The sequence below is a fragment of the Phyllobates terribilis genome, unplaced genomic scaffold (assembly GCF_046119375.1).
Source record: "Phyllobates terribilis strain yellow unplaced genomic scaffold, ASM4611937v1 Scaffold_2__4_contigs__length_985480577, whole genome shotgun sequence".
In the NCBI taxonomy this organism is placed as follows: domain Eukaryota; kingdom Metazoa; phylum Chordata; class Amphibia; order Anura; family Dendrobatidae; genus Phyllobates; species Phyllobates terribilis.
The window spans coordinates 574,229,102-574,301,190 of record NW_027362762.1 but is presented as its reverse complement, the minus strand read 5'-3'; positions in this window follow the sequence as shown (position 1 = coordinate 574,301,190).

The following is a 72,089-nucleotide window of genomic DNA, read 5'->3' as shown; positions in this document are numbered from 1 at the left end:
CTCACACTTATTATTCCTTCATTTAGCGGATATTTTCACCAAAAAGTGAAATTTTGAAAAATTCTGAAAATTTGCTGAAAACGACTAAACATCAAGGACTCATCGGCCGAATCACTCTGGCACTGAAATCGAAAGGCTCACTGACATTTCCTCTCTCTGAGAGTCTGACAAACGGCGAAAAAATGACTAAGTCCAAAAATTTTTTTTTTTCCAATATTTTTCAATTTCACTCTGGTGGGATATATATTCTACCCACACACATTTGGAACTCTCCTGAGGTACCCTCACACATATTATTGCCTCATTTAGCGGATATTTTCACAAAAAAGTGAAATTTTCAAAAATTCAGAAAATTGGATGAAAACGACTAAATATCAAGGACTCAATGGTCGAATCGCTCTGGAACTGAAATCAGAACGCTCACTGACATTTCCCCTCTCTGAAAATCTGACAAATGCTGGAAAATCAATAAGTCCCAAAAAAAAATTTTTTAAACTTTTTTCAATTTCACTCTGGTGGGATATATATTCTACCCACACACATTTGGAACTCTCCTGAGGTACCCTCACACGTATTATTGCCTCATTTAGCGGATATTTTCACAAAAAAGTGAAATTTTCAAAAATTCAGAAAATTGGATGAAAACGACTAAATATCAAGGACTCAATGGTCGAATCGCTCTGGAATTGAAATTGGAATGCTCACTGACATTTCCCCTCTCTGAAAATCTGGAAAATCACTAAGTCCAAAAAAACTTTTTTTTCCACTTTTTGTGAATTTCACTCTGGTGGGATATATATTCTACCCACACACATTTGGAACTCTGCTGAGGTACCCTCACACATATTATTGCCTCATTTAGCGGTTATTTTCACAAAAAAGTGAAATTTTGAAAAATTCAGAAAATTGGAAGAAAACGACTAAATATCAAGGACTTAATGGGCGAATCGCTATTGAACTATAATTGTAATGCTCTCTGACATTTCCCCTCTCTGAAAGTCTGACAAACAACGGAAAAATGACTAAGTCCAAAAAAAAATTTTTTTCAACTTTTTTCAATTTTACCCCGATGGGATATATCTTCTACCCACACACATTTGGAATTCTCCAGGTTTACCCTCACACATATTATTCCCTCATTTAGCAGATGTTTTCACAAAAAAGAGACATTTTCAAAAATTCAGAAAATTGGCTGAAAACGACTAAATATCAAGGACTCATCGGTCGAATCGCTCTGGAATTGAAATCAGAACGCTCACTGACATTTCCCCTCTCTGAAAGTCTGACAAACAACGGAAAAATGACTAAGTCCAAAAAAAAATCTTTTTAAACTTTTTTTCAATTTTACCCCGGTGGGATATATATTCTACCCACACACATTTGGAATTCTTCTGGGGTACCCTCACACATATTATTCCTTCATTTAGCGGATATTTTCACCAAAAAGTGAAATTTTGAAAAATTCTGAAAATTTGCTGAAAACGACTAAACATCAAGGACTCATCGGCCGAATCACTCTGGCACTGAAATCGGAAGGCTCACTGACATTTCCTCTCTCTGAGAGTCTGACAAACGGCGAAAAAATGACTAAGTCCAAAAAATATTTTTTTTTCCAATATTTTTCAATTTCACTCTGGTGGGATATATATTCTACCCACACACATTTGGAACTCTCCTGAGGTACCCTCACACATATTATTGCCTCATTTAGCGGATATTTTCACAAAAAAGTGAAATTTTCAAAAATTGGATGAAAACGACTAATTATCACGGACTCATCGGACGAATCGCTCTGAAACTGAAATCAGAACGCTCACTGACATTTCCCCTCTCTGAAAATCCTACAAACGCCGGAAAAATTACTAAGTCTAAGAAAAAAATTTTTTCAAATTTTTTTCAATTTCACCCCAGTTGGATATGCATTCTATCCACACAAATTTGGAATTCTCCTGAGGTACCCTCACACATATTATTGCCTCATTTAGCAGATATTTTCACAAAAAAGTGAAATTTTGAAAAATTCATAAAATTAGCTGAAAGCGACTAAATATCAAAGACTCATAGGCCGAATCGCTCTGGCACTGAAATCAGAACGCTCACTGACATTTCCCCTCTCTGAAAATCTGACAAATGCTGGAAAATCAATAAGTCCCAGAAAAAAAATTTTTCAATTTCACTCTGGTGGGATATATATTCTACCCACACACATTTGGAATTCTTCTGGGGTACCCTCACACATATTATTCCTTCATTTAGCGGATATTTTCACCAAAAAAGTGAAATTTTGAAAAATTCAGAAAATTTGCTGAAAACAACTAAATATCAAGGACTCATCGGCCGAATCACTCTGGCGCTGAAATCGGAATGCTCACTTACATTTCCTCTCTCTGAGAGTCTGACAAATGCCGAAAAAATGACTAAGTCCAAAAAAATTTTTTTTTCAACTTTTTTTCAATTTCACTCCGATGGCATATATATTCTACCCACACACATTTCAAACTCTCCTGAGGTACCCTCACACATATTATTGCCTCATTTAGCAGATATTTTCACAAAAAAGTAAAATTTTGAAAAATTCAGAAAATTGGAAGAAAACGACTAAATATCAAGGACTCATCGGCTGAATCGCTCTGGCACTGAAATCAGAACGCTCACTGACATTTCCTCTCTCTGAGAGTCTGACAAACGCCGAAAAAATGACTAAGTCTTAAAAAAAAAAATTTTCTACTTTTTTTCAATTTTACCCTCGTGGGATACATATTCTACCCACACACATTTGGAACTCTCCTGAGGTACCCTCACACATATTATTGCCTCATTTAGCGGATATTTTCACACAAAAGTGAAATTTTCTAAAATTCAGAAAATTGGCTGAAAACGACTAAATATAAAGGACTCAATGGTCGAATCGCTCTGGAACTGAATTCGGAACTCTCACTGACATTTCCCCTCTCTGAAAATCTGACAAATGCTGGAAAATCACTAAGTCCAAAAAAAATATTTTTTTCAACTTTTTTTCTATATCACTCCGGTGGCATATATATTCTACCCACACACATTTGGAACTCTCCTGAGGTACCCTCACACATATTATTGCCTCATTTAGCGGATATTTTCACAAAAAAGTGAAATTTTGAAAAATTCTGAAAATTGGATGAAAACGACTAAATATCACGGACTCATCGGACAAATCGCTCTGAAACTGAAATCAGAATGCTCACTGACATTTCCCCTCTCTGAAAATCTTACAAACGCCGGAAAATCACTAAGTCCAAAAAACCATTTTTTTCAACTTTTTTTCAATTTACCCCCGTGGGATATATAATCTACCCACACACATTTGGAATCTCCTGGGGTACCCTCACACATATTATTCCTTCATTTAGCGGATATTTTCACCAAAAAGTGAAATTTTCAAAAATTCAGAAAATTAGCTGAAAACGACTAAATATCAAGGACTCATTGACCGAATCGCTCTGTAACTGAAATCGCAACGCTCACTGACATTTCCCCTCTCTAAAAGTCTGACAAACGCTGGAAAAATGACTAAGTCCCAAAAAATTTTTTTCAACTTTTTTTCAATTTTACCCCGGTTGGATATGTATTCTACCCGCACACATTTGGAATTCTCCTGGGGTACCCTTACACATATTTTTCCCTCATTTAGCGGATATTTTCACAAAAAAGTGAAATTTTCAAAAATTCCGAAAATTGGCTGAAAACGACTAAATATCAAGGACTCATCGGCCGAATCGCTCTGGCACTGAAATCAGAATGCTCACTGACATTTCCCCTCTCTGAAAATCTGACAAATGCCAGAAAATAACTATTTACAAAAAAAATTTTTATTCAACTTTTTTTCAATTTCACTCCGGTGGAGTATATATTCTACTCACACACATTTGGAACTCTCCTGACGTACCCTCACACATATTATTGCCTCATTTAGCGGATATTTTCACAAAAAAAGTGAAATTTTCAAAAATTCAGAAAATTGGCTGAAAATGACTAAATATCAAGGACTCACTGGGTGAATCGCTCTGGAACTGAAATCAGAAAGTTCACTGAAATTTCAACTTTTTTTCAATTTTACCCTCGTGGGATATATATTCTACCCACACACATTTGGAATTCTCCTAGTGCACCCTCACACATATTATTCCCTCATTTAGCTGATATTTTCACAAAAAAAGTGAAATTTTCAAAAATTCAGAAAATTGGCTGAAAATGTTTAAATATCAAGGACTCACTGGGTGAATCGCTCTGTAACTGAAATCAGAAAGCTCACTGAAATTTCCCCTCTCTGAAAGTCTGACAATTGCTGGAAAAATTACTAAGTCGAAAAAATAAAAAAAATTTCAACTTTTTTTCAATTTTCCCCGGTGGGATGTATATTCTACCCACACACATTTGGAACTCTCCTGAGGTACCCTCACACATATTATTGCCTCATTTAGCTGATATTTTCACAAAAAAGTGAAATTTTAAAAAATTGAGAAAATTGGCTGAAAACGACTAAATATCAAAGACTCAATGGGCGAATCGCTCGGGAACTGAAATCGAAATGCTCACAGACATTTCCTCTCTCTGAAAGTCTGACAAACGCCGGAAAAATGACTAAGTCCCCCCAAAAAATTTTTTCAACTTTTTCTCAATTTTACCCCAGTGGGATATATATTCTACCCACACACATTTGGAACTCTCCTGAGGTACCCTCACACATATTATTGCCTCATTTAGCTTATATTTTCACAAAATAGTGAAATTTTGAAAAATTCAGAAAATTGGCTGAAAACGACTAAATATCAAGGATTCAATGGGCGAATCACTCTGGAAATTAAATCGGAATGCTCACTGACATTTCCCCTCTCTGAAAATCTGACAAATACCAGAAAAATGACTTAGTCCAAAAAATTATTTTTTCAATTTTTTTTCAATTTTACCCCCGTGGGATATATATTCTAAACACACACATTTGGAACTCTCCTGAGGTACCCTCACACATATTATGGCCTCATTTAGCGGATATTTTCACAAAAAATTGAAATTTTCAAAAATTCTAAAAATTTGCTGAAAACGAGTAAATATCAAGGACTCAATGGGCGAATTGCTCTGGAACTGAAATCGGAATGCTCACTGACATTTCCCCTTTCAGAAAGTCTGACAAATGCCGGAAAAATGACCAAGTCCAAAAAAATTATTTTTTCAAATTTTTTTCAATTTTACCCCCGTGGGATATATATTCTACCCACACACATTTGGAATTCTGCTGGGGTACCCTCACACATATTATTCACTCATTTAGCGGATATTTTCACAAAAAAGTAAAATTTTCAAAAATTCTGAAAATTGACTGAAAACGACTAAATATCAAGGACTCATCAGCCGAATCGCTCTGGAACTGAAATCGGAACGCTCACTGACAATTCCCCTCTCTGAAAATCTGACAAACGTCGGAAAAATGACTAGGTACAAAAAAATTTTTTTTTCAACTTTTTTTCAATTTTACCCCGGTGGGATATCTATTCTACCCACACACATTTGGAACTCTCCTGAGGTACCCTCACACATATTATTGCCTCATATAGCGGATATTTTCACAAAAAAGTGAAATTTTGAAAAATTCTGAAAATTGGCTGAAAACGACTAAATATCAAGGACTCATCGGTCGAATCGCTCTGGAACTGAAATCGGAAGGCTCACTGACATTTCCTCTCTCTGAAAGTCTGATAAACGTCGGAAAAATGACTAGGTCCAAAAAAATTTTTTTTCAACTTTTTTTTCAATTTTACCCCGGTGGGATACATATTCTACCCACACACATTTGGAACTCTCCTGAGGTACCCTCACACATATTATTGCCTCATTTAGCTTATATTTTCACAAAAAAGTGAAATTTTGAAAAATTCAGAAAATTGGCTGAAAACGACTAAATATCAAGAACTCAATGGGCAAATCACTCTGGAAATTAAATTGGAATGCTCACTGACATTTCCCCTCTCTGAAAATCTGACAAATGCCAGAAAAATGACTAAGCCTCAAAAAAAATTTTTTTCAACTTTTTTTCAATTTTACCCCTGTGGATAATATATTCTACCCACACACATTTGGAATTCTTCTGGGGCACCCTCACACATTTTAATCCCTCATTTAGCGGATATTTTGACAAAAATTTAACATTTTCAAAAATTCTGAAAATTGGCTGAAAACGACTAAATATCAAGAACTCAATGGGCGAATTGCTCTGGAAATGAAATCGGAATGCTCACTGACATTTGCCCTCTCTGAAAGTCTGACAAATGCCGGAAAAATGACTAACTCCCCAAAAAATTTTTTTTCAATTTCTTTTCAATTTTACTCCGGTGGGATATATATTCTACCCACACACATTTTGAACTCTCCTGAGGTACCCTCACACATATTATTCACTCATTTAGCGGATATTTTCACAAAAAAGTAAAATTTTCAAAAATTCAGAAAATTGGCTGAAAACGACTAAATATCAAGGACTCAATGGGCGAATCAATCTGGAACTGAAATCGGAATGCTCACTGACATTTCCTCACTCTGAAAGTCTGACAAACGCCGAAAAAATGACTAAGTCCCCCCAAAAATTTTTTTCAACTTTTTTTCAATTTTACCCCCGTGGATGATATATTCTACCCACACACATTTGGAATTCTCCTGGGGCACCCTCACACATATTAATCCCTCATTTAGCGGATATTTTGACAAAAAAGTGAAATTTAGAAAAATTCTGAAAATTGACTGAAAACGACTAAATATCAAGGACTCATCGGCCGAATCGCTCTGGAACTGAAATCGGAACGCTCACTGACAATTCCCCTCTCTGAAAATCTGACAAACGTCGGAAAAATGACTAGGTACAAAAAAATTTTTTTTTCAACTTTTTTTCAATTTTACCCCGGTGGGATATCTATTCTACCCACACACATTTGGAACTCTCCTGAGGTACCCTCACACATATTATTGCCTCATTTAGCTTATATTTTTACAAAAAAGTGAAATTTTGAAAAATTCAGAAAATTGGCTGAAAACGACTAAATATCAAGGACTCAATGGGCGAATCACTCTGGAAATTAAATTTTAATGCTCACTGACATTTCCCCTCTCTGAAAATCTGACAAATGCCAGAAAAATGACTAAGTGTCAAAAAAAATTTTTTTTCAACTTTATTTAAATTTTACTCCGGTGGGATATATATTCTACCCACACACATTTGGAACTCTCCTGAGGTACCATCACACATATTATTGCCTCATTTAGCGGATATTTTCACAAAAAAGTGAAATTTTCAAACATTCAAAGAATTGGCTGAAAACGACTAAATATCAAGGAGTCAATGGGCGAAACGCTCTAGAACTGAAATCGGAATGCTCACTGACATTTCCCCTCTCTGAAAATCTGACAAATGCCATAAAAATGACTAAGTCCCCAAAAAAATTTTTTTCAACTTTTTTTTCAATTTTACCCCGGTGGGATGCATATTCTATCCACACACATTTGGAACTCTCCTGAGGTACCCTCACACATATTATTGCCTCATTTAGCGGATATTTTCACAAAAAAGTAAAATTTTCAAAAATTCAGAAAATTGGCTGAAAACGACTAAATATCAAGGACTCAATGGGCGCATTGCTCTGGAAATGAAATCGGAATGCTCACTGACATTTCCCCTCTCTGAAAATCTGACAAATGCTGGAAAAATGACTAAGTCCCCAAAAAAATTTTTTTCAACTTTTTTTCAATTTTACCCCCGTGGGATATATATTCTACCCACACACATTTGGAATTCTCATGGGGTACCCTCACACATATTATTCCCTCATTTCGTGGAAATTTTCACAAAATAGTGAAATTTTCAAAATTCTGAAAATTGGCTGAAAACGACTAAATATCAAGGACTCAATGGGCGAATCACTCTAGAACTGAAACAGAATGCTCACTGACATTGCCCCTCACTGAAAGTCTGACAAATGCCGGAAAAATGACTAAGTCCAACAAAAAATTTTTTCAACTTTTTTTCAATTTTACTCCGGTGAGATATATATTCTACCAACACACACATTTCGAACTCTCCTGAGGTACACTCACACATATTATTCCCTCATTTAGCGGATATTTTCACAAAAAAGTTAAATTTTCAAAAATTCAAAAAATTTGCAGAAAACGACTAAATATCAAGGACTCAATGGGCGAATTGCTCTGGAACTGAAATCGGAATGCTCACTGACATTTCCCCTCTCTGAAAGTCTGACAAACGTCGAAAAAATGACTAAGTCCCCCATAAAATTTTTTCAACTTTTTTTCAATTTTACCCCCGTGGATGATATATTCTATCCACACACATTTGGAATTCTCCTGGGGCACCCTCACCTATATTAATCCCTCATTTAGCGGATATTTTAACAAAAAAGTGACATTTTGAAAAATTCTGAAAATTGGCTGAAAACGACTAATTATCAAGGACTCATCGGCCGAATCGCTCTGGAACTGAAATCGGAACGATCACTGACAATTCCCCTCTCTGAAAATCTGACAAATGGCGGATAAATGACTAAGTCCCCAAAAAATTTTTTTTCATCTTTTTTTCAATTTTACCCCCGTGGGATATATATTCTACCCACACACATTTGGAATCTGCTGGGGTACCCTCACGCATATTATTGCCTCATTTAGCTTATATTTTCACAAAAAAGTGAAATTTTGAAAAATTCAGAAAATTGTCTGAAAACGACTAAATATCAAGGACTCATTGGTCTAATCGCTCTGGAACTGAAATCGGAAGGCTCACTGTCATTTCCTCTCTCTGAAAGTCTGACAAACGCCGGAAAATGACTAAGTCCAAATAAATTTTTCTTTCAACCTTTTTCAATTTTACCCCCTTGGGATATATATTCTACCCACACACATTTGAAACTCTACTGGGGTATCCTCACACATATTATTGCCTCATTTAGCATATATTTTACCAAAAAAGTGAAATTTTCAAAAATTCAGAAAATTGGCTGAAAACGACTAAATATCAAGAACTCATCGGGCGAATCGCTCTGGAACTGAAATAGGAACGCTCACTGACATTTCCCCTCTCTGAAAGTCTGACAAGCGCCGAAAAAATAACTACTTCCCCCAAAAAAATGTTTTCAACTTTTTTTCAATTTTACCCCCGTGGGATATATAATCTACCCACACATATTTGTAAATCTCCTGAGTTACCCTCACACATATTATTGCCTCATTTAGCGGATATATTCACAAGATAGTGAAATTTTAAAAAATTCTGAAAATTGGCTGAAAACGACTAAATATCAGTGAATCAACGGGCGAATCGCTCTAGAACTGAAATCGGAACGCTCACTAACATTTCCCCTCTCTGAAAGTCTGACAAACGCCGGAAAAATTACTACGTCCCAAAAAAAAATGTTTTCAACTTATTTACAATTTTATCCCCCGTGGGATATGTATTCTACCCACACACATTTGGAACTCTCCTGGGATACCCTCACATATTTTATTGCCTCATTTAGCGGATATTTTCACAAAAAAGTGAAATTTTCAAAAATTCATAAAATTGGCTGAAAACGACTAAATATCAAGAACTTAACGGGCGAATCGCTCTGAATCTAAAATCGGAACGCTCACTGACATTTCCCCTCTCTGAACGTGTGACAAACGCCGGAAAAATGACTAAGTCCCCCCCAAAATTTTCTTAAACATTTTTTCAATTTTACCCCCGTGGGATATTTATGCTACCCACACACATTTGGAACTCTCCTGGGTTACCCTCACATATTTTATTGCCTCATTTAGCAGATATTTTCAAAAAAAAGTGAAATTTTCAAAAATTCATAAAATTGGCTGAAAACGACTAAATATCAAGGACTCATCGGGCGAATCGCTCTGGAACTGAAATCGGAACGCTCACTGACATTTCCCCTCTCTGAAAGCCTGAGAAACGCCGGAAAAATTACTACTAGTGTTGAGCCACCCCCGTAGTGTTCGAGTTCGGTTCGGTTCGTCGAACACCTTCGAACACCGTTAAAACCAATGGCAGGCAAACAAAAACACATAGAAACACATAGAAAACACCTTCAAAGGTGTCCAAAAGCTGACAAACTGCTCAGAAGACACAACTAACTCATGGAAAAGTGACATATAGTACATATAGTCATGCGAAAAGAAAAGAGGTGGAGGAGTAATAGGAGGGGGAGACACAAATATAGGCATGTCATGCCCTTCTAAAATCCAAAAAGTGAGAAGCCGACACGTTCAGACCGCTCCTGCCCGTGCCACCTCCGTGTCGCCGGGTTTGTGCCAGAGCCGCAGTGAACCCTGACGGCCAGCCCCCCTCTCCCAATACTGGTGCCTGTCCGCTGGTGGGTCGAGCGAGCCCCCCTGTGGTGGAGGCAGCTCTAAGCTTTTTAATTTAAATTTTCTCTCTAATTTGAATGAATACACTTTAAATCCATTTACAAGGATCTATTGGAGGGCAAGTCTCATGCCAGCAGCCGCGTAATTCCAGCTCCAGTAGCGTCCACTAAAGCTGCTGCAGTTAAAAAGCTTTTATAAGGATCGAGCTCGGCTGTCCACCGCAAGGCATCCTACTGCCAGTCCCAGCCCCTATGCCTTGGGGTGCCTCCTGATGCTCTTCACTGAGTATCCCGTGGTCCCGAAGCATTTCCTTTGAAAAAATTAAGTGTCCAAACTACAGGTGGTGTAGCTTGCTTAACAGCCGGGATAATCCGCTGACTAGCAGACACTGCTACTAGGCACAAAGTATTTCCTGGGCTAGATGCAGTTAAAAATTTGTAATTAGATACTCTCGTTGGATGCTGAGATAGCATTCCAAAGAGTCTCCTGGCACGCCATATATGATTCTCTTAAAAAGCTTGGGGTAGGGGTCTAGGGGACCCTTTTATAGCCAAAATCACGGCCCTGTATCACAATACGTCACCTAGGCTGAAGATAAATGGAACTGTAGCACCCTGAGGGCTCGGTTGCTACAGAGGTATTGCACCTCACCCAGAGGTGTGATATCTCACTCTCAGGTAAGGATGGAGTGTGGATCAGGACCCGACACCTGCATGCATTACACCACATTGCCGTGGGGCAGGGCGACCGATATGCCTCTGAGATGGGCACGACAGTCCCTGTCCCTGGCTGGAGTCGGGGGAGGGAACACTGAGGAAGGGGAACCCTGTAGTGCAGGAGCAGGGAGGAAGCAGTTCCTGGGTGCATTGAGAAGGGAGGATAAAAGGTGGGCACCATCTTAGTTCAGTGCAGAGAAGTCTGAGCAGAAGTGGCAGGGAGCAGGGGCTCTGCATGAGCTCTGCTCCGGAGGCGGGCCTAGTAACAGAGGCCCTGGCCTGGAAGAGGGAGAAGGAAGGAAGAGGAGCGGAGAAGGCTCCAGGAACCAGGAATGAAGAGATCCCAGGGGTGCGGATGGGCGAGTCGCCACCGCACGCCCGAATCCACCTGCGTGGAGGGGTCAGGCCAAAGGGGGAGACCGGTCCCCGAAACTAGTGGAGGAAGGAAACGATCCTCAGCTAGAAAACGGAGGCTCTGACATTTTATGTGGCGCAGCCCCTCGCTACACCCGCTAGGAAGGCACCACATAGGGTCAGGGAAACTGGCGCCAAGTTTACCAAGAGGTGGCCCGAGGCAGCCGGACAGAAGGGTTGGTAAGAAAGGCCAGACAAAGGACACACAAAGGGGGTCCTGTGAAGCCCTCCAAAGTTATCTGGGAGTTGTCTGAGCCCCTCACCTGGTGAGCACAGTACGACGTGGGCAGCCGTTACCTGCAGACGTGGTCTGGATTATAAGAACTGTGAGTAAAGGCCCTGGACTGCATCACTGACTCCGTGTCGTTACTGCTGCTGCCCTGCACCATCACCCCCATCCTCCGCTTACACTGCCCTGAGGCTATACTCCTCCCGTGGGGAGTTATGCTACGCTCTGCTGCACCCACAACACCAGCCTCAGCGGTCTGCCCTGCAGCGGCGGTTCACTCTGACCGCAATCCACGGGTGGCGTAGTCGGACATTTAAACATCAAAACCACATAAATAGTTCCGCCACTGGTTTGACCACCCTGAGCAACGGAACCGGGTCGCCGCCACGAAGACTACAACCACCAGCATCCACCAAAAAGGGTCCGGCTCCGGGTGTCTCAAGGCCCAGGGGGTGCATCAGAACATTTTCATCACCTTTCACAATCACCAATGGGACAAGGCAGGGATGTCCTCTGTCCCCTCTCTTATACATCCTAGTGACGGAGCACCTGCTCTCATCAATTCGCCATAACCCCAATATTAGGTGGATTGAGGTGGGAGGCACCGAGTACAAGTGCTCTCTATTTTCTGATGATGTCCTAGTATATATCACTCAATCACATATATCCATCCATGCTGTTATGGCTGAAATAGATCACTTTGTTACATGGTCAAATTTTAAAATCAATGCAGCGAAGTCTGAGGCCCTCGATGTCTCCCTCCCCAAATCCATATAGGATTCCATCCAGTCTAACTTTCCCTTTGCCTGGCCCTCACAGGGTATCAAATACTTAGGAATTCCTATTCATAGAGACCTCTCCCATGTATGTTATCTTAATTTTGGGCCTTTTATTGAACAACTCCATACAGACCACGGTTGGCAAGTTAGAACTGTAAGATTCACTACGTGAACCACTGGTGTTTTGTGGAAAAGCACATGTACACTGTGTTCCAAATTATTATGCAAAAAGTGTTTAGGAGTGATAAGGGAAGAATTTGTTTGTTTGTCAGTTAAACTCATTGATGGTGATGTGTGTCAGGGCTCTTTATATCACTGTAAGCAATTGCAGACACCTGTGCTAATTAGTTTGGCAGGTGTGTCCAATGAAAGGCAAGACTACTTAAGAAGGCTGTCTCACATTATTAAGCAGCCTACATTTTCTGCCAAAATGGGAAAGAAAAAGGATGTGTCGGCTGCTGAGAAGCAACAAATTGTGAAGTGTTTAGGTCAAGGCATGACTACAATCAACATTGTACGATGATCAGGATGAAGTGTCTTGGCAATCAAGAAGTATGTAGCTGATTCACAGTACACACGTGTGCGTGCTGATAAGGGCAAATTGAGGACTCTTTCCTACAGGCAATTACGTCAGGTTAAAAGAGCAGCGGCAAAAAAGCCTTGTCATAGCAGCAGACAAGTTTTTGAAGCTGCTGGTGCCTCCAACGTCCCCCGAACAACAAGATGCAGGGTCCTTCAGAGGTTTGCAGCTGTGCATACGCCATCCTGTCGACCTCCTCTATCCACTTCACACAAGCAGAAATGGCTCCAGTGGGCTAAACATTACATGAAGACTGATTTCAAAACTCTTTTGTTCACGGATGAGTGCCGTGCAGCGCTCGATGGTCCAGATGGATGGAGTGGAGGATGGCTGGTTGATGGACATCCCACGCAAACTTGGCTACAGCGCCAAGAAGGAGGAGGTGGAGTAATGTTTTGGGCTGGAATCATGGGGAGAGAGATTGTCGGCCCCTTTAGGATCCCTGAAGGCGCTAAAGATGAACTCCATAATGTATGTGGATTTTCTCAAACAGCACTTCCTGCCATGGTTCAAGAAGAAGAACCGTGTATTTCACAGCAAGATCATTTTTTTGCATGATAATGCACCATCTCATGCTGCACATAAAACATCTGCATCTCTGGCTGATATGGGCATAAAAGGGGACAAACTTATGGTGTGACCCCCATGCTCCCCTGACCTCTACCCCATTCAGAACCTCTGGAGCATCATCAAAAGGAGTGTCTATGATGGCGGGAGGCAGTTCACATCTAAGCAACACCTCTGGGAGGGTATTCTGTCCTCATGCAAAACAATTGAAGCAGAAACCATCCAAAACCTGACAAATTCAATGGACGAGAGAGTTCAGAAGCTCCTTTCGAACAAGGGGTCCTATGTGAAAATGTAACATCACCTAGAATAAAGTTTTGAGTTGAAAACTGTTTGATTTCAGTTTCTAATAACCTGCTAATGCTTATAATATCAAAAATGACCCTTTTTTTGGTCTTTATTAAAATGAAAAGGTTGATCGAAAAGTTTGGGGGATCTAAGAGTGTGGCAACCCAGTAGTCATGATTACTTCGAATTCTGACAATATGACGGTCATGTTGCAGGTAGGGCAGCAAGAAGGCACTTATGTGTCTTGCGCATCTCGGAGCCCCAAAATTATCTTCCGGGCTAGATGCAGCAAAAAATTATTATTAATTTTAAATCTGGTGGAGCTTAGTATAGATGGCCTAATAGGATCAGTGCTGCACACTGCTACAAAGCCCAAATTATTTTCCAGCCAAGATACAGATAAACATGATTAGTAATTTTAAATCTGGTGGAGCTTATTATAGATGGCCTAATAGAATCAGTGCTGCACACTGCTACAAATCCCAAATTATTTTCCAGCCAAGATACAGATAAACATGATTAGTAATTTGAAAGCTTAAAACGGTTGGTAGGGTGATTTTAACCAATCATCAAGCTTTTACTCTCCCCAGGATGACACAGGGGTAGAAAAGTCGTTTCGGATCCATGATTTGTTCATCTTTATGAACGTGAGTCTGTCTACATTATCAGTGGAGAGCCGCGTGCGCTTATCTGTCAGCACACCACCAGCAGCGCTGAACACACGTTCAGACAGAACGCTGGCTGCGGGGCATGACAAGATCTCCAAGGCGTAAGTGGCTATCTCCGGCCATTTATCCAGATTGGAAGCCCAAAAAGAGCAAGGGTCCAGTGACACAGTCATGGCTTCAATGTTTACTTGGAGATACTCCTGTACCATCGTCTCTAGGCGTTGACTATGTGTCAGACTTCTTGTCTCCTGTGGCCTTGCAAAGGATGGGCTAAAAATGTGGTGAAATGATTCCGCAAAATTGATGTTACCAGCAGATACTGTGGTTCTGTTACGGTTTGAGTGCTGAACACTTGACGGTCCCACGGTTGGCAAGTTGGAACTGTGAGATTCACTACGTGCACCACTGGTGTTTTGTGGAAAAGCACATGTAAGATTCTGCAACAGTCTCTGCTGATACTCCTGCATGCGTGCATCCCTTTCTATGGCAGGAATAATTTCTGCAAATTTACTTTTGTACCGGGGATCTAACAGTGTGGCAACCCAGTAGTCAGGATTATTTATAATTCTCACAATTCGAGGGTCATGTTGCAGGTAGTGCAGCAAGAAGGCACTCATGTGTGTTGCGCATCCAGGAGCACCAAGTCCCTGTTGTGTTGGTGGCGAGGTAACAATCATGCTTCCTTCCTCTGTCCTCTCCCCCCAACCTCGCACAACAGAAATGTGATCAAGGTCTCCCTCATCTGATGAGTCTTCCATCAGTTCGTCCTCCACTTCTTCCTGGGCTCCTGCACCTTCCTCACTAGTTTGGCTGCTACCATGCACCCTGGTAAAACCATCTCCCCCACCCTCACATGCCTGCCGCCTTGGTGCTGCCGACCGTCTGGACCTTGCAGATGTTAGCCCTTCCGCATACAACTAATCCTCCTCTACTTCCTCCACCTCCTCTTGTGCCACCACCTGACTCCGAATTCTGTTTAACATGTGCTACAGCATGTAAATCACCGGAATAGTCATGCTGATAATGGCATCGTCAGCACTAAACATCTTCGTCGCCATTTCAAAACTGTGCAGAAGGGTGCATAGGTCCCTGATCTGAGACCACTCCTCCAGCGTGATTTGCCCCACCTCTGGATCTCGTTGGCCCAGGCTACACGTCAGAACGTATTGCACCAGGGCTTGTCGGTGCTGCCACAGTCGCTGCAACATGTGCAGAGTTGAATTCCACCGGGTAGGCACATCGCATTTTAGCCGGTGAAGTGGCAGGCCCAACGACTTCTGTAGAGATGTAAGTCGCTGAGCTGCGGGATGCAAAAGGCGGAAGTGAGCACACAGCGACCGTGCCCTCTGCAGAAGGCCATCTAGTCTGGGATAGTGGGCTAAAAATTGCTGGACAACCAGGTTCAACACGTGAGCCATACAAGGCACGTGTGTGACATTGCCCCGGCGAAGGGCCGCACCCAGGTTTGCAGCATTGTCGCACACAGCCTTCCCTGGTTTCAGGTCCAGTGGAGACAACCATTCATGAAATTAGTTCTCCAGAGCTGACCACAACTCCTCAGCTGTGTGATTCACATTTCCCAGACATTTCAAAGAAAAAACCGCCTGATGTCGTTGAGCCCTACTGCCAGCATAGTAAGGAGGTGTGCAGGATCCCTTCTGCGCAGTTAGAAAGCTTGTGGCATGACCAGACAGGCTTTGGGTGCAGGTGGAAGACCGAGAGGAGGCTGAGGAGGCAGAAGCAGTGGAGGAACTTTGACATAAAGAGGATTGACGCACAACTCGTGGGGACGGCAAGACTTGGACAGCAGCCCCTTGTCCTGCTGTCACTATAGTTACCCAGTGCCCAGTCAGCGACATGTAACGCCCCTGTCCATGCCTACTCGTCCAAGTGTCTGTGGTGAAATGCACCCTGTCACACACAGAGTTTCTCAAAGAAGCGGTGATGTTGTGTGCGACATGCTGGTGGAGCGCAGGCACACCTTTCTTTGAGAAGTAGTGCCGACTGGGCATCTGGTACTGGGGCACTGCGACGGACATAAGGTCTCGAAAATCCTCTGTGTCCACCAGGCGGAAAGGCAGCATTTCTGTAGCCAAGAGTTTGCAGATGGTGAAATTCAACCTCTTAGCTTTCTCATGGCTAGGAGGAAATGGTCTTTTACTTGTCCACATCTGAGGGACTGAGGGCTGGCTATTGTGCTTAGACGGGGTTGATAAGGGTGTCCCCGGCAAACTGCCGGTCTGTGAGGAAGATGCAGGCGGACATGTTAGGTTGCCTTGATCCAAAGGTGGTGCTATCGATGTCGGACAGCGCTCAACACCAGCTGGTGTTACCACCTCCAAAGAAAATGATGACCTGCCAATCACGCTGGCTGTTGCGGGTAAAGAGGTGGCAGGTCTGCACCCCAAAACAGGTGTGACTGCTGTCCCCCCAGTCACAGAGGATGAAGAGGCCGCGGTTGCACAAGATATGGCAGATGGTGGTTGGCCCGGCCGGCTAGGCCGCATTGTAGCACACTGAGCTTCCCACTGCAACTTATGCTTCATGTCCATGTGCCGGTTCATGCATGAAGTACTCAAACTATGTATTTTTTGGCCTCTAATTAGCTTTTGCTGACAAATGTTACAGATAACACGAGTTGGGTCATCTTTATCGATCTGAAAAAATGCCCAGGCTATGCAAGGCTTAGCACCCATGCGACCTGAAGAGCCACCACGACTTGTGGTGAGAGGCAGAGTTGTGTTTGAGGATGCAGTTGTTGACATGCTTCCAGTACTACGTCTCTGTCCAGGAAGGAGCAACCTGACCTCGTCGTCACTAGCATCTTCCTCCACCTCCTCTGCTGACCTCATCTCTTGGCTGACTGTGGGTTGACAGTAAGTGGGATCTCCAACCTCATCATCATCACCCTGTGCGTTATCACACCCGTCGTCCTCAGAGCCAACCTGTTCCTGCCCTGACAAAAAACTAAAGTTGTCGCTCCAATCAGGTATTTGAGTCTCATCATCGTCTTCCTCATTGTCTCCACCAACAGGAGTTACAGTTTGGGAATGAGGGTCTACATTATGGTCAGAACCTTCTGCGTCTGGTCCTGGATCCGACTCATAAAGATTCTGGGCATCAGTGCAGATCATTTCCTCGTCTGGATTCACAGAAGCGCTGGAGTCGACCTCTGATTCCCAGGCTATAGTATGAGTAAACAGCTCTGCAGACTCAACCATCTGTTCTACCTCATACTCAGACGGGCAGCTGGAGATTTGGGAGCTGTGAGGAAGCAAGTGCGATTGGGGTGACACCTTTGAGGACTGGAGTATTTGTGATGTTGAAGTTGATGTGGAGGAGAGCCCACTTAAAGGAGCACTTGATATCCGTTGAAGCACCTGCTGTTTTTGTGCCTCATCTGGAATTTGTAGCGATTGGCGTGGCCGTAAGAAAGGGATCTTAACACATTGTCCGCTAAAAGAAGTAGACATTTTTGTTTGGCTGGAAGATGGTCTTTCTTCTGCAGATGTTACTGTTGCTTTAACACCTACCCCACGGACACAACCTTTTTTCCCCTTCCCAACACGCCTATTCCCCTTTCCACCAGCAGCAGGCCTTTTTCCACTCATTTTGGTGGTTAACTAATTCACAACTCTGGAGTTGTTTGCACAAAAAAACAATGGATGGGAACCGAGCAGAGCTGAGTGGCCAAACTGTGGTATTAGGCCAAAACTATTGGCTGGGTTAGATGGAGAAAAAAATTATATTCGATTTGCAACCTGATGGAGGTCAGTATAGATGGACTAATAGAACAAGTCCCACACACAGCTAGAAGCCCAAATATTTTTTCAGAGGTAGATGCAGAAAAAAAATTATTTTGAATTTGCAACCTGATGGAGGTCAGTATAGGTGGACTAATAGAACAAGTCCCACACACTGCTAGAAGGCCAAATATTTTTTCAGAGCTAGATGCAGACAAAAAATTATTTTGAATTTGCAACCTGATGGAGGTCAGTATAGGTGGACTAATAGAACAAGTCCCACACACTGCTAGAAGGCCAAATATTTTTTCAGAGCTAGATGCAGAAAAAAATTATATTCAGTTTGCAACCTGATGGAGGTCAGTATAGATGGACTAATAGAACAAGTCCCACACACAGCTAGAAGCACAAATATTTTTTCAGAGCTAGATGCAGAAAAAAATTATATTCAGTTTGCAACCTGATGGAAGTCAGTATAGATGGACTAATAGAACAAGTCCCACACACAGCTAGAAGCCCAAATATTTTTCCAGAGGTAGATGCAGATAAAAATTATTTTTAATTTGCAACCTGATGGAGGTCAGTATAGATGGACTAATAGAGAAAGTCCCACACACTGCTAGAAGGCCAAATATTTTTTCAGAGCTAGATGCAGATAAAAATTATTTTTAATTTGCAACCTGATGGAGGTCAGTATAGATGGACTAATAGAGAAAGTCACACACACTACTAGAAGGCCAAATATTTTTTCAGAGCTAGATGCAGAAAAAAATTATATTCAGTTTGCAACCTGATGGAGGTCAGTATAGATGGACTAATAGAACAAGTAACACACACAGCTAGAAGCCCAAATATTTTTTCAGAGGTAGATGCAGATAAAAATTATTTTTAATTTGCAACCTGATGGAGGTCAGTATAGATGGATTAATAGAACAAGTCCCACACACAGCTAGAAGCCCAATATTTTTTCAGAGGTAGATGCAGAAAAAAATATATTCAGTTTGCAACCTGATGGAGGTCTGTATAGATGGATTAATAGAACAAGTCCCACACACAGCTACAAGCCCAATATATTTTCAGAGGTAGATGCAGAAAAAAAATATATTCAGTTTGCAACCTGATGGAGGTCAGTATAGATGGACTAATAGAGAAAGTCCCACACACTGCTAGAAGGCCAAATATTTTTTCAGAGCTAGATGCAGAAAAAAATTATATTCAGTTTGCAACCTGATGGAGGTCAGTATAGATGGACTAATAGAACAAGTCCCACACACAGCTAGAAGCCCAAATATTTTTTCAGAGGTAGATGCAGATAAAAATTATTTTTAATTTGCAACCTGGTGGAGGTCAGTATAGATGGACTAATAGAGAAAGTCCCACACACTGCTAGAAGGCCAAATATTTTTTCAGAGCTAGATGCAGAAAAAAATTATATTCAGTTTGCAACCTGATGGAGGTCAGTATAGATGGACTAATAGAACAAGTCCCACACACTGCTAGAAGCCCAAATATTTTTTCAGAGCTAGATGCAGAAAAAAATTATATTCAATTTGCAACCTGATGGAGGTCAGTATAGATGGACTAATAGAATGATGCTATGCCCAAAAGATTTTACTTCACTAGGTGCAGTAAAAAAATTGGTATTCTATACACAGGTGGTATATCTTGCAACACAGATAGGCTACTCCACTGACTAACACACTCTGCAATAGGCCAAAAAGGATTAGCTTTGCTAGATTCAGCCAAATGCTGTGAAAAAAACGTGCACAGCACTGGCACAGACCTGCCTGGCAAAAACTGATAGGAACTGATGTAACCTAGTCCTGAAAAGGACTGCAATTACAATTAGTCTTTACTCCCACAATCTATCCATTTAAGAGCACAGACCTGCCTGATAAAAGTCATAGGAAATGCTGTAACCTAGTCCTTAAAAGGACTGCAATCACAACTATTCCCTACTCCCAAGCTATCTGTAGATTTGTGCGAAAATTGGCTTGAAATTAACAAGGTATAGCGCACACAGCAACAGCGGTGCCGTCTAACACGCAGCTGCAGCAGTGAGAAAATTGTGGCGACGGGGAAAATGGCTTGGTCTTATAGGGCAAGGACATGTGACATACACTGCCAATGACACATGCCCTTGCTTGTGTGAAAAACAGCAGTTCGCTCCGTGTGTGCGCTGCTGATAGGCTGACAGACTGCAGCTCCCCACTGTAAATGCGGGAAAGAGAAAAAAAAATGGAGATCTTCATTATTCCTGCAGAGATCCATCCCCTGCCCCTCCCCCCACCCCGCTGTACACTCAAACTGCGTATTAACATTAATTTTCATCATTACTGAGAAAAAATCCAGTTATGATTTTGGTGCACGAACAGTTATCGAACATAACCTAGAACAGCCGATTTTTTCTCAAATCGTTCGTGTTCGCCGAACGGCTCGAACACCGCCCAAAACAGCTCGAATTTGAGATTGGCGAACAGTTCGAGTAGAACAACGCTCATCTCTAATTACTACGTCCAAAAAATGTTTTTTTTCAACTTTTTTTCAATTTTGCACCCGTGGCATATATATTCTACCCACACACATTTGGAACTCTCCTGGGGTACCCTCACATATTTTATTGCCTCATTTAGCGGATATTTTCACAAAAAAGTGAAATTTTCCAAAATTCAGAAAATTGGCTGAAAACGACTAAATATCAAGGACTCAACGGGCGTATCGCTCTGGAACTGAAATCGGAACGCTCACTGACATATCCCCTATCTGAAAGTCTGACAAACGCCGGAAAAAAGACTACGTCCTAAAAATTTTTTTTTTCAATTTTAACCCCGTGGGATATATATTCTTACCACACATATTGGGAACACTCCTGGGGTACCCTCAGACATATTATTGCCTCTTTTAGTGGATATTTTCACATAAAAGTGAAATTTTCAAAAATTTTGAAAATTGGCTGAAAACGACTAAATATCAAGGACTCATGGGCCGAATCGCTCTGGAACTGAAATCGGTACGCTCAATGACATTTCACCTCTCTGAAAGTCTGACAAATGCCAGAAAAATGACTAAGTCATCCCCCCCAAATTTTTTGATCCTTTTTTCAATTTTACGCCCGTGGAAACATATTCTACCCACGAACATTTGGAACTCTCCTGAGGCACCCTCACACATATTATTGCCTCATTTAGTGGATATTTTCACAAAAAAGTGAAATATTCAAAAATTCAGAAAATTGGCTGAAAACGACTAAATATCAAGGACTCAATGGGCGAATCGCTCTGGAACTGAAATCGGAACGCTCACTGACATTTCCAATCTCTGAAAGTCTGACAAACTCCGGAAAAATGACTAATTCCCCCCCAAAAAATTTTCAACTTTTTTCAATTTTATGCCTATGGGATATATATTATACCCACACACATTTGGAACTCTCCTGGGGTACCCTCACACATATTATTTCCTCATTTAGCGGATATTTTCACAAAAAAAGTGAAATTTTCAAAAATTCAGAAAATTGGCTGAAAAAGACTAAATATCAAAGACTCATTGGATGAATCGCTCTGGAACTGAAATCGGAATGCTCACTGACATTTCCCCTCTCTGAAAGTCTGACAAACGCCGGAAAAATGACTAAGTCTAAAAAAATTTTTTTACACTCTGTCAATTTTACCCCCGTGGGATATGTATTCTACCCACACACATTTGGAACTCTCCTGAGTTACCCTCACACATATTATTGCTAGTGTTGAGCGAGCACTAAAATGCTCAGGTGCTCGAAGCTCAGGCCGAGCTCGCCCCGAGCAACGAGCCCAATGTTAGTCTATGGGAGACTCAAGCATTTTTGCAGTGGCACCCCCGGCAGTCTTTTAAAAGCCTAACAAGTGCCCAAAACGATAGTGACAGTGCTCAAATGACATGGGGACAGCATGGGGATCGCCCCAGGAAGCATTTCTGACCCCCAGGTCACTGCTGTCAACAACGTGGTCAGAGGTATTAAGCCACTTTTACGGGCTCACAATAAAAAGTTCAAAAACGAAAGTGAAACTTTTTTCCTGTGAAATATGTTAAGGAAGTTCCTTTCCAGGGAAAAGACTTGTGTAAAAGGTAAAATAAATCACCAAAACCAAAAAATACTCCTCCACACCTTCGGCTATGTTCACAAGTAGCATTTTTTATGCGTTTTTGCACTTTTGTATTGCTTTCAACTATGACAAATGCATTCACGAGGAAATGTCATTTTAACATTTTACAGCCTTATCTGGCCATGTGCTGTGTGACACATGCATAAAGTGCTGAAAAGACATGGGAACAGCATGGGGAAGACCCCTGTAAGCATCTCTGACTCCCAGGTCACTGTCTAAAAGTGTGCCCATCATAAGTGATCCTTGCCGCATCAGAAGATGCAGACTTGCAACTATCCCCTTGCAAGTTCTAGTCCCAGGGCAGTGTTCAATTGTACCTCCCCCATTCCTTGCAACACAAGCGAAAGTATGCAGCCTGCCACCCATCCACCCCGAGGCTGCAATACCATACTGCTTGCTTGCTTGAACTTGAAATTGGGCCTTTTAGGTATGTGAATGCGGAATCTGGCCACCACGTCATGGCTGTGTTGGCGGCCTGGAATCCATACTCAGTCCCCAGCCGCCCGGTGGCCGGGTGTCCTTACTTGGTCCCCAGCTGCTCCGCGGCCGGGTGTCCACACACGGTCCCCAACCAACTGGGGGCAGCCGGGTGTCCATAATCGGTCCCCAGCTTCCCCTATTTCTCCTTGGAACATCCCCCCACACACTTTTCTTAGCCCGGCCTGCTTTAGGCAGCATAGGATGAGCCCACCAGAGAACCAGACTCCTCCGGCGGGCCCTGACTTCTCCATCGGTGGAGTTGAGAGTGCCAAGGTGAGGAGCATGATGATGATGACAGAAGTTAGCATCTGCTATGTTTTCTTTTAATGCAAGTGTAAGTGTGCAGCCTGCCACCCACCCACCCCCAGACTGCAATTCCATACTGCTAGCTTGCACTTGAAATGAGGCCTTTTAGTTTGGAGGAGGCCGAAGCTGGCCACTACCTCATGGCTGCTTCGGCAGTGAGGTATCCATACTCAGTCCCCAGCCGCACCTATTTGCACTGGTGTGCCGTATACATAAGATTAAGCGTGTATACCAAAACATTACCTGTGCCCTCCCCAGTGCATTTAGTGGGAAGGAGAGCCTATTCCGCTGTAGTGTGTGCATGCCAAACAACTGTTCAAGATACATGCGAAGATGCCTCCCACCTTGCACCTGTCGTTGCAGACTTGCAACTATCCCCATTCAAGTCCTTGTCCCAGGACAGTGTTCAATTGTATCTCTCCCATTCCTTGCAATGCAAGCACAAGTATACAGCCTGCCACCCACCCACCCCCAGGCTGCAATACCATACTGCTTGCTTGCACTGTAAAATGGGCCTTTTAGGCATGTGGAGGCGGAATCAGGCCACCACGCCATGGCTCTGTCGACGGCCTGGCATCCATACTCAGTCCCCAGCCGTCTGGTGGACGGGTGTCCCCGCCTGCTCCCCAGCCTCCAGGGGGTGGCCGGGTGTCCATACTCGGTCCCCAGCCACCCCTATTTGTCCCGGTAACCTTTCCCACACTTTTCTTAGCCTGGCCTGCTTTAGGGCAGCATTGGCCGAGCCCACCGGAATATCAGACTCCTCCGGTGGGCCCTGGCTTCTCCATCAGGGGAGTTGAGAGTGTCAAGGTGAGGAGCATGATGAGGATGATAGAAGTTAGCATCTGCTTTATTTTGTTGTAATGCAAGCGCATGTATGTAGTAGTGGCTAGGCCTGAGGTGGTCATCGTTTTGGCGCATATCCTACCTCCTCCAAGGATTGCTGGATGTTTTCCTGCTACTATCCAAGTTCTATGACTCCCATTAAAACAAAGCTTCAGGTGATAAATGATGGATGAGGTAGTGGCAAAGGAGAAAGAGCAGAAGGAACAGGGACCATTCACATCAATATCAGGCCAGTCAACCAGATATGTCTTGTAGGATATATTTCTGTAACAAATGGAGCGGTTCGGCTACACAGTTATAGGGCATACAGTGAGTGCAATGCCTACCAAAAATTTTGAGGCACTACAATGCCCCTTGGAAATGACGTGGCGGTCAGAGGGCGTTAACTAAACCTATTTTTCCATTTATAGCAACTGGGTCTCCTGTGCACTGTTGGCCTACGCAGCGAATGGAAGGCTTTCCAAAAATTATGAGGAACTGCAATGCCCCTTCCAAGAGCCATGTGTGGCACCCCAGGGGTCTGGTCACCACAGTAATAGAAATATTACGTCGGAGAGCAAGTGGGAGGTTTCCTGGTCAGGATCCCTTAAACATGTAACATTCTCCTGCCCCAGTCCTGGGAAGGGAGAATTCTGCCCTTATAAACTGGATCTGGGGCGGGGTTGAGTGAGTCAGAGAACAGAGAACAGTCAGAGTCAGAGTGAGAGCAAGGGAAAGTAACAGCAAGTAGCTCTGTAGGAGCTAGGAGCTAAAGACCAGGGGCTGGAAGCTGAGCAGAGCTCGCCCTGGCAGAAGACAATAGGAACCTGTCACAGGAGTCCGTGGCTGTGAGGACTTATATATCCAGCAGCAGAAACCAGCCGGCAGGGGATTTCAGGTCCTCTAGCCATAGAAGCCCGGAGGCTCAGTCACAAGCAAAGGACCAGCACCGACGTCGTGGAGCGGAGGCTAACAGAAGGCCCCAAGTCACCAGCCATACGGGTGAGCACTACACGGTACACTCAGGGACGTGGGCTACTTCTACCCACTTACAGCAAGTTAGCCAGGAAGAGTGCAGACAGACGGGGAGGCCTACAACTCCACCTGGCCAGGGGAACTCCTGCTTGCTCACAGACTGACCAGGTCTCTTATGCTAGCCAGTACCCCTGGGAGGGTCTACCTTATAATCATCAGTAAAGACCCTGAACTGCACTGCAAAGACTCTGAGTCATTCCTGCTGCGCTCGTGCACCATCACTCCCATCATCCACACTCACTGCCCTGAGGCTGTACTCCTCCCATTCTCCCATTCTCTGCTGCGCACACAACACCAGCCTCAGCGGTCTGCCTCGCAGTGGTGGTACTCCGTGACCGCAATCCACGGGTGGCGCAGTCGGACAATTAACCTCAAAACCTAAGAAAGACTGCCACTGGTTTGACCAGCCTGAGCCACGGGACCGGGTCACCACCACAGAGACTACAGACCCCAGAGACCCGGCACCGGGTATCCCACACACGTTTACACAATGCCCAGGGGGCGCGTCACATGCAGTACAGCATATTACAAACATAAGTCCTATTATTGAGGAGTGGGTCTCCCATAGTATTTGCTTATGCCTTGCAAGCAAAAGCTGCCAAAAATTAGGACGGAGCAACTTGCAATGCCCCTTACAAGAGCCATGCAGTACAGCATATTACAAACATAAGTCCTATTATTGGGGAGTGGGTCTCCCATAGTATTTGCTTATGCCTTGCAAGCAAAAGCTGCCAAAAATTAGGACGGAGCAACTTGCAATGCCCCTTACAAGAGCCATGCAGTACAGCATATTACAAACATAAGTCGCATTATTGGGGAGTGGGTCTCCCATAGTATTTGCTTATGCCTTGCAAGCAAAAGCTGCCAAAAATTAGGACGGAGCAAATTGCAATGTCCCTTACAAGAGCCATGCAGTACAGCATATTACAAACATAAGTCCCATTATTGGTGAGTGGGTCTCCCATAGTATTTGCTTATGCCTTGCAAGCAAAAGCTGCCAAAATTTAGTACGGAGCAACTTGCAATGCCCCTTACAATAGCCATGCAGTACAGCATATTACAAACAAAAGTCCCAATATTGGGGAGTGGGTCTCTCATAGTATTTGCTTATGCTTTCCAAGCAAAAGCTGCCAAAAATTAGGACTGAGCAACTTGCCATGCCCCTTACAAGAGCCATGCAGTACAGCATATTACAAACATAAGTCCCATTATTGGGGAGTGGGTGTCCCATAGTCTTTGCTTATGCCTTGCAAGCAAAAGCTGCCAAAAATTAGGATGGAGCAACTTGCAATGCCCCTTACAAGAGCCATGCAGTACAGCATATTACAATCATAAGTCCCATTATTGGGGAGTGGGTCTCCCATAGTATTTGCTTATGCCTTGCAAGCAAAAGCTGCCAAAAATTAGGATGGAGCAACTTGCAATGCCCCTTACAAGAGCCATGCAGTACAGCATATTACAAACATAAGTCCCATTATTGGGGAGTGGGTCTCCCATAGTATTTGCTTATGCCTTGCAAGCAAAAGCTGCCAAAAATTAGGACAGAGCAACTTGCAATGCCCTTACAAGAGCCATGCAGTACAGCATATTACAAACATAAAAGTCCCATTGTTGGGGAGTGGGTGTCCCATAGTATTTGCTTATGCCTTGCAAGCAAAAGCTGCCAAAAATTAGGACGGAGCAACTTGCAATGCCCCCTACAAGAGCAATGCAGTACAGCATATTACAAACATAAGTCCCATTATTGGGGAGTGGGTGTCCCATAGTATTTGCTTATGCCTTGCAAGCAAAAGCTGCCAAAAATAAGGACGGAGGAACTTGCAATGCTGGCACCCTCGTGGAATAGTGGTGGTGGAGGCTGAGGATAAGGAGAAGAAGATAAAACAGCCGAAATGAGGAAGCGTATACCCATGTGTGGGTGTGAAGCGGTGCATATGAATACACCTCCCGAAATAACACAGTGGATTTGACTTTATGTTACTCTGCTGTCATTTGTCTGGCCCAATCCAGACCTTGTTCATTTTGATAAGGGTCAGCTTGTCAGCATTGTCAGTAGACAGGTGAGTGTGCTTATCAGTTATAATTCCCCCAGCGGCACTAAAAACACCCTCCGATAACACGCTTGCGGCAGGGCAGGCCAGGACCTCCAAGGCATACAGAGCGAGTTCATTCCAAGTGTCCAACTTGGATACCCAATAATTAAAAGGCACAGAGGGATGCTGGTACGGTCGGCAAGGTACTCCCTCACCATCTTTTGAAACTTTCCACTCCTTGTGAGAGTACCCCGCGCCTCAGGGCCTGTAAGCTGGGCAGGTGTCAGAAAACTGTCCCAGAACATTGACAGTGTTCCCCTGTCTCTGCTGGATTGGAGTTGCATCTCTCTCGCCTGTACCCCTTGGTTGGGCAACGAACTGTGACCTCTGCCGCTAGCGTGTTCAGATGGGAATTTTTTTAAGAGTTCTGCTGCAAGGACCTTCTGGTACTGCCCCATTTTTGTAGACCTCTCCACCTCAGGAATAAGAGAGTGAAAGTTCTACTTGTAGTGGGGGTCTACAAGTGTCACCAACCAGTAATGACTGTCACCCAAGATTTTGACAAAGCGAGGGTCACGGTTAAGGCAGCGTAACATAAAGTCAGCCATGCATGCCAGAATGGTAACGGGCAAGATTTCCGTGTCCTCACCAAGATGACGACAGACCATGCTCTCCTCCTTCTCCTCCTCCTCCTCCCCCCTGTCCTCAGGCCACCCACGCTGAACCGACGATATGACACTTGTACAGGTAATACCGTCTACAAAACATGATAGCAGCTCCTGTTCTTCCTCCTCCTCCTCTCCCTCATTGTCCCCCAATGCACGCTGGGATGAGATGAGGCTGGGCTGTGTGTAATCGCCCGCTACGGCTTCTTGATCCATCTCATCATACTCTGGCTGCAATGCCTCCTCTTTAATTCTCTGCAGAGAGCGTTGCAAAAGACAGACAAGTGGGATGCTGACACTAATGATGGCGTCATCACCACTCACCATCTTGGTGGTCTCCTCAAAGTTTGTCAGGATGGTACATATGTCAGACATCCAGATCCACTCCTGAGGTCTTATGTGTGGAGTCTGACCTGAATATCGACGGCCTTGTTGCAGCTGGTACTCCACAACTGCTCTCTTCTGCTCACAAATCCTTTGCAACATGTGGAGGGTAGAGTTCCAACATGTGCGGACATCACACACCAGTCGGTGTGCCAGAAGCTGCAAAAGCTGCTGCAACACAGCAAGGGCAGCGGAAGCTGTAGCCGACTTGCGAAAATGAGCTGACAGGCGGCGTACTTTCACGAGCAGATCTGGCAACTCGGGGTATGATTTAAGAAACCGCTGAACCACGAGGTTAAGCACATGAGCCAGGCATGGTACGTGTGTGATCACACCTCACCTCAGAGCCGCCACCAGGTTACGGCCATTATCACACACGACCATGCCGGGATGTAGTTTCAGTGGTCTTAGCCACAGATCTGCCTGCTCTTTCACAGCTCTCCACAACTCACAAGCAGTGTGAGGTTTATCACCTAAGCTTATGAGTTTCAGCACAGCCTGTTGCCGCTTGGCGGAGGCAGTACTGCAATTCTTCCAGCTTGTAACTGATGTGGTGATATCTGAGATGGAGGCTGAACATGAGGAGGAGGAGGAGGAGGATTCGCAGGAGCTGTACACTGTGGGGGCAACTCTGACTGACATAGGGCCCGCAATCGTCGGTGTGGGGAGGATGTGTTCCGTCCCAAGGTCCGACTGGGTTCCAGCTTCCACTATGTTTACCCAGTGTGCCGTCAGAGAGATGTACCGTCCCTGGCCACAAGCACTTGTCCACATGTCCGTTGTCAGGTGGACTCTCCCTGTAACTGCGTTGTTGAGGGCACGGCAGATGCTTTGGGATACGTGCGGGTATGGCACACCGGGCAAAATAGTGTCGGCTGGGGACCGAGTACCGAGGGACGGCCACTGCCATAAGATTGCGGAAGGATTCCGTCTCCACGAGCCAAAAAGGCAGCATTTCCAACGCAAGCAGTCGTGAAATGTGCAAATTTAGGACTATGGCCTGTGGGGCGTTAGCTGCGAATTTCCGCTTTCATTCAAAGGTCTGGGATATGGACAATTGAACGCTGCGGTGGGACGTGGACGTGGACGTTGATGCTGTTTCTTGAGAAACTGCCATAACAAGTGAAGACTGAGAGTAGGGGGCACCTTTACATGCAGTATGGACAGGGGATTGCCTTGCACACACAACAGGGGGTTCTATTGCATGCACAACAGTGGAAGAAGCAGTGGTGACACCCGCTGATACGGGTCGTGGACCCTGGGTTTCGCCCCACAAAGTCGGGTGCTTTGCTGCCATGTGCCTGATCATGCTGGTGGTGGTCAGGCTGGTAGTTTTGTCACCCCTGCTGATGCTGGCATGGCAGGTGGAACATATGGCCTTTTTGGGGTTATCAACAGAGTCTTTAAAAAAATTCCAGACTCTGGAAGACCTACCGCTCGTACTGGCAACATCCCTCGTGTTGGTGTTACGGGGAACGGTTGCCTGCCTTCTGTCTGCGGCCACCACACTGCTTCTTCCTGCCTGTTGGGGTACTCTGCCTCCCTCCCCCTGTGTGCTGCTGACCTCACTCTGCATGTCCTCCTTCCACGTTGGGTCAGTTACTAGATCATCCACCACCTCCTCCTCTTCCACTTGCGCACCACGATACTCCTCCTCACTTCCAGGCAATTGTGTCTCGTCATCGTCCACCTCTTGTGATAGATTGCCAACGTCAACTTCCTGTGGCCATGGCTGTTCAAATATTTGGGCATCGCAACATGGGATCTCCTCTTCCACCACTTCAAGCGTATCAGGCAAGGGGACCAAATATGGAAATGGACCAGTGAACAGCTCTTCAGAGTGTCCAAGTGTGGGATCACTTGCTGTCTGACGACACTCGGCATGGTGGGAGGAAGGAGCATCAGGGTGAGGAGGAGTATGTGGTCGAGACTCACGGCTACTAAGAGTTGACCGTGTGGAAGACAGACCGGAGGTGGTGGTGCCCAGGTAACTGTAAGTATTACCTGCTATCCAATTAATAACCTGTTCACACAGATCAGTTCTCAATACTGGTGTTGTTCTGTGCTTTCCTAGTAATTCGGTCAAGAAGTGGGAGCGAGAAGATGTGGCTGTTGGTTGTGGCACATTTTCACCTTGGCCACGGCCCCGTCCTCTGCACGAACCATCACCAGAACGTCCACTTCCACGTCCCTTGCCACACGCCTTGCCCATTGTAAATGAAGTAAAATAGCTTACACTTCCACTATCAATGGAAAAAGGGTAATAAAGAGGAGATTAGAAACGTGGAAGAGGAAAACCACAGTTATTGTTTACTGGGGTATACCACACTTTTTTAAATATAGATATTTGCGGCTGAACAGTGAGCGACACACTCAAACTGCTTTTTTTTAGATACCAAAGGCCCAAAACTGGATAGTACAGCGATTTAACCCGTGGAACTGTGAAATCACACTGGGATGTCGGGCCTACACAAGACTATTTTCAACAGATATATTTTTGTGTCACAACAGTCAGGAGACACTACTGTTTTTCTTTAAGGAAAAAACTATCAAAAGCTGAATAATAGAGATTTTTTACCGTGGGATGGCAAAACCACAGTTATTGTTTACTGGGGTATACCACACTTTTTTAAATAGAGATATTTGCAGCTGAACAGTGAGCGACACACTCAAACTGCTTTTTTTTTAGATACCAAAGGCCCAAAACTGGATAGTACAGCGATTTGACCCATGGAACTGCGAAACCACACTGGGATGTCGGGCCTACAGAAGACTATTTTCAACAGATATATTTTTGTGTCACAACAGTCAGGAGACACTACTGTTTTTCTCTACGGAAAATATACCAAAACCTGAATAATAGAGATTTTTTACCATGGGATGGCAAAACCACAGTTGTTGTTTACTGGGGTATACCACACTTTTATAAATAGAGATATTTGCGGCTGAACAGTGAGCGACACACTCAAACTGTTTTATTTTTTAGATACAAATGGCTCAAAATAGATAATACAGAGGTTTGAACCGTGGAAGTGCAAAACAACACTTCTGTTTCTCTAGCCTACACCAGACTATTTTCAACAGTTATATTTTTGTCTCAAAAATCAGAGACACTCTTTTTTTTTGGGGGGGGGACACACACCAAAAGGTTTAATAAGACGGGCATTTGTACAGTGTGAAGGAGGAAAAAAAAAGGAGTATTTAGAAGAAAAAAAAAGGATTTTTCCTGGCCCCCGACACCTCGTGATAAGTCCAGCAATTTCAGCAACAGGAGCACACAGGACTCTAATGCAGCATTTGCTGGTATAACCACTGTGTCTCCTATACAGCCTGCCTGCCTGGTATCTGGGATGGATATTAGTCCTGAAAAGGACTGTTTGTTTGTTCTGGCAGCCTTTATAGACCCTACACTAACTATTTTGAAGTTTATATCTCTCCCTAAATCAGCAGCGCTGTCCCTACACTGTCTAATCCGGAGCGACTATGTCCAAGATGGCGGCGCCCGGTTTTAAATACTCGAGGTGACGCTGTGCGGCCAGCCAATCACTGTAATGCCCACAACAAAAATGGCTGCAGCATTACAGTGACTGGCTGGAAATCCCTGCATGTTCATTGGCTCTGTAAAGAGCGCCAAATATGCAGGGCGGAGACCCGAGCTACAGCCCGGGTAACCCGGAAATGCTCGGTGCTCGCCAAATATCCCGAGTAGCGTGATGCTCGGGCGAGTACCGAGCAGTGTCGAGCATGTTCGCTCAACAGTAAATAATATGTGTGAGGGTACCTCAAGAGAGTTCCAAATGTGTGTGGGTAGAATATATATCCCACCGGGATAAAATTGAAAAAAGTTTAAAAAAAAATTTTTAGGGGGACTTAGCCACTTTTCCGGCGTTTGTCAGACTTTCACAGAGGGGAAATGTCAGTGAGCAATCTGATTTCAGTTCCAGCGCAATTCACCCGAGTCCTTGATATTTAGACGTTTTCAGCCAATTTTCTGAATTTATGAAAATGTCACTTTTTTGTGAAAATATCCGCTAAATGAGGCAAAAATATGCGTGAGGGTACCTCAGGAGAGTTCCAAATGTGTGTGGGTAGAAAATATATCACACGGGGGTAAAACTGAAAAAAAATTGAAAAAAAAAATTATTTGGACTTGTCATTTTTCCGGGATTGTCAGACTTTCAGAGAGGGGAAGTGTAAGTGAGCGTACCGATTTCAGTTCCAGAGCGATTCGCCCGTTGAGTGCTTGATATTTAGTCGTTTTCAGCCAATTTTCTGAATTTTTGAAAATTTCACATTTATGTGAAAATATCTGCAAAATGAGGCAATAATATGTGTGATGGTGCCTCAGGAGAGTTCCAAATGTGTGTGGGTAGAATATATATCCCACGGGGGTAAAATTGAAAAAAAGTTGAAAATTTTTTTTGGGGTGACTTAGTCCCTTTTCCGGCATTTGTCAGACTTTCAGAGAGGGGAAATGTCAGTGAGCATTCCAATTTCAGTTCCAGAGTGAATCGCCCGATGAGTACTTGATTTTTAGTCGTTTTCAGCCAATTTTCTGCATTTTTGAAAATTTCACTTTTTTTGTGAAAATGTCCGCTAAATGAGGCAATAATATTTGTGGGGGTTTCCCAGGAGAGTTTCAAATGTGTGTGGGTAGAATATATATCCCACGAAGGTAAAATTGAAAAAAAGTTGAAAATTTTTCTGGCCGGGGACTTAGTCATTTTTTCGGCGTTTGTCAGACTTTTAGAGAGAGGAAATGTCAGTGAGCATTCCGATTTCAGTTCGAGAGCTATTCGGCTGATGAGTCCTTGATATTTTGTCGTTTTCAGCCAATTTTCTGAAATTTTGAAAATTTGACTTTTTTGTGAAAATATCCGCTAAATGACGCAATTATATGTATGAGGGTACCCAGGAGAGTTTCAAATATGTGTGGGTAGAATATATATCCCACAAAGGTAAAATTGAAAAAAAGTTGAAAAATTTTTTGGGGGGGAATTAGTCATTTTTCCGGTGTTTGTCAGACTTTCACAGAGCGGAAATGTCGGTGAGGGTTCCGATTTCTGTTCCAGAGTGATTCACCCATTGAGTCCATGATATTTAGTCTTTTTCACCCAATTTTCTGAATTTTTGAAAATTTCACTTTTTTTGTGAAAGTATTCCCAAAATGAGGCAATAATATGTTTGAGGGTACCTCAGGAGAGTTACAAAAGAGTGTGGGTAGAATATATATCCCACGGTGGTAAAATTGAAAAAAAGTTGAAAAAAATGTTTTTGGAACTTATTCATCTTTCCGGTGTTTGTCAGACTTTTAGAGAGGGGAAATGTCAGTGAGCTATCTGATTTCAGTTCCAGAGCAATTCACCCGATGAATCCTTGATATTTAGTCATTTTCAGCCAATTTTCTGAATTTTTGAAAATTTCACTTTTTTGTGAAAATATCCGCTAAATGAGGCAATAAAATGTGTGAGGGTACCTCAGGAGAGTTCCAAATGTGTGTGGGTAGAATATATATCCCACGGGGGTAAAATTGAAAAAAGTTTGAAAAAATTTTTTTTGGGGACTTAGTTATTTTTCCGGCGTTTGTCAGACATTCAGAGAGGGGAAGTATTAGTAAGCATTCCGATTTCAGTTCCAGAGCGATTCACCCATTGAGTCTTTGATATTTAGTCGTTTTCAGCCAATTTTCTGAATTTTTGAAAATTTCACTTTTATGTGAAAATATACGTGAAATGAGGCAATAATATGTGTGAGGGTGCCTCAGGAGAGTTCCAAATATGTTTGGGTAGAACATATATCCCACGAAGGTAAAATTGAAAAAAAGTTGAACAATTTTTTGGGGGGGACTTAGTCATTTTTTCGGCGTTTGTCAGACTATTAGAGAGAGGAAATGTCAGTGAGCATTCCGATTTCAGTTCGAGAGCTATTTGGCTGATGAGTCCATGATATTTAGTCGTTTTCAGCCAATTTTCTGAAATTTTGAAAATTTTACTTTTTTGTGAAAATATCCGCTAAATGAAGCAATAATATGTGTGAGGGTGCCTCAGGAGAGTACCAAATGTGTGTGAGTAGAATATATATCCCACGGGGGTAAAATTGAAAAAAAATTTTTGAGGAACTTAGTTATTTTTCCTTCGTTTGTCAGACTTTTAGAGAGGTGAAATGTCATTGAGCATTCCGTTTTCAGTTCGAGAGCTATTCGGCCGATGAGTCCTTCAGATTTAGTCGTTTTCAGCCAATTTTCTGAATTTTTGAAAATTTTACTTTTTTGTGAAAATATACGCTAAATAAGGCAATAATATGTGTGAAGGTACCCCAGGAGAGTTCCAAATGTGTGTGGGTAGAATATATATCCCACGGGAGTAAAATTGAAAAAAAGTTGAAAAAAAAAATTAATTGGACTTAGTCATTTTTGCTGCATTTGTCAGACTTTCAGAGAGGGGAATTGTCAGTGAGCGTTCCGATTTCAGTTCCAGAGCCATTCTCCCATTGAGTCCTTTTGATATTTAGTTGTTTTCCGCCAATATTCAGAATTTTTGAAAATTTCACTTTTTTGAGAAAATATCCGCTAAATGAGGCAATAATATGTGTGAGGGTGCCTCAGGAGACTACCAAATGTGTGTGGGTAGAATATATATCCCACTGGGGTAAAATTAAAAAAAAAATTTTGGGGGACTTAGTTATTTTTCCGGCGTTTGTCAGACTTTTAGAGAGGGGAAATGTCAGTGACCAATCTGTTTTCAGTTCGAGAGCTATTTGGCCGATGAGTCCTTGATATTTAGACGTTTTCAGCCAATTTTCAGAATTTTTGAAAATTTCACTTTTTTTGTGAAAATATCCACTAAATGAGGCAATAATATGTGTGAAGGTACCCCAGGAGAGTTCCAAATGTGTGTGGGTAGAATATATATCCCACAGGGGCAAAATTGAAAAAAAGTTGAAAAAAAAATTTTTTTGGTCTTAGTTATTCTTCCGGCGTTTCTCAGACTTTCAGAGAGAGGAAATGTCAATGAGCATTCCGCTTTCAGTTCCAGAGCAATTCGCCCATTGAATCCTTGATATTTAGTCGTTTTCAGACAATTTTTGGAATTTTTGAAAATATCACTTTTATGTGAAAATATCCGCGAAATGAGGCAATAGTATGTGTGAGGGTGCCTCAGGAGAGTTCCAAATATGTCTGGGTAGAATATATATCCCACGGGGGTAAACTTGAAAAAAAGTTGAAAAAAATTTTTTTGGGGGACTTTGTCATTTTTCCGGTGTTTGTTAGACTTTCAGAGAAGGGAAATGTTAGTGAGCATTCCGATTTCAGTTTGAGAGCTATTCGGCCGATGAGTCCTTGATATGTAGTCATCTTCAGACAATTTTCTAAATTTTTGAACATTTCACTTTTTTGTGAAAATATCCGCTAAATGAGGTAATAAATAATATGCCTGAGGGCACCTCAGGAGAGTTCCATATGTGTGTGGGTAGAATATATATCCCAAGTGGGTAAAATTTAAAAAAACTTGAAAAAATATTTTTCTTGGACTTAGTCCTTTTCCTGGGTTTGTCAGAATTTTAGAGAGGGGAAATGACAGTGAGCGTTCAGATTTCAGTTTCAGAGCGATTCGCATGATGAGTCCTTGATAATTAGTCATTTTCAGCCAATTTTCTGAATTTTTGAAAATTTCACTTTTTTGTGAAAATATCCGCTAAATGAGGCAATAATATGTGTGAGGGTACCCCAGGAGAGTTTCAAATGTGTGTGGGTAGAATATATATCCCACGGGGGTAAAATTGAAAAAAAGTTGAAAAAAAAAAATATTTGGACTTTGTCATTTTTGCGGCGTTTGTCAGACTTTCACTGAGGGGAAATGTCAGTGAGCATTCCGATTTCAGTTCCATAGCGATTCGCCCGATGAGTCCTTGATATTTAGTCGTTTTCAGCCAATTTTCAGAATTTTTGAAAATTTCACTTTTTTGTGAAAATATCCGCTAAATGAGGCAATAATATGTGTGAGGGTACCTCAGGAGAGTTCTAAATGTGTGTGGGTAGAATATATATCCCACGGGGGTAAAATTGAAGAAAAGTTGAAAATTTTTTTTTGCAGGACTTAGTCATTTTTCTGGCGTTTGTCAGACTTTCGGAGATCGGAAATGTCAGTGAGCGTTCCGGTATCAGTTCCAGAGTGATTCACCCATTGGCACCTTGATATTTAGTCGTTTTCAGCCAATTTTCTGAATTTTTGAAAATGTCACTTTTTTGTGAAAATATTCGCTAAGTGAGCCAATAATATGTGTGAGGGTACCTCAGGAGAGTTCCAAATGTGTGTGGGTAGAATAGATATCCCACGGGGGAAAAATTGAAAAAAAAAGTTGAAAAGCATTTGTCAGACTTTCAGAGAGGGGAAATGTCAGTGGGAATTGCGATTTCAGTTCTAGAGCGATTCGCCCATTGAGTCCTTGATATTTTGTTGTTTTCAGCCAATTTTCAGAATTTTTGAAAATTTCACTTTTTTGTGAAAATATCCGCTAAATGAGGCAATAATATGTGTGAGGGTACCTCAGGAAAGTTACAAATGTGTGTGGGTAGAATATATATCCCACGGGGGGAAAATTGAAAAAAAGTTGAAAAAAAAATTATTTGGACTTAGTCATTTTTCCTGCCTTTGTCAGACTTTCAGAGAGGGGAAGTGTCAGTGAGCTTTCAGATTTCAGTTCCAAAGCGATTCGCCCATTGAGTCCTTGATATTTAGTCGTTTTCAGCCAATTTTCAGAATTTTGGAAAATTTCACTTTTTTGTGAAAATGTCCGCTAAATGAGGCAATAATATGTGTGAGAATAACTCAGGAGAGTTTCAAATGTGTGTGGGTAGAATATATATCCCACGGGGGTAAAATTGAAAAAAAGTTGAAAAAAAAAAAAATTTGGACTTTGTCATTTTTGCGGCGTTTGTCAGACTTTCACTGAGGGGAAATGTCAGTGAGCATTCCGATTTCAGTTCCATAGCGATTCGCCCGATGAGTCCTTGATATTTAGTCGTTTTCAGCCAATTTTCAGAATTTTTGAAAATTTCACTTTTTTGTGAAAATATCTGCTAAATGAGGCAATAATATGTGTGAGGGTACCTCAGGAGAGTTCTAAATGTGTGTGGGTAGAATATATATCCCACGGGGGTAAAATTGAAGAAAAGTTGAAAATTTTTTTTTGCAGGACTTAGTCATTTTTCTGGCGTTTGTCAGACTTTCGGAGATCGGAAATGTCAGTGAGCATTCCGGTATCAGTTCCAGAGTGATTCACCCATTGGCTCCTTGAAATTTAGTCGTTTTCAGCCAATTTTCTGAATTTTTGAAAATGTCACTTTTTTGTGAAAATATTCGCTAAGTGAGCCAATAATATGTGTGAGGGTACCTCAGGAGAGTTCCAAATGTGTGTGGGTAGAATAGATATCCCACGGGGGAAAAATTGAAAAAAAGTAAAAAAAAAAAAATTATTTGGACTTAGTCATTTTTCCTGCCTTTGTCAGACTTTCAGAGAGGGGAAGTGTCAGTGAGCTTTCAGATTTCAGTTCTAGAGCGATTCGCCCGATGAGTCCTTGATATTTAGTCATTTTCAGCCAATTTTCTGAATTTTTGAAAATTTCACTTTTTTGTGAAAATGTCCGCTAAATGAGGTAATAATATGTGTGAGGGTATCTCAGGAAATTTCCAAATGTGTGTGGGAAGAATATATATCCCACGGGGGTAAAATTGAAAAATAGTTGAAAAAAATATTATTTGGACTTAGTCATTTTTCCTGCAAGTCAGACTTTCAGAGAGGGGAAGTGTCAGTGAGCATTCAGATTTCAGTTCCAGAGCGATTTGCCCGATGAGTCCTTGATATTTAGTTGTTTTCAGCCAATTTTCTGAATTTTTGAAAATTTCACTTTTTTGTGAAAATGTCCGCTAATTGAGGCAATAATTTGTGTGAGGGTAACTCAGGAGAGTTCCAAATGTGTGTGTGTAGAATATATATCCCACGGGGAAAAAATTGAAAAAAAGCTTTAAAAAATTTTTTTGGGACTTAGTAATTTTTCCGGAGTTTGTCAGACTTTCAGAGAGGGGAAATGTCAGTGAGCATTCAGATTTCAGTTCCAGAGCGATTCGCCCAATGAGTCCTTAATATTTAGTCGTTTTCAGCCAATTTTCAGAATTTTTGAAAATTTCCCTTTTTTGTGAAAATATCCGTGAAATGAGGCAATAGTATGTGTGAGGGTGCCTCAGGAGAGTTCCAAATATGTCTTGGTAGAATATATATCCCACGGGGGTAAAATTGAAAAAAAGTTGAAAAAAAAAATTATTTGGACTTAGTCATTTTTCCGGCGTTTGTCAGACTATCACAGTGGGGGAATGTCAGTGAGCATTCCGATTTCAGTTACAGAGCGATTCGCCCATTGAGTCCTTGATATTTAGTCATTTTCAGCCAATTTTCTGAATTTTGGAAAATTTCACTTTTTTGTGAAAATGTCCGCTAAATGAGGCAATAATATGTGTGAGGGTAACTCAGGAGAGTTCCAAATGTGTGTGGGTAGAATAAATATCCCACGGGGTAAAATTGAAAAAAAGTAAAATAAAAAAATTATTTGGACTTAGTCATTTTTCCTGCATTTGTCAGACTTTCAGAGAGGGGAAGTGTCAGTGAGCATTCAGATTTCAGTTCCAGAGCGATTCGCCCATTGAGTCCTTGATATTTAGTCGTTTTCAGCCAATTTTCTGAATTTTGAAAATTTCACTTTTTTGTGAAAATGTCCGCTAAATGAGGCAATACTATGTGTGAGGGTAACTCAGGAGAGTTCCAAATGTGTGTGGGTAGTATATATATCCCACAGGGGAAAATTGAAATAAAATTAAAAAAAAAATTTTTTTGGACTTATTCATTTTTCCGCCGTTTGTCAGACTTTCAGAAAGGGGAAATGTCAGTGAGCATTCCGATTTCAGTTCCAGAGCGATTCGCCTGATGAGTCCTTGATATTTAGTTGTTTTCAGCCAATTTTCAGAATTTTTGAAAATTTCACTTTTTTGTGAAAATGTCCGCTAATTGAGGCAATAATTTGTGTGAGGGTAACTCAAGAGAGTTCCAAATGTGTGTGTGTAGAATATATATCCCACGGGGGAAAAATTGAAAAAAAGTTTAAAAAAAATTTTTTTTGGACTTAGTAATTTTTCCGGAGTTTGTCAGACTTTCAGAGAGGGGAAATGTCAGTGAGCATTCAGATTTCAGTTTCAGAGCGATTCGCCCGATGAGTCCTTAATATTTAGTCGTTTTCAGCCAATTTTCAGAATTTTTGAAAATTTCCCTTTTTTGTGAAAATATCCGCTAAATGAGGCAATAATATGTGTGAGGGTATCTCAGGAGATTTCCAAATGTGTGTGGGTAGAATATTTATCCCACAGGGGAAAAATTGAAAAGAAGTTGAAAAAATTTTTCTTGGACTTAGTCATTTTTCCGGCGTTTGTCAGACTTTCACAGAGGGGAAATGTCAGTGAGCATTCCGATTTCAGTTCTAGAGCGATTCGCCCGATGAGACCTTGATAATTAGTCGTTTTCTGTAGAGATGAGCTGTGTTCAACTAGAACTGTTCGCCAATCTCAAACTCGAGCTGTTTTCGGTGGTGTTCGAGTTGTTCGACGAACCCGAACGATTTGCAAAAAAATCGGCTTTTCGAGGTTATGTTTGATAACTGTTCGTGCACCAAAAGCGTGTCCTTCATGTCTGGGGCTATTTAGAGCACCAATCATGTAGGGATTGTCTGCCGCTCACTGTAATGCCACAGCCCTGGTGGTTGTGGCATTACAGTGGCTGACCAAATCGATGGGAACAGTGCTCACAGTGAAACATGAAAAGCCGGCAATTCAGCAGCGGCATACACCGTTACCCGACAATTTAGAATAGAAAGAATAGAGCATCACACATAGATTAGATAGATAGAAACATGTCAGTCACATATATATGAAGTACAGTGACAGTGTTGCTTACTGTACTTGTCATTTAGTGTAAAGGATTTATTAAAAAAAAATAATAGTGCTTTCATGCACCGTCTCTTTAAAAAAGTCGGCCGGCAATTCAGCAGTGGTACCCGACAATTTATAAAAGAAAGAATAGAGCATCACACATAGATTAGATAGATAGAAACATGTCAGTCACATATATAAGAAGTACAGTAACAGTGTTGATTACTGTACTTGTCATTTAGTGTTAAAATAAAGGATTTATTAAAAAAAAAATTGGCATGGGATTCCCCATAATTTTAGGCTCTAGCGGAGGTTAAGCAGACGGCTGGGGCAGATGTTTGAAGCCTGGGAAGGGGGTAATACCCACGGAGCTTTCTAGGCTACTAATATCAGCCCCAGCTGAACACCTAGCCTTTACTAGCTATTAAAATGGGGGACCCCCAAAAAATGACGTGGGGTCCCCCCTCTTTTAATAGCTAGCAACGGCTAGGCAGACAGCTGGGGGCTGATCTTAACAGCCCAGGAAGGGTGCCATGAAAATTGGCCCCCTCCCAGGCTAGAAACACCAGCCATCAGCCGCCCCAGAAATGGCGCTTCCATAGGATGCGCCATTTCTGGCACTTAGCCTCGCTCTTCCCACTGCCCTGTAGCGGTGGCAGTGGGGTAATAGGGCTGAGGTTGATGTCAGCTTATAATGCCAGCTGACATCAAGCCCAGGTTAGTAATGGAGATGCGTCTATAAGACACCCCCATTACTAACCCCATAGTCAAAGTTACAAAAAAACACAAACACCCAGAATAAAGTCCTTTAATTGAAATAAAAACACAATTCTTTATTGTTCTAAATTAAACCATACTTACCATCACGCCCATTCCAGCTGAAGCCAACGATCTCCTGCAATAAAAGTAAAATAACCTTTCCATGGTTCCCACGACAGCTTCAGCTCTGCTACATCGAGATGACAGGCTGGACCGCAGCAGAACGCTGCCATCCAGCTTGCCATGCGGCACACACTGAGAAGCGCAGGCATGCTTGCGCTCCTCAGTGTTTCGCTGTGACGGCATCCAGATGAGTCGAGTTCATGTCCAATGAACTCGGCTCACCTCAAGCACGTCACTGACAGCGTGGGAAAATTCTCCTGCACTCAGCGCTTCAGCGTGAGAATTCTCCCACGCTGTCAGTGACGTGAATGAGGTGAGTTCATGTCCAATGAACTCAGCTCACATCATGCTCGTCACTGACAGCGTGGGAAAATTCACCTGCACTCAGCGCTTAAGTGTGAGAATTCTCCCACGCTGTCAGTGACGTGCATGAGGTGAGCTGAGATCATTGGACATGAACCCGGCTCATCTGGATGCCGTCACAGCGAGACACTGCAGAGCGCAAGCATGCCTGCGCTTCTCAGTGTTTGCGTCATGGCAAGCTGGATGGCAGCGTTCTGCTGCGGTCAAGCCTGTCATCTCGATGTAGCAGATCTGAAGCTGTCTTGGGAACCATGGAAAGGTAAGGATGATGTTGCTTTATTATTTTTCTTTTATTGCAGGAGATCGTTGGCTTCAGCTGGAATGGGCATGATGGTAAGTATGGTTTAATTTAGAACAATAAAAAATTGTGTGTTTATTTCAATTAAAGGACTTTTTTCTGAGTGTTGTGTTTTTTTTAAATACTTTACTAGAAATTCATGGTGGTCATGTCTAATATTGGCGTGACCCCATGAATTTCGGGCTTAGGGCCAGCTGATAATGCCAAGCTGGCCCTAACCCCTTTATTACCCAGTGAGCCACAGCACCAGGGCCCTGGATGAGTCGGGTACAGTGCCAGAAGATGGCGCTTCTATGAACGCGCCATTTTCCGGGGTGGCTGCGGACTGCAATTTGCAGCGGGGGGGGGGGCAGAAAGCTTGGGCCTCCCTGTGCTGTAGATTCCAGCCCCCAGCTGCCTAGTTGTACCTGGCTGGACACAAAAATAGGGTGAAGCCCCAAGTATATTTTTTTTTAATTATGTCATGAAATTCATGAAATAATTAAGAAAAAAAGGGCTTCCGTATATTGTTGTGTCCGGCCAGGTACAAATAGGCAGCTGGTGGTTGGGGGCAGCCCTTTCCTGCCTGCTGTACCTGGCTGGACACAAAAATAGGGCGAAGCCCCACGTCAATTTTTTTTAAATTATTTCATGAAATAATTAAAAAAAAAAAGGGCTTCCCTATATTGTTGTGTCCGGCCAGGTACAAATAGGCAGCTGAAGGTTGGGGGCAGCCTGTTCCTGCCTGCTGTACCTGGCTGGACACAAATATAGTGCAAAGCCCCACATAAATTTTTTTTTTAATTATTTCATGAATTTCCTGAATAATTTAAAAAAATTGACGTGGGGCTTCGCACTATATTTGTGTCCAGCCAGGTACAACTAGGCAGCTGGGGGCTGGAATCTGGAGCGCAGGGAGGCCCAAGCTTTCAGGGCCCCCCCGCTGCAAATTGCAGTCCGCAGCCACCCCGGAAAATGGCGCGTTCATAGAAGCGCCATCCTCTGGCACTGTACCCAACTCATCCAGGGCCATGGTGCGGTGGCTCACTGGGTAATAAAGGGGTTAGGGCCAGCTTGGTATTATCAGCTGGCCCTAAGACCGAAATTCATGGGGTCACGCCAATATTAGACATGACCGCCATGAATTTCTAGTAAAGTATTTAAAAAAACACAACACCCAGAATAAAGTCCTTTAATTGAAATAAACACACAATTCTTTATTGTTCTAAATTAAACTATACTTACCGTCACGCCCATTGCAGCTGAAGCCAACGATCTCCTGCAATAAAAGTAAAATAATAAAGCAACATCATCCTTACCTTTCCTTGGTTCCCACGACAGCTTCAGCTCTGCTACATAGAGATGACAGGCTGGACCGCAGCAGAAAGCTGCCATCCAGCCTGTCATCCTGCAGACTCTGAGAAGCGCAGGAATGCTTGCGCTCCTCAGTGTCTCACTCTGACGGCATCCAGATGAGCCGAGGTCATGTCCAATGAACTCGGCTCACCTCATGCACGTCACTGACAGCGTGGGAAAATTCTCCTGCACTCAGCGCTTCAGCGTGAGAATTCTCCCACGCTGTCAGTGACGTACATGAGGTGAGCTGAGTTCATTGGACATGAACTCATCTCATATACATCACTGACAGCGTGGGAAAATTCTCACGCTGAAGCGCTGAGTGCAGGAGAATTTTCCCACGCTGTCAGTGACGTGCATGAGGTGAGCAGAGTTCATTGGACATGAGCTCACCTCATGCACGTCACTGACAGCGTGGGAAAATTCTCACGCTGAAGCGCTGAGTGCAGGAGAATTTTCCCACGCTGTCAGTGACGTGCATGAGGTGAGCTGAGTTCATTGAACATGAACTCACCTCATGCACGTCACTGACAGCGTGGAAAAATTCTCACGCTGAAGCGTTGAGTGCAGGAGAATTTTCCCACGCTGTCAGTGACGTGCATGAGGTGAGCCGAGTTCATTGGACATGACCTCGGCTCATCTGGATGCCGTCACAGCCTGACACTGAGGAGCGCAAGCATGCCTGCGCTTCTCAGTGTCTGCGGCATGGCAATCTGGATGGCAGCTTGCTGCTGCGGTTCAGCCAGTCATCTCGATGTAGCTGAGCTGGAGCTGTCCTGGGAACCATCGAAAGGTAAGGATGATGTTGCTTTATTATTTTTCTTTTATTGCAGGAGATCATTGGCTTCAGCTGGAATGGGCGTGATGGTAAGTATGGTTTAATTTAGAACAATAAAGAATTGTGTTTTTATTTCAATTAAAGGACTTTATTCTGGGTGTTTCTGTTTTTTTTAACTTTGACTATGGGGTTAGTAATGGGGGTGTCTTATAGACGCCTCTCCATTACTAGCCTGGGCTTGATGTCAGCTGGCATTATAAGCGGACATCAACCCCAACCCTATTACCCCACTGCCACCGCTACAGGGCAGTGGGAAGAGCGAGGCTAAGTGCCAGAATTGGCGCATCCTATGGATGCGCCATTTCAGGGGCGGCTGATGGCTGGTGTTTCTAGCCTGGGAGGGGGCCAATATTCATGGCACCCTTCCTGGGCTATTAATATCAGCCCCCAGCTGTCTGCCTAGCCTTTGCTAGCTATTAAAATAGGGGGGACCACACGTCATTTTTTTGGGGGGGTCCCCCATTTTAACAGCTAGCAAAGGCTAGGTATTCAGCTGGGGGCTGATATTAGTAGCCTGGGAAGCTCCATGGGTATTACCCCCTTCCCAGGCTTCAAACATCTGCCCCAGCCGTCTGCTTAACCTCCGCTAGAGACTAAAATTACGGGGAACCCCACGCCAATTTTTTTTTTTAATAAATCCTTTATTTTAACACTAAATGACAAGTACAGTAACCAACACTGTCACTGTACTTCTTATATATGTGACTGACATGTTTCTATCTATCTAATCTATGTGTGATGCTCTATTCTTTCTGTTCTAAATTGTCGGGTACCGATGCTGAATTGCCGGCTGGCTTTTTTAAAGAGACGGTGCATGAAAACACTATTATTTTTTTAAATAAATCCTTTACACTAAATGACAAGTACAGTAAGCAACACTGTCACTGTACTTCTTATATATGTGACTGACATGTTTCTATATATCTAATCTGTGTGTGAAGCTCTATTCTTTCTATTCTAAATTGTCGGGTACAGCTGCTGAATTGCCGGCCGGCTTTTTTAAAGAGATGGTGCATGAAAGCACTAATATTTTTTTAAATAAATCCTTTACACTAAATGACAAGTACAGTAACCAACACTTTCACTGTGCTTCTTATATATGTGACTGACATGTTTCTATCTATCTAATCTATGTGTGATGCTCTATTCCTTATTGTCTAAATTGTCGGGTACCGGTGTATGCCGCTGCTCAATTGCCGGCCGGCTTTTTTAAAGAGAGTGTCTTCTGAGCAGTTTGTCAGCTTTTGGACACCTTTGAAGGTGTTTTCTATGTGTTTCTCTGTGTTTTTGTTTGCCTACCATTGGTTTTAACGGTGTTTGACGGTGTTCTAAGGTGTTCGACGAACAGTTCAACGAACAGTTCCTCGAACATCCTGGTGTTCGACGAACTGAACCGAACCCAAACACTACGGGGGTGGCTCAAAACAAGTTTTCAGCCAATTTTCTGAATTTTTGAAAATTTCACTTTCTTGTGCAAATATCCGCTAAATGAGGCAATAATATGTGTGAGGGTACCCCAGGAGAGTTTCAAATGTGTGTGGGTAGAATATATATCCCACGGGGGTAAAATTGAAAAAAGGTTGAAAAAAATAATTATTTGGACTTAGTCATTTTTCCTGCATTTGTCAGACTTTCAGAGAGGGGAAATGTCAGTGAGCGTTCAGATTTCAGTTCCCGAGGGATTCGCCCATTGAGTCCTTGATATTTAGTCATTTTCAGCCAATTTTCTGAATTTTTGAAAATTTCACTTTTTTGTGAAAATGTCTGCTAAATGAGGCAATAACTAGTGTTGAGCGAACATGCTCGACACTGCTCGGTATTCGCCCGAGCATCACGCTACTCTGGATGTTCGGCGAGCACCGAGCATTTCTGGGATACTCGAGCGGGAGCTCGGGTCTCCGCCCTGCATGTTTGGCGCTCTTTACAGAGCCAATGAACATGCAGGAATTGCAGCCAGTCACTGTAATGCTGCAGCCATGTTGGTTGTGGGCATTACAGTGATTGGCTGGCCACAGAGCGTCACATCGAGTATTTAAAACCGGGCGCCGCCATCTTGGACACAGTCGCTCCGGATTAGACAGTGTAGGGACCGCGCTGCTGATTTAGGGAGAGATATAAACTGCAAAATAGTTAGTGTAGGGTCTGTAAAGACTGCCAGAACAAACAAACAGTCCTTTTCAGGACTAATATCCATCCCAGATACCAGGCAGGCAGGCTGTATAGGAGACACAGTGGTTATACCAGCAAACGCTGCATTACAGTCCTGTGTGCTCTTGCTGCTGAAATTGCTGGACATAGCACCAGGTGTCGGGGGCCAGGAAAAATCCTTTTTTTTTCATCTAAATCCTCCTTTTTTTTCCCTCCTTCACACTGTACAAATACCCGTCTTATTAACCTTTTGGTGTGTCCCCCCCACAAAAAAAAAGCATGTCTCTGAGTTTTCAGACACAAATATAACTGTTGAAAATAGTCTGGTGTAGGCTAGAGAAACAGAAGTGTTGTTTTACACTTCCACGGTTCAAACCTCTGTATTATCCATTTTGGGCCATTTGTATCTAAAAAAAAAAAAACAGTTTGAGTGTGTCGCTCACTGTTCAGCCTCAAATATCTCTATTTAAAAAAGTGTGGTATACCCCAGTAAACAATAACTGTGGTTTTGCCATCCCACGGTAAAAAATCTCTAATATTCAGATTTTGGTAGTTTTTTCCGTAAAGAAAAACAGTAGTGTCTCCTGACTGTTGTGACACAAAAATATATCTGTTGAAAATAGTCTTGTGTAGGCCCGACATCCCAGTGTGGTTTCGCAGTTCCACGGGTCAAATCGCTGTACTATCCAGTTTTGGGCCTTTGGTATCTCAAAAAAAGCAGTTTGAGTGTGTCGCTCACTGTTCAGCCGCAAATATCTCTATTTAAAAAAGTGTGGTATACCCCAGTAAACAATAACTGTGGTTTTGCCATCCCACGGTAAAAAATCTCTATTACTCAGCTTTTGGTAGTTTTTTCCGTAAAGAAAAACAGTAGTGTCTACTGACTGTTGTGACACAAAAATATATCTGTTGAAAATAGTCTTCTGTAGGCCCGACATCCCAGTGTGATTTCACAGTTCCACGGGTCAAATCGCTGTACTATCCAGTTTTGGGCCTTTCGTATCTAAAAAAAAAGCAGTTTGAGTGTGTCGCTCACTGTTCAGCCACAAATATCTCTATTTAAAAAAGTGTGGTATACCCCAGTAAACAATAACTGTGGTTTTGCCATCCCACGGTAAAAAATCTCTATTATTCAGCTTTTGGTAGTTTTTTCCGTAAAGAAAAACAGTAGTGTCTCCTGACTGTTGTGACACAAAAATATATCTGTTGAAAATAGTCTTGTGTAGGCCCGACATCCCAGTGTGGTTTCGCAGTTCCACGGGTCAAATCGCTGTACTATTCAGTTTTGGGCCTTTGGTATCTAAAAAAAAGCAGTTTGAGTGTGTCGCTCACTGTTCAGCCGCAAATATCTCTATTTAAAAAAGTGTGGTATACCCCAGTAAACAATAACTGTGGTTTTCCTCTTCCTCGGTTCTAATCTACTCTTTATTACCCTTTTTCCATTGATAGTGTAAGTGTAAGCTATTTTACTTCATTTACAATGGGCAAGGCGCGTGGCAAGGGACGTGGAAGTGGACGTTCTGGTGATGGTTCGTTCAGAAGACGGGGCCGTGGCCAAGGTGAAAATGTGCCACAACCAACAGCCACATCTTCTCGCTCCCACTTCTTGACCGAGTTACTAGGGAAGCACAGAACAACACCTGTATTGAGAACTGATCAGTGTGAACAGGTTATTAATTGGATGGCAGATAATACTACCAGTTACCTGGGCACCACCACCTCCGGGTCTGTCTTCCACACGGTCAACTCTTAGTAGCCGTGAGTCTCGACCGCATACTCCTCCTCACCCTGATGCTCCTTCCTCCCACCATGCCGAGTGTCGTCAGACAGCAAGTGATCCCACACTTGGACACTCTGAAGAGCTGTTCACTGGTCCATTTCCATATTTGGGCCCCTCGCCTGATACGCTTGAAGTAGTGGAAGAGGAGATCCCATGTTGCGATGCCCAAATATTTGAACAGCCACGGCCACAGGAAGTCGACGTTGGCAATCTGTCACAAGAGGTGGACGATGACGAGACACAATTGCCAGGAAGTGAGGTGGAGGATCGTGGTGCGCAAGTGGAAGAGGAGGAGGTGGTGGATGATCTAGTAACTGACCCAACGTGGAAGGAGGACATGCAGAGTGAGGCCAGCAGCACACAGGGGGAGGGAGGCAGAGTACTCCAACAGGCAGGAAGAAGTAGTGTGGTGGCCGCAGACAGAAGGCAGGCAACCATTCCCCGTAACACCAACATGAGGGACGTTGCCAGTACAAGCGGTAGGTCTTCCAGAGTCTGAAATTTTTTTAAAGACTCTGCTGATAACCCCAAAAAGGCCATATGTTCCACCTGCCCTGCCAGCATCAGCAGGGGTGACAAAGTTACCAGCCTGACCACCACCAGCATGATCAGGCACATGGCAGCAAAGCACCCGACTTTGTAGGGCGAAACCCAGGGTCCACGACCAGTGTCAGCGGGTGTCACCACTGCTTCTTCCACTGTTGTGCATGCAATAGAACCCCCTGTTGTGTGTGCAAGGCAATCCCCTGTCCATACTGCATGTAAAGATGGCCCCTCCTCTCAGTCTTCACTTGTTATGGCAGTTTCTCAAGAAACAGCATCAACGTCCACGTCCACATCCCACCGCAGCGTTCAATTGTTCATATCCCAGACCTTTGAATGAAAGCGGAAATTCGCAGCTAACGCCCCACAGGCCACAGTCCTAAATTCGCACATTTCACGACTGCTTGCATTGGAAATGCTGCCTTTTAGGCTGGTGGAGACGTAATCCTTCCGCAATCTTATGGCGGTGGCCATCCCTCGGTACTCCGTCCCCAGCCGACACTATTTTGCCCGGTGTGCCATCCCCGCACTACACAAGCACGTGTCCCAAAGCATCTGCCGTGCCCTCAACAATGCAGTTACTGGGAGAGTCCACCTGACAACGGACACGTGGACAAGTGCTTGTGGCCAGGGACGGTACATCTCTCTGACGGCACACTGGGTAAACATAGTGGAAGCTGGGACCCAGTCGGACCTTGGGACGGAACACATCCTCCCCACACCGACGATTGCGGGCCCTATGTCAGTTAGAGTTGCCCCCACAGTGTACAGCTCCTGCGCATCCTCCTCCTACTCCTCATGTTCAGCCTCCATCTCAGATATCACCACATCAGTTACAAGCTGGAAGCATTGCAGTACTGCCTCCGCTAAGCGGCAACAGGCTGTGCTGAAACTCATAAGCTTAGGTGATAAACCTCACACTGCTTGTGAGTTGTGGACAGCTGTGAAAGAGCAGGCAGATCTGTGGCTGAGACCGCTGAAACTACATCCCGGCATGGTCGTGTGTGATAATGGCCGTAACCTGGTGGCGGCTCTGAGGCGAGGTGAGATCACACACATACCATGCCTGGCTCATGTGCTTAACCTCGTGGTTCAGCGGTTTCTTAAATCGTACCGCGAGTTGCCAGATCTGCTCGTGAAAGTACGCCGCCTGTCAGCTCATTTTCGCAAGTCGGCTACAGCTTCCGCTGCCCTTGCTGTGTTGCAGCAGCGTTTGCAGCTTCTGGCACACTGACTGGTGTGTGATGTCCCCACACGTTGGAACTCTACCCTCCACATGTTGCAAAGGATTTGTGAGCAGAAGAGAGCAGTTGTGGAGTTCCAGCTGCAACAAGGCCATCGATATTCAGGTCAGACTCCACACATAAGACCTCAGGAGTGGACCTGGATGTCTGACATATGTACCATCCTGACAAACTTTGAGGAGTCCACCAAGATGGTGAGTGGCGATGACGCCATCATTAGTGTCAGCATCCCACTTGTCTGTCTTTTGCAACGCTCTCTGCAGAGAATTAAAGAGGAGGCATTGCAGCCAGAGTATGATGAGATGGATCAAGAAGCCATAGCGGGCGATTACACACAGCCCAGCCTCATCTCATCCCAGTATGCATTGGGGGACAATGAGGGAGAGGAGGAGGAGTAGGAAGAACAGGAGCAGCTATCATGCGTTGTAGACGGTAGTACCTGTACAAGTGTCATACCGTTGGTTCAGCGTGGGTGGCCTGAGGACAGGGGGGAGGAGGAAGAGGAGGAGAAGGAGGAGAGCATGGTCAGTCGTCATCTTGGTGAGGACACGGAAATCTTGCCCGTTACCAGTCTTGCACGCATGGCTGACTATGTTACGCTGCCTTAACCGTGACCCTTGCTTTGTCAAAATGTTGGTTGACAGTCATTACTGGTTGATGACACTTGTAGACCCCCACTACAAGGAGAACTTTCACTCTCTTATTCCTGAGGTGGAGAGGTCTACAAAAATGGGGCAGTACCAGAAGGTCCTTGCAGCAGAACTCTTAAAAAAATTCCCATCTGAACACGCTAGCGGCAGAGGTCACAGTTCGTTGCCCAACCAAGGCGTACAGGCGAGAGAGATGCAACTCCAATCCAGCAGAGACAGGGGAACACTGTCAATGTTCTGGGACAGTTTTCTGACACCCATCCAGCTTACAGGCCCTGAGGCGCGGGGTACTCTCACAAGGAGTGGAAAGTTTCAAAAGATGTTGAGGGAGTACCTTGTCGACCGTACCAGCATCCCTCTGTGCCTTTTATTTATTGGGTATCCAAGCTGGACACTTGGAATGAACTCGCTCTGTACGCCTTGGAGGTCCTGGCCTGCCCTGCCGCTAGCGTGTTATCGGAGGATGTTTTTAGTGTCGCTGGGGGAATTATAACTGATAAGCGCACTCACCTGGGACACCCACTCCCCAATAATGGGACTTATGTTTGTAATATGCTGTACTGCATGGCTCTTGTAGGGGGCATTGCAAGTTGCTCCGTCCTAATTTTTGGCAGCTTTTGCTTGCAAGGCATAAGCAAATACTATGGGACACCCACTCCCCAATAATGGGACTTATGTTTGTAATATGCTGTACTGCATGGCTCTTGTAAGGGGCATTGCAAGTTGCTCTGTCCTAATTTTTGGCAGCTTTTGCTTGCAAGGCATAACCAAATATTATGGGAGACCCACTCCCCAATAATGGGACTTATGTTAGTAATATGCTGTACTGCATGGCTCTTGTAAGGGGCATTGCAAGTTGCTCCGTCCTAATTTTTGGCAGCTTTTGCTTGCAAGGCATAAGCAAATACTATGGGAGACCCACTCCCCAATAATGGGACTTATGTTTGTAATATGCTGTACTGCATGTGATGCGCCCCCTGGGCCGTGTGTACACGTGTGTGGGATACCCGGTGCCGGGTCTCTGGGGTCTGTAGTCTCTGGGGCGGTGACCCGGTTCCGTGACTCAGGCTGGTCAAACTAGTGGCAGTCTTTCTTAGGTTTTGAGGTTAATTGTCCGACTGCGCCACCCGTGGATTGCGGTCAGGGAGTACCACCGCTGCGAGGCAGACTGCTGAGGCTGGTGTTGTGTGCGCAGCAGAGAATGGGATAACTCCCCACGGGAGGAGTATAGCCTCAGGGCAGTGAGTGTGGATGATGGGGGTGATGGTGCACGAGCGCAGCAGGAATGACTCAGAGTCTTTGCAGTGCAGTTCAGGGTCTTTACTGATGATTATAAGGTAGACCCTCCCAGGAGTACTGGATAGCATATGAGGCCTGGTCAGTCTGTGAGCAAGCAGGACTTCCCCTGGCCAGGTGGAGTTTTAGGCCTCCCCGTCTGTCTGCATTCTTCCTGGCTACCTTGCTGTAAGTGGGTAGAAGTAGCCCACGTCCCTGAGTGTACCGTGTAGTGCTCACCCGTATGGCTGGTGACTTGGGGCCTTCTGTTAGCCTCCGCTCCACGACGGCGGTGCTGGTCCCTTGCTTGTGACTGAGCCTCCGGGCTTCTATGGCCAGAGGACCTGAAATCCCCTGCCGGCTGGTTTCTTCTGCTGGATATATAAGTCCTCACAGCCTCGGACTCCTGTCTCCGGTTCCTATTGTCTTCTGCCAGGCCGAGCTCTGCTCAGCTTCCAGCCCCTGGTCTTTAGCTCCTAGCTCCTACAGAGCTCCTTGCTGTTACTTTCCCTTGCTCTCACTCTGACTCTGACTGTTCTCTATTCTCTGACTCACTCAACCCCGCTCCAGATCCAGTTTATAAGGGCAGAATTCTCCCCTCCTTGGTCTGGGGCAGGAGGATGTTGCATGTTTAAGGGATCCTGACCAGGAAACCTCCCACTTGCTCTCCGACGTAATATCTCTATTACTGTTGTGACCAGACCCCTGGGGTGCAACACATGGCTCTTGTAAGGGGCATTGCAGTTCCTCATATTTTTTGGAAAGCCTTCCATTCATTGCTTAGGCCAACAGTGCACAGGAGACCCAGTTGCTATAAATGGAAAAAAAGGTTTAGTTAACGCGCTCTGACCTCCATGTCATTTCCAAGGGGCATTGAAGTGCCTCAAAATTTTTGGTAGGCATTGCACTCACTGTATGCCCTATAACTGTGTAGCCGAACCGCTCCATTTGTTACAGAAATATATCCTACAAGACATATCTCGTTGACTGGCCTGATATTGATGAAAGAGCAGGAGGAACAGTGACCATTCTCCTTTGCCACTACCTCATCCATCATTTATCACCTGAAGCTTTGTTTTAATGGGAGTCATAGAACTTGGATAGTAGCAGGAAAACATCCAGCAATCCTCGGAGGAGGTAGGATATGCGCCAAAACGCTGACCACCTCAGTCCTAGCCACTACAACATACATGTGCTTGCATTACAACAAAACAAAGCAGATGCTAACTTCTATCATCCTCATCATGCTCCTCACCTTGGCACTCTCAACTCCCCTGATGGAGAAGCCAGGGCCCACCGGAGGAGTCTGATAGTCCGGTGGGCTCGGCCAATGCTGCCCTAAAGCAGGCCAGGCTAAGAAAAGTGTGGGAAAGGTTACCGGGACAAATAGGGGTGGCTGGGGACTGAGTATGGACACCCGGCTACCCCCTGGAGGCTGGGGAGCAAGCAGGGACACCCGGCCACCAGGCGGCTGGGGACTGAGTATGGATCCAGGTCACCGACACAGCCATGGCGTGGTGGCCAGATTCCACCTCCACATGCCTAAAAGGCCCAATTTAAAGTGCAAGCAAGCAAGCAGTATGGTATTGCAGCCTGGGGGTGGGTGGGTGGCAGGCTGCATACTTGCGCTTGCATTGCAAGGAATGGGAGAGGTACAATTGAACACTGCCCTGGGACAAGGACTTGAATGCGGATAGTTGCATGTCTGCAATGACAGGTGCAAGGTGGGAGCCATCTTCGCATGTACCATGAACAGGGGTTTGGCATGCACACACTACAGCGGAATAGGCTCTCCTTCCCACTAAATGCACTGGGGAGGGCACAGGTAATGTTTTGGTATACGCACTTAATCTTATGTATAAGGCACACCAGGACAAATAGGGGCGGCTGGGGACTGAGTATGGATACCTCGCTGCCGAAGCAGCCATGAGGTAGTGGCCAGCTTCGGCCTCCTCCAAACTAAAAGGCCCCATTTCAAGTGCAAGCTAGCAGTATGGAATTGCAGTCTGGGGGTGGGTGGGTGGCAGGCTGCACACTTACACTTGCATTAAAAGAAAACATAGCAGATGCTAACTTCTGTCATCATCATCATGCTCCTCACCTTGGCACTCTCATCTCCACCGATGGAGAAGTCAGTGCCCACAGGAGGAGTTTGGTTCTCTGGTGGGCTTGTCCAATGCTGCCTAAAGCAGGCCGGGCTAAGAAAAGTGTGTGGGGGGATGTTCCAAGGAGAAATAGGGGCAGCTGGGGACTGTTTATGGACACCCGGCTACCCCCAGGCGGCTGGGGACCGTGTGTGGACACCCGGCCACGGGGCGGCTGGGGACCGAGTATGGACACCCGGCCGCCGGGCAGCTGGGGACTGAGTATGGATTCCAGGCCGCCAACACAGCCATGACGTGGTGGCCAGAATCCGCCTCCACATGCCTAAAAGGCCCAATTTCAAGTTCAAGCAAGCAAGCAGTATGGTACTGCAGCCTGAGGGTGAGTGGGTGGCAGGCTGCATACTTGCGCTTGTGTTGCAAGGAATGGGGGAGGTACAATTGAACACTGCCCTGGGACTAGAACTTGCATGGGGATAGTTGCAAGTCTGCATCTTCTGATGCGGCAAGGATCACTTATGATGGGCACACTTTTAGACAGTGACCTGGGAGTCAGAGATGATTCCAGGGGTCTTCCCCATGCTGTTCCCATGTCTTTTCAGCTTTTTATGCATGTGTCACACAGCACATGGCCAGATAAGGTTATAAAATGTTAAAATGACATTTCCCGGTGAATGCATTTGTCATAGTTGAAAGCAATACAAAAGTGCAAAAACGCATAAAAAATGCTACTTGTGAACATAGCCGAAGGTGTGGAGGAGTATTTTTGTTTTTGGTGATTTATTTTAACTTATACACAAGTATTTTCCCTGGAAAGGAACTTCCTTAACATATTTCACAGGAAAAAAGTTTCACTTTCGTTTTTGAACGTTTTATTGTGAGCTCGTAAAAGTGGCTTAATACCTCTGACCACGTTAATGACAGCAGTGACCTGGGGGTCAGAAATGCTTCCTGGGTCGATCCTCATGCTGTCCCCGTGTCATTTGAGCACTGTCACTATCGTTTTGGGCACTTGTTAGGCTTTTAAAAGACTGCCGGGGGTGCCACCGTAAAAATGCTCGAGTCTCCCATAGACTAACATTGGGCTCGTTGCTCGGGTCGAGCACCCGAGTATCACGGCGAGCTCGGCCCGAGCTTCGAGCACCCGAGCATTTTAGTGCTCGCTGAGCACTAATATTATTGCCTCATTTAGCGGATATTTTCACAAAAAAGTGAAATTTTCAAAAAGTCTGAAAATTGGCAGAAAATGACTAAATATCAAGGACTCAACGGGCGAATTGCTCTGGAACTGAAATTGGAACGCTCACTGACAATTCCCCTCTCTGAAAGTCTGACAAACGGCGGAAAAATGACTAAGTCCAAAAAAAATTTTTTTTCATCTTTTTTTTCAATTTTGCCCCCGTGGGATATATATTCTACCCACACACATTTGGAACTCTCCTGGGGTACCCTCACACATATTATTCCCTCATTTAGTGGATATTTTCGAACTGAAATCGGAACTCTCACTGACATTTCCCCTCTCTGAAAGTCTGACAAACACGGAAAAATGACTAAGTCCCAAACAAATATTTTCAACTTTTTTTCAATTTTACCTCCGTGGGATAAGTATTCTTGGAATTCTCCTGGGGTACCCTCACACATATTCTTCTCTCATTTAGCGGATATTTTCACAAAAAAGTGATGTTTTCAAAAATTCCGAAAATTGGCTGAAAACTACTAAATATCAAGGACTCACCGAGCGAATCACTCTGGAGCTGAAATCGGAGCGCTCACTGACATTTCCCCTCTCTGAAAGTCTGACAAACACGGAAAAATGACTAAGTCCCAAACAAATATTTTTCAACTTTTTCCAATTTTACCCCCCGTGCGATATATATTCTACCCACACACATTTGGAATTTGCCTGGGTTACCCTCACACATATTATTATAGGCGAATTGCTCTGGAACTGAAATAGGAACGCTCACTGACATTTCCCTTCTCTGAAAGTCTCACAAATGGCGGAAAAATGATTAAGTTGAAAAAAATGTTTATTTCAACTTTTTTTTAATTTTACTTCCTTGGGATATATATTCTACCCACACACATTTGGAACTTGCCTGGGGTACACTCACACATATTATTCTCTCATTTAGTGGATATTTTCACAAAAAAGTGAAATTTTCAAAAATTCAGAAAATTGGCTATAAACGACTAAATATCAAGTACTCACTGGGCGAATTGCTCTGGAACTGAAATAGGTTCTCTCACGGACGATTCCCATCTCTGAAAGTCTGACAAACGCCGGAAAAATGAATAAGTCCCAAAAAATGTTTTTATTAAACTTTTTTCAATCTTACCCCCCGTGCGATATATATTCTACCCACACACATTTGGAATTCTCCTGGGGTACCCTCACACATATTATTCTCTCATTTAGTGGATATTTTCACAAAAAACTGAAATTTTCAAAGATTCAGAAAATTGGCTGAAAACGTCTAAACATAAAGGACTCAATGGGCGAATCGCTCTGGAAATGAAATCGAAGCGCTCACTGACATTTCCTCTGTCTGAAAGTCTGACAAACGCTGTAAAAATGACTAAGTCCCCAAAAAATTTTTTTCATCTTTTTTTTCAATTTTACCCCCGTGGGATATATATTCTACCCACACACATTGGGAACTCTCCTGGGGTACCTTCACACATATTATTGCCTCATTTAGCGGATATTTTCACAAAAAACTGAAATTTTCACAGATTCAGAAAATTGGATGAAAACGACTAAATATCAAGGAGTCATCGGCCGAATAGCTCTCGAACTGAAATCAGAACTCTCACTGATATTTCCCCTCTCTAAAAGTCTGACAAACGCCAGAAAAATGACTAAGTCCAAAAAAATTTATTTCAACTTTTTTTCAACTTTACCCCCGTGCGATTAATATTCTACCAACACACATTTGGAACACTCCTGGGGTACCCTCACACATATTATTGCCTCATTTACCGGATATTTTCACAAAAAAGTAAAATTTTCAAAAATTCAGAAAATTAGCTGAAAAAGACTAAATATCGAGGACTCAATGGGCGAATCGCTCTGGAACTGAAATCGGAAGGCACACTGACATTTCCCCTCTCTGAAAGTCTGACAAACGCCGCAAAAATGCCTAAATCCCACCCCAAATATTTTCAACTTTTTTTCAATTTTACCTCCGTGGGATAAGTATTCTACCCACTCACATTTGGAACTCTCCTGGGGTACCCTCACACATATTATTCCCTCATTTAGTGGATATTTTCACAAAAAAAGTGAAATTTTCAAAATTTCTGAAAATTGGCTTAAAATGACTAAATATCAAGGACTCATCGAGCAAATCGCTCTAGAACTGAAATCGGAACAGTCACTGACATTTCCCCTCTCTGAAAGTCAGACAAACGCCGGAAAAACGACCAAATAAAAAAAAAAAATTTTTTTAATTTTTTTTTCAATTTTACCCCCGTGGGAAATATATTCTACCCACACACATTTGAAACTCTCCTGGGGTACCTTCACACATATTATTCCCTAATTTAGCAGATATTTTCACAAAAAAGTGATGTTTTCAAAAATTCAGAAAATTGGCTGAAAACGACTAAATATCAAGGACTCAATGGGCGAATCGCTCTGGAACTGAAATCGGAATGCTCACTGACATTTCCCCTCTGTGAAAGTCTGACAAACGCCGGAAAAATGACTAGATCCTGCCCCCAAATATTTTCAACTTTTTTTCAATTTTAACTCCGTGGGATAAGTATTCTACCCACACACATTTGGATCTCTCCTGAGGTACCCTCACACATATTATTCCCTCATTTAGCGGATATTTTCACAAAAAAGTGAAATTTTCAAAAATTCAGAAAATTGGCTGAAAACGACTAAATATCAAGGACTCATCGGGTGAATCACTCTGGAACTGAAATCGGAGCGCTCACTGACATTTCCACTCTCTAAAAGTCTGACAAACGCCGGAAAAATGACTAAGTACCCCCAAAAAAATTTTTCAACTTTTTTTTCAATTTTACTCCCGTGGGATATATATTATACCCACACACATTTGGAACTCTCCTGAAGTACGCTCTGTTAGGGGGACGGTTGCAAACACTTTATTAAATAGGAATGCAACCGACCCCGGGGTCCGCGATGCAGCCTGGAGGACTGCTACCGAACTCTTCCCGGGTGAGAAGGGAGACAACCAATTAAAGATAACCCTTCCATGTTAACTTCACACTGGACAGGGTATAGAAATACGCTCTATCTCCGTTGACTTCACGGAGGGAGAGCGACCGGCGTCGCACCTAAAAAAAACCTTAGCCCTTCATGTTAAAGCACATGGAAGGGTAAGACGGTTCGCACAATCTCCAAGAACCACAGGGAGACGTGCGACCATGGGAACAGCAGTAGCCCTGTCTTTGATACAGGCGCTACGCTATGGGGATTGGCGCTAAAGCGGTTCACACTATTCTCCAAGAACCGCAAGGAGACGTGTGACCGGACTAGGAGCAGTAGCCCTGTCTTCGGTACTGGGGCTATGCTATAGGAGATCGCGCTAGCGTGCGGGTGATTCCCGGCGGGTATTCGAGCACTCAGCCGGCTTGATACCGGACTGAGCAAACCCGATCTATTTAATTCACCAGCGGCTCGGGGCATAAGGGCGAACCCCCTGGTTAGAGCCAGTCAGCGAAGCGAAGCTACCTGCCTCTATGAAGCTAACCTGCCTCTATGGAGCTAACCTGCCTAGCAGAAACTATGGCTCTTTGAGCCCGGAGTCAGCGTGCACACCACAAACAGCTAGCTCAAATGATCTGAGCGCACCGCCATGTTTGTGGGCGGGCCTTTTAAAGATTAAGCCCTGCCCCACGGTCGCACCATTGGTGACGACATCCGTGACCAATCAGGCGGTGCCAGGTCACCGGGTCAGGTGGGTGCTAAACCACCAATCATGATCCGCCAGGTCACAGACATGCTCAGTGCGATGCATTTTAGACTTAGGCTGCAGAGGCCTAGTCTCTCTCCGCAACCTGTGCTTCATGTTGCTAGGCACAAATACATGAGATACCACTTGTACCTCTCATGCATTGGCTAGGCGTTGGGACCGACGGCGATGCTATGCAGCATTAGCCCCGGCTGAATCAGAATTGGAGACCACAGAATCCACCGATGACTCTGAACCCATTTCTGATCCAGCAAGCACCTGGCGCCTAACATTATCCCCCCTTCTAACCTCCCCCTCCACTTGACGCTCATATTCCTCAATGAGCAGGGGGGCATGAATGTGGTCGACAGACTCCCAGGAGCGATCCTCAGATCCATGACCTCTCCAGTGTACGAGGTAAAAAATTTTCCCCCGAACCATCTTAGACCCCACAATCGCCTGTACCTCAAAATCATCACCCCTGGTGTCTGGAGCAGATTGGGGTTCCGATAATTTGGTCAGACGAACCGACTTGAGAAGCGACACATGAAAGGTGTCGTGAATCCTGATGTGTCGAGGTAATTGTAATCGGTACACTACGGGGTATTTTTGGGCCAGGATTCTGAAAGGACCAATAAAACGGGGAGCAAACTTAGCCGATTCCCCGCGTACCCTGATGTTGCGAGCCGCGAGCCACACTCTGTCGCCCGGGGAGAATACGGGGGCTGGACGACGATGAGCGTCAGCTGACTCTCTCATCCGATTCTAGGAAGCCAAAATAGCCTCCTGGGTATGATCCCAAACCTCCCACGCCTCCTGAGCCCAATCTCTGACCCCAGGTTCCATAGAGGAAACTGGCATAGGAACCGGGACTGCGGATGTTGGCCATTATTTAGGAGAAACGGAGTCTGACCAGTGGAATCCGCCACAGCATTGTTTAAGGCAAACTCTGCCCAGGGAATAAATATCGACCAGTCTTTCTGGTTGGCCGAAACCAAAAGGGACAAGTATGTCACCACCGTCTGGTTATTGTGTTCCACCAGACCATTGGTCTCTGGGTGATAAGCAGTGGAAAGATTTAGTTCAATGTCGAGCAAATTACACAATTCTCTCCAAAACTGGGAGGAAAACTGTGGTCCCCGATCACAGACAATTCTATCATGCATCCCGTGGAGACGGAAAACGTGACGAATGAACAACGATGCCAGAACCCGGGAGGAAGGGACCCTAGGCAGAGGGACCAGGTGAACCATCTTAGAGAAAGGGTCAGACACCACCCATATAGTCGTGTTTCCCCGGGACTTAGGCAATTCCACAATAAAATCCATCCCAACCAGCTCCCAAGGTCTATGCGCCACGGGTAACGCATGAAGAAGACCAGCCGGCTTCTGACGGGATGGTTTATTTCTTGCACAGGAGATACATGCTTGGACATACTCCTTAACGTCCTGGGATAACCGAGGACACCAATATGAGCGCTGGAGAAGCTCTGTGGTATGCTTGACGCCAAAATGTCCTCCGATCTTAGAGGCATGTGCCCAGGACAGTACCTCGTTCTGTAAATTTGGTGGAACAAACGTCCTCCCGGGAGGAACCTGGTTTAGAGACACTGGAGCCAGCCTCCGCATACACTCTGGCGGAACAATGAACCTTGGCTCGTCCTCATCCTCAGCCATATCCATGGACCGGGACGAAGCGTCCGCCCAAGGGTTCTTCTCTCCTTTTAAGAAGTGAATGGAGAAATTGAACCGAGAAAAGAAAAGAGACCACCTGGCCTGCCTCGGGTTAAGATGCTGTGCCGTCTGTAGGTATAACAGATTTTTGTGATCGGAATATACCACGAACGGATGCTTAGCTCCCTCCAAGAGGTACCTCCATTCTGAAAAAGCCATTTTAATGGCCAGTAATTCTTTGTCACCAATAGTATAATTCCTCTCTGCTGGAGAGAAGGTCTTGGAGAAGAAAAAACATGGTCTTGTCCGACCCTGTTCATTCTTTTGTGAGAGAACCGCTCCTGCTCCGACAGAAGAGGCATCAACCTCCAGGAAGAATGGCTTGTCCACATTTTGGGCGATGAAGAATGGGAGCTCTAGCAAAGTAGGATTTAATCTCCCGGTACGCCTCGGATGTCTCCTGAGACCAGTCCTTGGGATTGGCACCCATTCGGGTTAAAGCGGCTAAGGGAGCCACCAGGGTGGAAAAATGTGGTATGAACTGCCGGTAGTAGTTAATAAAGCCAATGAAGCATTGTACCGCTTTAAGAGAATGGGGCTCCTGCCAGTTCCGTACCGCCACCAACTTTTGTGGATCCATAGCCAATCCCTTACTGGAAATGATGTAGCCTAGGAATGGTAACGACTCTCGTTCGAATTGACACTTCTCCAGCTAACAGTACAAGGAATTTGCTCGCAATCGCTCGAAAACCCTGCAAACAGCCACTCGGTGTGTGGAGGGGTCCGGGGAAAAAATAAGAATATCATCAAGATAGACTACCACGGAAGATAGCAGCAAATCCCGAAAGATATCGTTGACAAAATCTTGAAAAACCGCGGGGGCATTGCATAATCCGAAAGGCATGACGAGATACTCGTAATGGCCATCACGAGTGTTAATGGCTGTTTTCCACTCGTCGCCCTCACGGATTCGCACCAGATTATATGCCCCTCGCAGGTCCAATTTAGTGAAAATATGAGCCCCACGCAACCTGTCAAACAGCTCAGAAATAAGGGGCAGAGGATATTTATTCTTGATGGTGATGGCATTTAATCCTCTGTAATCAATGCAGGGACGCAAATCACCCCCTTTTTTATGAACGAAGAAAAACCCCGCTCCCGCAGGAGAGACCGATTTTCTGATAAACCCCCGAGCCAGATTCTCTTTGATATAATTAGACATGGCCTGGGTCTTGGGTACAGACAGAGGGTAGACCCTACTGTGAGGAGGCTCAGTAACGGTGCCCAGGTCAATAGGGCAGTCATACGGTCAGTGGGGAGGTAAAGTCTCAGCAGCCTTTTTAGAAAAGACATCCGCAAAGCTCCGGTATTGCACAGGCAGAGCGGACAAGTCAGAAGGAGGCTCAGAGACTGCTTCTCGGGCAGCTGTAACAATACACTGGGGCACACAGTCTTTACCCCAGGATGAAATTCTCCCTGTACACCAGTCAATGTGTGGAGAGTGATTGCGTAGCCAAGGAAGACCCAATAACACCTCATCTAATCCCCCGGGGATAATAAGGAAGAAGATAACCTCCCAGTGACCCTGAGGAAATGACATGGTGAGAGGAACAGACTGGTGGTTAATTTGTGTATCCAGCAGGGACCCATTGACCACCCTGATGTTCATTGAAAAAGGCAGTAAGTCCATAGGAATGGCATGTCTCTGGGCAAATGCTGCAGACAAAAAGTTGCCATCAGCTCCAGAATCCACCCACGCCTTGGCTGTGATCAGGGTTGTTCCGAAGGACAATGTCACCTCATAAAGTAATTTGGAGGACGAGACCCCAGTATCTAACACACCCCCTCCAACGGCGGTAAGACACTCTCGTTTCCCGACTGCTTGGAGACATTATTAATGGGGTACTCCAGGGGACGTGTAAGTCGGGAAAGAGGGGACTTAGACTTAGTACGGGATATGTCCATAGACTCAGGCTCCGGATTGGAAACCGCCGGTTTGGAGAAAGGCCTAGAGAATGCGGGTGCCAACTGAAACCGAGGTCTGGAAAGCTCCCGCTCTAACTTGCGTTCTGCATGACGCAGATCAATTCTGTTAGCAAGTGTAATTAACTCTTCCAGAGAGGTTGGAATCTCCCTGGTAGCTAGAGCATCTTTAATGTGCCCAGCCAGCCCCCTCCAAAACACAGGGATCAGCGACCACTCCAGCCAATCTAGTTCAGCCTCGAAAGTTCTGAACTGAATGGCATAATGGCTGGCGGTGACCGAACCCTGGGTCAACGCAAGCAGCTTAAGAGCCGTATCATGCGTGACCTGAGGACTCAGAAAAACGCTTTTTAAGGTCCTAAGAAAAAGACCTGCATTAGCCACAACCGGGTCATTCTGCTCCCACAGCCCTGCTGGAGAGCAATGAGATAACATAACCCACTTTGGCTCTCTCGGAAGGAAATCATGCCTCCATCATCTCCAAGTGAATGAAGCATAAATTTATAAAACCCCTGCAAAATATACTGTCCCCAGAAAATTTCTCCGGGAGAGCAAAGCGGGGTAATAGAGCACTTGCAGCGGTGGCAGCCGAGTTTATCATGTTGGCTGCTAGAGAAGCCGCCTGGTTAGCTACTGCAGTGGTATCAGCAACCGGGACTGATTGTTCCAGAGACCTGAGTCTGGTCTCCAGTTGCTGTATATAATGCTGCAGCTGCTGGTTGTCGGCCATGTTCGGCAAACCCTGGCGCTCAGATACTGTTAGGGGGACGGTTGAAAACACTTTATTAAATAGGAACGCAACCGACCCCGGGGTCCACGATGCAGCCTGGAGGACTGCTGACGAACTCTTCCCGGGTGAGAAGGGAAGACAACCAACTAAATATAACCCTTCCGTGTTAACTTCACACTGGACAGGGTATAGCGGTACGCTCTATCTCCGTTGACTTCACGGAGGGAGAGCGACTGGCGACACACCTAACAAAAACCTTAGCCCTTCATGTTAAAGCACACGGAAGGGTAAGATGGTTCGCACAATCTCCAAGAACCGCAGAGAGAAATGCGACCGTGGGAACAGCAGTAGCCCTGTCTTTGATACAGGCACTACGCTATGGGGATTGGCGCTAAAGCGGTTCACACTATTCTCCAAGAACCGCAAGGAGACGTGTGACTGGACTAGGACCAGTAGCCCTGTCTTCGGTACAGGCGCTACGCTATAGGAGACGGCGCTAGCGTGCGGGTGATTCCCACCGGGTATTCGAGCACTCAGCCGGCTTGATACCGGACTGAGCAAACCCGCTCTATTTAATTCACAGGTGGCTCGGGGCTAAGGGCAAACCCCCTGATTAGAGCCAGTCAGCGAAGCGAAGCTACCTGCCTCTATGAAGCTAACCTGCCTCTATGGAGCTAACCTGCCTAGCGGAAACTATGGCTCTTTGAGCCCGGAGTCAGCGTGCACACCACAAACAGCTAGCTCAAATGATCTGAGCGCCCCGCCATGTTTGTGGGCGGGCCTTTTAAAGATTAAGCCCTGCCCCACTGTCGCACCATTGGTGACGACACCTGTGACCAATCAGGTGGTGCCAGGTCACCGGGTCAGGTGGGTGCTAAACCACCAATCATGATCCGCCAGGTCACGGACATGCTCAGTGCGATGCATTTTAGACTTAGGCTGCAGAGGCCTAGTCTCTCTCCGCAACCTGTGCTTCATGTTGCTAGGCACAAATATATGAGATGCCACTTGAACCTCTCATGCATTGGCTAGGTGTTGGGACCGATGGGGATGCTATGCAGCATCAGCCCTGGCTGAACCAGCATGGGAGACCACAAGATCCACAGATGACTCAGCACCCATTTCTGATCCAGCAAGCGCCCGCCACCTAACACTGTCACACATATTATTGCCTCATATAGCAGATATTTTCACAAAAAAGTGAAATTTTCAAAAATTCAGAAAATTGTCTGAAAATGACTAAATATCAAGAACTCATTGGCCGAATTGCTCTGGAACTGAAATCGGAACGCTCACTGAAATTTCCCCTCTCTGAAAGTCTGACAAACGCCAGAAAAATGACTAAGTCCCCAAAAAAATTTTTTTAAACATTTTTTCAATTTTACCCCGTGGGATATATATTCTACCAACACACATTTGTAACTTTCCTGAGGTACCCTCACACATATTATTGCCTCATTTAGCAGATATTTTCACAAAAAAGTGAAATTTTCAAAAATTCAGAAAATTGTCTGAAAATGACTAAATATCAAGGAATAAATGGGCGAATCGCTCTGATACTGAAATCGGAACACTCACTGACATTTCCCCTCTCTGAAAGTCTGACAAACGCCGGAAAAATGACTAAGTCCAAAAACATTTTTTTTTCAACCTTTTTTCAATTTTACGACCGTGGGATATGTATTCTACCCACTCACATTTGGAACTCTCCTGGGGTACACTCACACATGTTATTCCATCATGTAGCAGATATTTTCACAAAAAAGTGAAATTTTCAAAAATTCAGAAAATTGTCTGAAAACGACAAAATATCAAGGACTCATCGGCCGAATCGCTCTGGAACTGAAATCGGACATGGTCACTATCATTTTCCCCTCTCTGAAAGTCTGACAATCGCCGGAAAAATGACTAAGTCCCCAATATTTTTTTTTTCAACTTTTTTTCAATTTTACCCCAGTGGGATTCTACCCAGACACATTTGGAGTTCTCCTGGAGTACCCTCACACATATTATTGCGTCATTTATTGGATATTTTCACAAAAAAAGTGAAATTTTCAATAAGTCCGAAAATTGGCTGAAAACGACTAAACATCAACCACTCAACAGATGAATCGCTCTGGAACTGAAATCAGAACCCTCACTGACATTTACCCTCTCTGAAGGTCTGACAAACGCCGAAAAAATGACTAAATTCACCCCAAAAAATTTTCAACTTTTTTTCAATTTTATCTCCGTGGGATATGTATTCTAACCCACACACATTTGGAACTGTCCTGAGGTGCCCTCACACATATTATTGCCTCATTTCGTGGATATTTTCACAAAAAAGTGAAATTTTCAAAAATTCTGAAAATTGGTTGAAAACGACTAAATATCAGGGACTCATCAGCCGATTCGCTCTGGAACTGAAATTGGAATGCTCAAAGCCATTTCTTCTCTCTGAAAGTCTGACAAACGCCGGAAAAATGACTAAGTCCCGAAAAAATTTTTTTTTCAACTTTACCCTGGTGGGATATATGTTCTACAAACACAGTGTTAGGCACTGGGTGCTTGTTGGATCAGAAATGGGTTCTGAATCATCTGTGGATTCTGTGGTCTCCCATTCTGGTTCAGCCAGGGCTGATGCTGCACAGCATCACCATTGGTCCCAGCACCTAGCTAATGCACAAGAGGTACAAGTGGCGTCTTGTGTATTTGTGCCTAGCAACAAAGAGCCATAGTTTCCGCTAGGCAGGTTTAGCTCCATAGAGGCAGGTTAGCTTCATAGAGGCAGGTAGCTTCGCTTCGCTGACTGGCTCTAACCAGGGGGTTCGCCCTTACACCCCGAGCCGCCTGTGAATAAAATAGAGCAGGTTTGCTCAGTCCGTTGGCACGCCGCCTGAGTGCTCGAGTACCCGGCGGGAATCACCAGCACATTAGCGCCGTCGCCTATAGCGTAGCGCCTGTACTGAAGACAGGGCTACAGCTCCTAGTCCGTCACACGTCTCCTTGCGGTTCTTGGAGAATAGTGTGAACCACTTTAGCGACAATACCCATATCGTAGCGCCTGTATCAAAGACAGGGCTACTGCTGTTCCCACAGTCGCACGTCTCTCTGCGGTTCTTGGAGATTGTGCTTTAACACGAAGGGCTAAGGTTTTGTTAGGTGCGTCGCCGGTCGCTCTTCCTCCGTGAAGTCAACGGAGATAGAGCATACCGCTATACCCTGTCCAGTGTGAAGTTAACACGGAAGGGTTATCTTTAGTTGGTTGTCTTCCCTTCTCACCCGGGAGGAGTTCGGCAGCAGTCCACTAGGCTGCAACGCGGACCTCGGGGTCGGTTGCGTTCCTATTTAATAAAGTGTTTGCAACCGTCCCCCTAACAGTATCTGAGCGCCAGGGTCTTGCCGAACATGGCCGACAACCAGCAGCTGCAGCGTTATATACAGCAACTGGAGACCAGACTCAGGTCTGTGGAACAATCAGTCCCGGTTGCTGATACCACTGCAGTAGCTAACCAGGCGGCTTCTCTAGCAGCCAACATGATAAACTCGGCTACCACCGCTGCAAGTGCTCCATTACCCCGCTTTGCTCTCCCGGAGAAATTTTTTGGGGACAGTAAATTTTGCAGGGGTTTTATAAATTTATGCTCCATTCACTTGGAGATGATGGAGGCACTATTTCCTTCTGAGAGAGCCAAAGTGGGTTATGTTATCTCATTGCTCTCCCACAGGGCTCTGGAGTGGGCTACTCCACTGTGGGAGCGGAATGACCCGGTTGTGGCTAATGCAGGTCTTTTTCTTAGGACCTTAAAAAGCGTTTTCCTGGGTCCTCAGGTCACGCATGATACGGCTCTTAAGCTGCTTGCGTTGACCCAGGGTGCGGTCACTGCCAGCCATTATTGCCATTCAGTTCAGAACCTTCGCGGCTGAACTGGATTGGCTGGAGCGGTCGCTGATTCCGGTGTTTTGGAGGGGGCTGGCTGGGCACATTAAAGATGCTCTAGCTACCAGGGAGATTCCAACCTCTCTGGAAGAGTTAATTACACTTGCTAACAGAATTGATCCGCGTCATGCAGAACGCAAGTTAGAACGGGATCTTTTCAGACCTCGGTTTCGGTTGGCACCCGCATTCTCTAGGACTATCTCCAAACCCGCGGTTTCCAATCCTGAGCCTGAGGCCATGGACATATCCCGGACTAAGTCTAAGTCTACTCTTTCCCGACTTACACATGCTCTGGAGTACCCCGTTAATAAGGTCTCCAAGCAGTTAGGAAACGAGAGTGTCTAACCACCGTTGGAGGGGGTGTGTTAGATTCTGGGGTCTCGTCCTCCTAATTACTTTATGAGGTGACGTTGTCCTTCGGAACAACCGTGGTCACAGCCAAGGCGTGGGTGGATTCTGGAGCTGATGGCAACTTTTTGTCTTCAGCATTTGCCCGGAGACATGCCATTCCTATGGACTTACTGCCTAGGCCAATGAACATCAGGGTGGTCAATGGGTCCCGGCTGGATACAAAAATTAACCACCAGTCTGTTCCTCTCACCATGTCGTTTCCTCAGGGTCACCGGGAGGTTATCTCCTTCCTTATTATCCCCGGGGGATTAGACGAGGTGTTATTGGGGCTTCCTTAGCAACGCCATCACTCTCCACAAATTGACTGGTGTACAGGGAGAATTTCGTCCTGGGGTAAAGACTGTGTGCCCCAGTGTATGGTTACAGCTGCCCGAGGAGTAGTCTCTGAGCCTCCTTCTGACTCGTCCGCTCTGCCTGTGCAATACCGGAGCTTTGCGGATGTCTTTTCTAAAAAGGCTGCTGAGACTTTACCTCCCCACCGACTGTATGACTGCCCTATTGACCTGGTCCCTGGTACTGAGCGTCCTCGCGGTAGGGTCTACCCTCTGTCTGTACCCGAGACCCAGGCCATGTCTGATTATATCAAAGAGAATCTGGCTCGGGGGTTTATCAGAAAATCGGTCACTCGTGCGGGAGCTGGGTTTTTCTTCGTTCAGAAAAAAGGGGGTGATTTGCGTCCCTGCATTGATTACAGAGGATTAAATGCCATCACCATCAAGAATAAATATCCTCTGCCCCTTATTTCTGAGCTGTTTGACAGGTTGCGAGGGGCTCATATTTTCACTAAATTAGACCTGCGAGGGGCGTATAATCTGGTGCGAATCCGCGAGGGCGACGAGTGGAAAACAGCCTTTAACACTCGTGATGGCCATTACGAGTATCTCGTCATGCCTTTCGGATTATACAATGCCCCTGCGGTATTTCATGATTTTGTCAACGATATCTTTCGGGATTTGCTGCTATCTTCCGTGGTAGTCTATCTTGATGATATCCTTATTTTTTCCCAGTACCTCTCCACACACCGAGAGGATGTTCGCAGGGTTTTCGAGCGATTGCGAGCAAATTCCTTGTACTGTAAGCTGGAGAAGTGTCAATTCGAACAAGAGTCGTTACTGTTCCTGGGCTACATCATTTCCATTAAGGGATTGGCTATGGATCCACAAAAGTTGGTGGCGGTACAGAACTGGCAGGAGCCCCATTCTCTTAAAGCGGTACAACGCTTCATTGGCTTTATTAACTACTACCGGCAGTTCATACCACATTTTTCCACCCTGGTGGCTCCCTTGGCCGCTTTAACCCGAAAGGGTGCCAATCCCAAGGACTGGTCTCAGGAGACATCCGAGGCGTTTCGGGAGATTAAATCCTACTTTGCTAGAGCTCCCATTCTCCATCGCCCGGATGTGGACAAGCCATTCTTCCTGGAGGTTGATGCCTCTTCTGTCGGAGCAGGAGCGTTTCTGTTCCAAAAGAATGAACAGGGTCGGACAAGACCATGTTTTTTCTTCTCCAAGACCTTCTCTCCAGCAGAGAGGAATTATACTATTGGTGACAAAGAATTACTGGCCATTAAAATGGCTTTTTCAGAATGGAGGTACCTCTTGGAGGGAGCTAAGCATCCATTCGTGGTATATTCCGATCATAAAAATCTGTTATACCTACAGACGGCGCAGAGTCTTAACCCGAGGCAGGCCAGGTGGTCACTTTTCTTTTCTCGGTTCAATTTCTCCATTCACTTCTTAAAAGGAGAGAAGAACCCTCGGGCGGACACTTTGTCCCGGTCCATGGATATGGCTGAGGATGAGGACAAGCCAAGGCTCATTATTCCGCCAGAGTGTATGCGGACGCTGGCTCCAGTGTCTCTAAACCAGGTTTCTCCCGGGAGGATGTTTGTTCCACCAAATTTACAGAACAAGGTTCTGTCCTGGGCACATGCCTCTAAGATCGGAAGTCATTTTGGGGTCAATCGTACCACAGAGCTTCTCCAACACTCATATTGGTGGCCTTGGTTATACTAGGAAGTTAAGGAGTATGTGCAAGCATGTATCTCCTGTGCAAGAAATAAACCATACCGTCAGAAGCCGGCTGGTCTTCTTCATCCGTTACCCGTGGCGGAAAGACCTTGGGAGCTGGTTGGGATGGATTTTATTGTGGAATTGCCTAAGTCCCGGGGAAACACGACTATATGGGTGGTGTCTGACCATTTCTCTAAAATGGTTCACCTGGTCCCTCTGCCTAGGGTCCCTTCCTCCCGGGTTCTGGCATCATTGTTCATTCGTCACGTCTTCCGTCTCCACGGGATGCCTGATAGGATTGTCTGTGATCGGGGACCACAGTTTTCCTCCTGGTTCTGGAGAGAATTGTGTAATTTGCTTGACATTGAACTAAATCTTTCCACTGCTTATCACCCAGAGACTAATGGTCTGGTGGAACGCACTAACCAGACGCTGGTGATATACTTGCGCCATTTTGTTTCAGCCAACCAGAATGACTGGTCGACATTGCTTCCCTGGGCAGAGTTTGCCTTAAACAACGCAGTGGCGGATTCCACGGGTCTGACTCCGTTTCTCCTAAATAATGGCCAACATCCGCGAGTCCCGGTTCCTATGCCGGTTTCCTCTGTGGAACCTGGGGTCAGAGATTGTGCTCAGGAGGCGTGGGAGGTTTGGGATCATACCCAGGAGGCTATTTTGGCTTCCTAGAATCGGATGAGAGAGTCGGCTGACGCTCACCGTCGTCCAGCCCCAGTATTCTCCCCGGGCGACAGAGTGTGGCTCACAGCTCGCAACATCAGGGTACGCGGGGAATCGGCTAAGTTTGCTCCCCGTTTTATTGGTCCTTTCAGAATCCTGGCCCAAAAATACCCCGTAGTGTACCGATTACAATTAACTCGACACATGAGGATTCACGACACCTTTCATGCGTCGCTTCTCAAGCCGGTTCGTCTGACCAAATTTTCGGAACCCCAATCTGCTCCAGACACTAGGGGTGATGATTTTGAGGTACAGGCGATTGTGGGTTCTAAGATGGTTCGGGGGAAAATTTTTTACCTCGTACACTGGAGAGATCATGGATCTGAGGATTGCTCCTGGGAGCCTGTCGACCACATTCATGCCCCCCTGCTCATTGAGGAATTTGAGCATCAAGTGGAGGGGGAGGTTAGAAGGGGGGATAATGTTAGGTGCCAGGCGCTTGCTGGATCAGAAATGGGTTCTGAATCATCTGTGGATTCTGTAGTCTCCCATTCTGGTTCAGCCAGGGCTGATGCTGTGCAGCATCGCCGTCGGTCCCAGCGCCTAGCCAATGCACGAGAGGTACAAGTGGTAGCTCATGTATTTGTGCCTAGCAACATGAAGCACAGGTTGCGGAGAGAGACTAGGCCTCTGCAGCCTAAGCCTAAAATGCATCGCACTGAGCATGTCCGTGACCTGGCGGATCATGATTGGTGGTTTGGCACCCTCCTGACCCGGTGACCTGGCACTGCCTGATTGGTCACGGATGTCGTCACCAATGGTGCGACCGTGGGGCAGGGCTTAATCTTTAAAAGGCCCGCCCACAAACATGGCGGTGCGCTCAGATCATTTGAGCTAGCTGTGTGTGGTGTGCACGCTGACTCCGGGCTCAAAGAGCCATAGTTTCCTCTAGGCAGGTTTAGCTCCATAGAGGCAGGTTAGCTTCATAGAGGCAGGCAGCTTCGCTTCACTGACTGGCTCTAACCAGGGGGTTCGCCCTTACACCCCGAGCCGCCTGTGAATAAAATAGAGCGGGTTTGCTCAGTCCGTTGGCACGCCGGCTGAGTGTTCGAGTACCCGGCGGGAATCACCCACATGCTAGCGCCTTCGCCTATAGCGTAGCGCCTGTACCGAAGACAGGGCTACTGCTCCTAGTCCGGTCACACGTCTCCGTGCGGTTCCTGGAGAATAGTGTGAACCGCTTTAGCGCCAATCCCCATAGCGTAGTGCCTGTATCAAAGACAGGGCTACTGCTGTTCCCACGGTCGCATTTCTCTCTGCGGTTCTTGGAGATTGTGCGATCAGTCTTACCCTTACGTGTGCTTTAAAACAAAGGGCTAAGGTTTTGTTAGGTGCGTCGCCGGTCGCTCTTCCTCCGTGAAGTCAACGGAGAGAGAGCATACCGCTTTACCCTGTCCAGTGTGAAGTTAACATGGAAGGGTTATCTTTAGCTGGTTGTCTTCCCTTCTCACCCGGGAGGCGTTCGGCAGCAGTCCACTAGGCTGCATCATGGACCCCGGGGTCGGTTGCGTTCCTATTTAATAAAGTGTTTGCAACCGTCCCCCTAACACACACATTTGGAATTCTCCCGGGGTACCCTCACACATGTTATTGCCTCATTTAGTGGATATTTTCACAAAAAAATTGAAATTTTCAAAAAGACAGAAAATTGGCTGAAAACGACTAAACATCAAGGACTCAACAGACGAATCGCTCTATAACTGAAATCAGAACCCTCACTGACATTTCCCCTCTCTGAAAGTCTGACAAAAGCCGGAAAAAGACTACGTCTAAAAAAAATTTTTTTCAACTTTTTTTAAATTTTACTCCCGTGGTATATATATTCTACCCAAACACATTTGGTACTCTCCTGGGGTACCCTCACACATATTATTGCCTCATTTAGTGGATATTTTCACAAAAAAAGTGAAATTTTCAAAAATTCAGAAAATTGGCTGAAAATGACTAAATATCAAGGACTCAATGGGCGAATTGCTCTGGAACTGAAATCGGAATGCTCACTGACATTTCCCC